This window comes from Cetorhinus maximus, chromosome 2, assembly GCF_964194155.1.
Source record: "Cetorhinus maximus chromosome 2, sCetMax3.hap1.1, whole genome shotgun sequence".
Taxonomy (NCBI): domain Eukaryota; kingdom Metazoa; phylum Chordata; class Chondrichthyes; order Lamniformes; family Cetorhinidae; genus Cetorhinus; species Cetorhinus maximus.
In genome coordinates this window covers 30,261,257-30,322,204 of record NC_135880.1, presented here as the reverse complement: position 1 = coordinate 30,322,204, position 60,948 = coordinate 30,261,257, and the positions used below count along the sequence as shown (strand labels likewise).

Sequence of the window (60,948 nt, the reverse complement as noted above, 5' to 3'; positions counted from 1 at the left end):
TTAAGTTAAAAATAATGTTGGCTTGGCTTTTTACCAAGTGTGAAATAAGGTGTGGCAGGTATTGCCTGACAGTGTAAATTGTTATGTTATAAAACATCTGAAACAGCTAGCTCATTAAAATCAGGTTGCACTCCGGTCAAACTAAAACAACAAAGAGAGGAAAGTTTAATAACTTAAACCAACTATAGTTTTAAAAAAAAAATCACGTTCACTGCAGCTGAGATAACTTCAGCCTCGATATAGACCTTAGACCATAGACCATAAGACATAGGAGCAGAAATTAGGCCATTCAGCCCATCGAGTCTGCTCCGTCATTCAATCATGGCTGATAAGTTTCTCAACCCCATTCTCCCGCCTTCTCCCCGTAACTTTTGATCCCCTTTCCAATATGTATGAAAATATCTAAAGCAGATACAGTCATTGGCAAAAAGAATCTTTAAAACCACTCCATCAATTATTTGCAACTTTATTTGAAAATAAAGTTTCAAAATGGTGGATGGGCTTCCAATTTCCACATTTCTTGCTTCCTGTAATCTTGGAGACTGGCATGATGATGTTGTATTGCCGAACACCACCACCTGGAAGTTCCCCTCCAAGCCACTCACTATCTTGACTTGGAAATATATCGCCGTTCCTTCATTGTCGCTGGGTCAAAATCCTGGAACTCCCTTCCTAACAGCACTGTGGGTGTACCTACACCATATAGACTGCAGCGGTTCAAAAAGGCAGCTCACCACCACCTTCTCAAGGGCAATAAAATGCTGGTCCAGCCAGCGAAGCCCACATTCTGTGAATGAATTAAAAAAAAAATCCAGCTCAGCAATTTTAACATTAACAAAACTGTCATAGAATCATGCATTGCAAAAGGAGGCCATTTGGCCCAATGTGCCTGTACTAGCTCTTTGAAAGCTATAAACAATTCATCTCACTCCCCTGAAATTTCGCCGTAGCCTGACAACTTTCTCTCCTCAAACTTGAGTTGTTTTAAATTGAGTGTATCAGGGTTTGTTTAGTATCACAGGGTGTGAGCTGAACATAATTCAACATTCAGGCGCAATACAGCGTAAGAAATATAATTTCTTTCAGGCAGTAAATGTAGAATAAATTGCTTCTGATTATCATACATTCAATTTTACAGGAAGGAAACAAAAGGGTGAAAAGCCCAGAACTGAGTGAAGCATAACACAACAATGTTGTTAAAACCACACTCCTTAATATAACTAGAGAAAAGCAGTTCAGTCCAGACCATAATATTTTTCTCTGCTTCTGCGTCACCTGTCTTAACTCCTCACTTACTGTCTCACTCTGTTACTATGGTATCCCATTTGTGTTGATATGAAGCAGTTTCAGGTATGCATCAAAACAAGAGAGGCAATCCGAGCCAAGTCCAGAGTTTGCTTCCAGGAGCTTATCTCCTGCTGCCTGGGCTTTACACCATCTACATTATAACTTGAGTCCAGTGCGATGCCATTGTTAAAAATGCTTCACAAACTAGTTCTTATCCTTTACTGCATCTGATTATTTTTTCTGATGTTAAAATTTAACTTGTTGCACCTGTCTGCTTGAAATTCATTGAGTAGAATGCAAGGTGTGACCAACTTGGGTCTCCCAGCTGCACATTGCACCCTACAGTTAACTGACCTGACGCAGGTACCTGCTGTTTAACAATGCCCTTACACTTTCTGTCTCTTTTTCATCTGTCACTTATTTTCTCACCATTTTCCTCTGTTGTTGTATATTTCTACATGTCTCAATATAGAGGGCATCAGAATAAAGTGAAGCATGGAAATATTTACACTGCTTAAAAAGCACAATGGCAGGAGTGGGTTTAAAGACACCAAGGGATTCATATATGGCGAAAAGAGTGCACTGTCAGGAAACATCTGTTCCACTAATACTGAACAGGCTGATGGGTATATGAGAAAAATACTGGGCGGTATCTTCCCGTGCTGTCAGCAGTGGGAAGCTTGGTGGGTGGAGGAAGCTTAATTTGGCGCGAGGCCAAAAATCAGTTTCCCAACTGCAGGATGAGCTTTAGGAATTATGTTCTCAGGGCTTTAAAGGCTGGTCAAAGGCGGGTTGAGTCTCTCGACAACCAATGTCGGAAAGCCCTTTTGCATGCATTAACATGTCATGCACGCTCATTAAAAGGCCATCTTACCAGAATTAAGCTTCCCCTCCCTGCCAGCAAGAAATTAGGATGTTCGCATTCATGGCTGCATATAAGTGGTGCGCAACTGGTGAGGTAGGCTTCTTCCATGATTAACGGTGAGTTGCCACTGCGTTGTCCTCTTTGGCGAGTGTCTGTAAATGCCAGCCTATGCTTGTGACCAGATGATGGCAGCATGAGTTGCACGGAGGATGGCCAAGGAAGGAGGAAGGGTTAGCGGGGAAGGGTGGGGCAGAGGCAGCGCAAAGGCGGAAGGCATGGTGCAGGCTGTCGGGTGCCCTTTAAATATGACGGCCAGATCTTCCGTCCCATGAGGTAACGGTGGGGATGGCGACTTCCTGCCCACCCCACTGCAAGAATCGGTGAGCTCCTCGCAGATGCATATGGAATGAGATGAACAACGCAAGATCGCACATCAGCCCCACAGCGGAAATCACTCTCATTCCACACCCACCACTGAACTTAGACTCCAGAATAGAAGATTCCAGCTACAAACATTGAGCACATGCTCGACCTGCCTGCTTAAGCTCCTCTCTACCACTTGTTGCAGTACACAAACTACCTCAATCGAGAGCCACAACCTGCCATTATTTTCCATTTCTCTTATAACTATTGACAATGATATGTAGTAGGATGCCTGACACTTTAATAAGAATGGTCATTTGAATCCTGGGGTGGAATTGACTGACAAAATATAAAAACAATAGACGATGGCAGTAACTCAGGAAGCTATAATGAACCATCTTCTACGGTAAACCTACTGAGCTCTTGTCTGAAGGCTATAGTTAAGTCTTGTTAGCACCTTAATATTGCAATCATCTGTGCAGCACTTTAATCTTTCTACCTGCTGTACAGCTGTGGCTCAGCGGCTCTGGGTCAGTGAGTTCAAACCCAGTCCAGACTTTAACTGCACAATCGAAGATGAAACCTCAGCGAACACAGCTGTGATCATTAACCGAGCATGAAGTACTGGACCAAAAAAACAAAAAGTTTCACCTCATATGATCTTTTTAATAAGCCAAGCATCTGTGAATTTGGCTTGTGTAATGCTGATGATTTGACTCCATTGGTCTTTTCACACTGTATTACACAATGATAGGAGGCCACTTACAACTTCACATTTTCTAAGGATGACTGAAACTGAATACCTCTATATGCTAATCTGTGCTTTGCACAGTAATGTGCTAAACCATGTGGAATTAATCCCAGCAGATTCAGGTTAATGGTTCATGCAAACATGAATTGCCATGCTTTTATTGGCATGTCTTTGTAAAATAGGAGCTAAGAATTCAATGTATGCAAAGCGCTATTCAGTGACTACACAGCTGCCTTAATGACAGGTCACACAAACAGCTACTTTATTTATTTTGATTATAACTTGTAATTAATCAGTTATATTAATCAATACAGTTACATTTCCTGGTAAAGAAAAGAAAGACTTGCAGTTATATAGGCCAACCCCAGGAGGCGGGTTGAGTGTTGGTGGGGATGGGTGGGGGGGGGAAGTAAAATTGCAGGAATCCATGTCAGGTCAGCACCCCAGCACAGCCCAGTTGTCGGGGGAATTTTGCCAGTGGTGGGACTGGGTATAGGGAACCTGCCCTCTGCAAGGAGGCAGGCAACTGATTAACACAATTAAAGGCAGAATTATGGGGCCATTTTATGGGGCAGTTGACATTTTGGCAAGGGTGGGACAATCTGCTGCTGTATGGGGAGGCTGCCGGCTAAATGGAGACACTTCGCAAGAGGCAGCTCAGAGGCCATTTGAGCCAGAGCCTCGATGACCCAAAGAGGGAGCCACAGGCAGTGAAAGCAGCCTCCATGGCCCCAACAAACTCCCTGGCAGGGAGTTTTTGTTCCCCTTTTTTCAATATTCATTTTTATTTTTTAAATTTTTTTCCCCACTTATTTTTATTGTTTAAAAAAAAATTATTTCCATTTTTATTCATTGCTTTATCCCAGCTTTTAGCCTATTTTCGAATTTTTTTCCCCACCACCGTCCCCTCCCCCACCCCACCCCCACTAGGGCCATCTGTCACTTGCTCATGTTGTTCTTTCTAAAGTGCTTACCCTGGTCCGGCCATTATCACGTTCTGCTTTCTATTCTTAATGTCACCATTAGCACCTCCTTCATCCAGTAACACCACCGTTAACACCCCTTTGACCTTTTCTTTATGACATCTTTTTGCAATTTCTCCTTTGCCTCCACATATCGCTGGCCTTCTATCCCACTTCACCTGTTCCACCACCCCCTCCCTTAAACAGTATACATTTCATCACATTTCTACTTCCCTTTAGCTCTGAAGAAGAGTCATATAGACTCAAAACTTTGACTCTGTCTTTCTCTCCACAGATGCTGTCAGATTTGCTGAGTTTTTCCAGCATTTTTTGTTTTTGTTTCACATGTCCCGCATCTGCGGTATTTTGCCTTAATCTCCCTGGGGGGTTTGCTCCATTTTCTGATTGCGCTCTGCGTCATCGCTAAGGTGTTGGGGCTCAAAGCATGACGCAGTTTGATGGACAATTTGTCACCATTCAGAGTGATTGGTAGCAAGCTCCTCCCAGTCATTAAGGCCAATGTGTGGTGTGCTTCAAGGAGAGCTTCAGAGTACCTTTGAAGTGTTTTCTTTGTCCTGCCCTGGAACATTGGCTAGTGGGATCTTTTACCTGAGAGGGCAGATGGGCCCTCAGTTTAATGTTTCAAACCCAAATCCAAATGATAGTACCAGTGGAACTCAGTCCAGCATCAGACTGTCAGTTTAGATTTTGTTCAACTCTCGGGAGTGCAACTTGAGCCACATCCTTCTGACTCAGAGGTGAGAGCCCTACCAACAGAGCATCGACAAACACCTTTAGAATGTCACATGTTAAACACATGATCAGTTAACATGGCCCCGGACTGCTTGAGTGCTGTGCATGTGTTTAGCACAGAATTCTGACCACATTCTATATCGGGCTAGCTCATTTAAGCAAATTTTTGGCACTTCTGACAACACAGTGTCCTATATGCTGATACCGCCCTGCCACCAAGAGGTGCATTGTCGACAGTTTTTAAAGGGATACTGGTTGCCCTTAAAGCTGTTACATTCATTAACTTTGAAGGAAATTACTGCAGGAAGCACCTATGCAAGCCTTGGTTAACGAGTGCTGCTGGAAGAGGGCTAGCAAAGACAAGTGTTGTTTTTAAGAGTTGTGGGCCATCTCCATATAAGAACAATGTAACCAGGGACAGCATACAACAAATCGTAGGAAGGGAAAGCATCATACTTACAGGTACTAAATCTAAGGACACTTCGCTATTTACTTAATAAATGATTTGGGCACTATATCGATGGAATACTCACCATTCACCTAGGTTGACTGCGTTAACACTACAGAGCTCCACAACTTCCAAATAATCCCCTTGATCAGCGCCCTTTCCACTGGACCCCTCCGCTGTCAGTGCCTTGTGATTGGTGCATAGCACCCAGGTTACTTCAACAGCACCTTGTGTCCATGCAAGCTCTACCGCCAAGGAAAACAGCTAGGAATGGAAATGTGGCTTTGACAGTGTCATCCATATCTGATGAACTTACAAGAAAGTACAAACTCGCAAGTGCTACATCAACATGACAAAGGATTGTTCATTGAGTACCACTCATTCTGGAGATCTTATTGCTTTTGAGATGGTCATGATTGACATTGTACGCTAAGAGACTTCAGAGGCCATGGTGGATGTAAAAAAGGCAGTACATTAATCATGGGTGACTTTAATCTTCATGTAGATTGGGAAAATCAAATTGGCAGAGGTAGCCGCAAGCAAGAATTCACAGAGTGTAATCGGGACAGTTTCGTAGAACAACATGTTGCGGATCCAACCAGGGATCATGCTATTTTGGATCTGGTAATGTTAATGAGGCAGGTTTAATAAATGATCTCAGAGTAAAAGATCCCTTAGGAAATAGTGACTATAACATGGTAGAATTTAGCATTCAGTTTAAGAGTTAGAAACTTGGGTCAGAATCAACTGTGCTAAACTTAAATAAAGGTAATTACAAAGGAATGAGGGCAGAATTGGCTGGAGTAGACTGGGAAAGGAGTGTAGCAGAAAAGATGGTTGATGAACAATGGCAGACGTTTAAGAAAATAGTTCATGACTCACAAAAAAGATATATCCCAGTGAGGAAGAAGGAGTCTAGATAGGAAGAGGATAAACCAACTATGGTTAACCAAGGGTGTTAAAGATAGTATCAAAGTGAAAGAAAAGACATACAATGTGGCAAAGATTAATGGTAAGCCAGGTGATTGGGAAAGTTTTAAAAACCAACAGAAAATGACCAAAAAATAATAAAGAGGGACAAAAAAAACTTTGAGGGTAAACTAGCAAGTAATATAAGAATGGACAGTAAGAGCTTCTTTAAATATATAAAAAGGAAGAGAGAGGCCAAAGTGAACATAGGCCCCTTAGAAAATTAGGCTGGGGAAATAATAATAGGGAACCAGGAAATGGCAGAGGAGTTGAATAAATACTTTCCATCAGTCTTCATGGTAGAAGACACTAATAGCATTCCAAAAATAATAATCAAGGGGCAAAAGGTGGGGTGGGGGAGGAAATAAATAAAATAACTATCACTAGAGAAAAAGTACTCGGGAAACTAATGGGCTAAAGGCCAATAAGTCCCCTGGACCTGATGGGTTGCATCCTAGGATATTAAAGGAAGTAGCTACACAGATAGTGAATGCACTAGAATCCTTAGATTCTGGAAAAGTCCCAGAGGATTGGAAAACTGCCACCCTTATTCAAAAAGGGAGAGAGACAAAAACTATAGGCCAGTTAGCTTAACATCTGTCATTGGGAAAATGTTAGAACCTTTTGTAAAGGATGTAATAGCAGAGCATTGAGAATTACATAATCTAATCAAGTAGAGTCAGTATGGCTTCAAGAAGGAGAAATCGTGCCTGACAAATTTATTAGAATTCCTTGAGGAGGTAACAAGCAGGATAGATAAAGGGGAACCAGCAGATGTAATATATTTGGATTTCCAAAAGGCAATAAGGTACTGTACATAAGGCTACTTAATAAGATAAGAGCCCGTGGTGTTGGGGTAGTATATTAGCATGGATAGAGGATTGGATAACTAATAGAAGACAGAGAGTTGGGATAAGGGGGGCATTTTCAGGATGGCAACCTGTAACTAGTGGAGTGCCACAGGGATCAGTGCTGGGGCCACAACTATTTACAATATATATTAATGACTTGAATGAGGGAAGTGAATGTACTATCACCAAGTTTGCGGATGGCACAAAAATAGGTGGGAAGGCAAGTGGTGAGGATGACACAAAGTCTACAGAGGCATATAGGCATGTTAAGTGAGTGGGCAGAAACCTGGTAGATGGAAAATAATGTGGGAAAATGTGAGGTTATGCACAATGGCAGGAAGAATAGAGGAGTTGCACATTAGTTAAATGGAGAAAGACTGCAGAAAGCTGCAGCACAAAGGGATTTGGGGTCCTCTTGCATGATTCACAAAAAGCTAGCAGGTCATAGGGAGGACAAATGGAATGTTGGCCTTTATTTCAAAGGGAATGGAGTATAAAAATAAGGAAGTCTTGCTATAACTATACAAGGCACTAGTTAGGCCATACTTAGAACACTGTGAACAATTTTGGTGCCCTTATCTAAGGAAAGATATACTGGCATTGGAGGCAGTCCAGAGAAGGTTCACTAGGTTGATCCTGGGTATGGAGGAATTTTCTTATGAGGAGAAGTTGGAAGAATGTACTCATTGGAGTTTAGAAGAATGAGAGACGACCTTACTGGAACATATAAGATTCTTAGAGGGTTTGACAGGGTAGCTGCTGAGAGTTTGTTTCTCATTGTGGGAGAGTCTAGGACCAGAGGGCATAATCTCAGATTAAGGGGTTGCCCATTTGATACAGAGACAAGGAGTAATTTCTTCTCTCAGAGGGTGGTCAATCTGTGGAATTCTTTACCGCAGAGGGCTGTAGAGGCTGGGTCATTAAGTATATTCAAGGCTGAGATGCACAGATTTTTAATCAGTAAGGGAATCGAGGGTTATGGGGAAAAGGCAGGAAAGTGGAGTTGAGGATTATCAGATCAGCCATGATCTCATTGAACGGTGGAGAAGGGGCGAATGGGGCGAATGGCCTACTTCTACTCCTGTGTCTTATGGTCTTATGTGATGTACCAGGTCAAGATTTATACTAATACACTCAGTTCTTGCAAGTTTGGCCAATAAGTAGAACATTAATCAGAATATACTAAAGAACAGCATCACATGGTGCAACATGCCCTGCCCATGCAGTTCCAAGGAGGATTGCTGAACCAACATACCTAAAATGCCACACCATACTATTTTCCCAGAAATAACAGCCTCACCCTCCCAGAAAGCTCCCATATTTTAGGACGCTATATCAATGCCATCTGGAGATGGCATCACCTCAGTGATCCTTACCTTGGAAAGTCTTATTTCAGGGGTAGGAGTGGGGACACAGGGCTTGTACTATTGGCAACCAAATCTCAAACTGTTGCTGGGTGAAAGTGCAGCAACTGTTACTGTACATACTGTGTCACCCCAGGAAACTGACGTCAAACAATCACTGGAATTACAGCAAAGGTGAACCTCTGGGGTTCATTTTAAATTGTTTTCAATGAGGCAGTAATGGTCTCAAATTGTTTCTGAAAACTTACTGCCTGGTTAATGCAATTTTTAAAGGGCGACCAAAGCCATCACCTGTCTTGGGTAGTAAGCCCTTTCATATGTAAATATGAAATCACATGAAGTATGATTGATATTTTGGCACTCATGTTTTATTGGCTGTACAGCCAAATGGAACCAAAATATCGAAGTTTTAAATTATTTTTGAGAGGCAGCTTGACCGCCATTCAGCCTTAGATGAAAATCAATTTCTTCCAGTTAAGTGTTGGTAAGACTGAAGCCATCACCTTTGGCTGTCCACCACAAAAGCCTTGCCATTGATTCCATCCCCCTCCTCAGTAACTGTGAAGCTGATGGTTCACAACTATTTGATGCAGAGTGGAGCTTGTGACTCTATACCCTTTCTGTTGTATGTATAAATTAAGATTACATGTCTACAATTGGGGGGCACTCATTGGATAGTGACTTGTGCACATATAAAGAAACACCTACTCAAAAGAGTATAAAGAGACACTTATCGACACTGGTGCTGGGTTGTAGAGTTAGGGGCTATATATTTGTAATGTCTCACTTTGTGAATAAATCTAAAACTGAGTAAAGATTGACTTCTAGTCTCCTTCTTCACCATCTGGTTATAAGAAGCTTAACACTCTCCATCACAAGGCTTGCCTTGTGTTGCTTTGTCTCCACCTCAGCTTATCCCATTTGCTCCTGAAACCATCATCCATGCTCTTGCCACATCCAGACTCCACAATTCCAATGATCTCCTGGCCGGTCTCTCATCATGTACCATCCATAATCGCTAACTCATTCAGAGACTTGATGATTTACAGTGGCTTGATCCCCGACTCCTCTCATTTAAAATCTTATCCTTATGTTCAAATTCCTTCATGGTCTCACCCCCTACCTATTGCTGTGATGTCCGCTAGCCCCACAACCCTTCAAAACCTCTGCATTCCTCCAAATTTGGCCCCTTGTCCCTTGACCAGTGTCCATGCCTTAAGTTGTCCAAGCCCTGGACTTTCCTCCTTAAACCTCTTTGGCTTTCCACATTGGCTTTCTACATCCCTCTCCTCCTTTAAGACCCTCTTTCATAGGTTCACTCTCCTAGTACCTCTTTCTTTGACTCAGTGTCAATTTTTACCTGATTATATCTCTGTGAAGTGACATTTTCTAATTTTGTTCAAATCCAATACAGTATCAGATTTATATTTAATATGACTGATAATGTGGTTAAATTATTGTTGCGTATTGTCCAGACTCCCTTCTGCTGGACACTGTTTACAGACTTTGGCTTGAGTTTTACATGGTGCACAGCAAAAAATAACATCGGAGCAACAAATAAAGTCCCATCTTCACACTGAAGACACTGTCCATTGTGTTACGTCGCATTACTGCTGTACTAAATTGTTAGATTCAGGACTCCTCATTGGCAGGATTTTCAAGTTGGCGCATGGGCACGATTGGTGGGCCCGGGAGTGGCCAGGGAATGGACCGCCGCCCTCGATTGGCCCCCGGCCGCGATTTCACGCTGGCTCACTGGCTGGGAGGAGGGCGAGCGCTGAAGTCAGCGCAGGTGTGGGAAAGTGCTGAATGAAAGCCCCCTGAAGGCAGAGAGCTGCCTTAGGCAGCTGAAGACTTTGAAACCAATAAATAAAGCGTTTAAAAACCAGGAAAAAATGTCCATGCATCACAATTATTCACTTGAACATATACATGATGAAAATTCTGTACATATATTTTTATTTTTTTTAAATTTAATAACAGAAACCTCATCCTGCCCTTGGATGAGGTTTCATCAAAAATGCAAAGTCTGCCTGGCAGATTCGCCTGTCTGCCAACTGTAAGGTTGGAATGACCATGAAAAATCAGGGACAATTGGAACTTTAACAACTTTAATTGTCGTACAATACGAGGTCTGAAGTCGGGATGCTCGCCTGATTGGGAGCAGCAAATGCAGTAGACCAAATTAAGAGAAGTGCAAGTGAAGCACTGCTTCATTTGAAAGGAGTGTTTGGGCCCTTGGACGGTGAGGAGGGGGGGAAGTAAATTGGCAGGTGTTGCACCTTCTGCGATTGCATGGGAAGGTGTTGTGGGAGGGGGTTGAGGTGTAGAGGGTGATGGAGGAGCGGACCAGGGTGTCCCGGAGGGAACGGTCCCTATGGAATGCCAACGTGGTGGGTGGGGGGGGGAGGTGGGGGTTGAAGGGAAGATGTGTTTGGTGGTGGCATCATGTTGGAGTTGGTGGACAGGGTGGAAGATGATCTTTGAATGCGGAGGCTGTTGGGGTGATAAGTGAGGACAAGGGGCCCCTATCATGGTTCTGGGAGGGAGAGGAAGGTGTGAGGGCGGAGGCATGGGAGATGGGTCAGACATGGTTGAGGGCCCTGTCAACCACCGTGGGTGGGAAACTTCGGTTGAGGGAGAAGGAGGACATGTCAGAAACACTGTTTTGGAAAGAGACATCATCGGAACAGATGTGACGTGGGCGAAGGAACTGAAAGAATGGGATGGAGTCCTTACAGGAAGCGGGGTGTGAGGAGCTGTAGTCGAGGTAGATGTGGGAGTTGGTGGACTTGTAATGAATATTGGTGGACAGTCTATCATCAGAAATTGAAACAGAGAGGTCAAAGAAGGGAAGGGACGTGTCAGAGACGGACCAGGTGAAAATGATGGAGGGGTGGAAACTGGAAGCAAAATTAATAAATTTTTCCAGATCCAGATGAGAGCATGAAGCGGCACTGAAACAGTCATTGATGTATCGGAGAAAGATTTGTGGGGAGGGAGCCTGAGTAGAACTGGAACAAGGAATGTTCCAAATACCCCATAAAGAGACAGGCATAACTGGGGCCCATCTGGGTAGCCATAGCCACACCTTTTATTTGGAGGAAGTGAGATAAGTCTAAGGAGAAATTACTCAGTGAGGGAACAATTTCAGCCAGACGGAGGAGAGTGGTGGTGGATGGGGATTGTTCAGGCCTCTGTTTAAGGAAGAAGCGGAGAGCCCTCAGACCATCCCAGTGGGGGATGGAGGTATAGAGGGATTGAACATCCATGGTGAAGAGGAGGCGATTGGGGCCTGGGAACTGAAAATTGTTGATATGATGTAGTGCATCATGGGAATCGCAGATGTAGGTGGGAAGAGACTGGACGAGGGGAGAGAGAACAGAGTCAAGATAGGAAGGAATGAGTTCTGTGGGGCTGGAACAGGCTAACATGATCAATCTACCAGGACAGTCCTGTTTGTGGATTTTGGGGAGGAGGTAGAAGCAGGCTGTCTGAGGTTGGGAGGCTATAAGGTTGGAAGCTGTGGAAGGAAGATCTCCAGAGGAGATGAGGTCAATGACAGTCCTGGAAACAATGGCTTGATGTTCAGTGGTGGGGTCATGGTTCAGGGAGAGGTAGGAGGAAGTGTCTGCGAGTTGGCTCTCAGCCTCTGCGAGGTAGAGGTCAGTGCGCCAGACAACAACAGCACCACCCTTGTCTGCGGGTTTGATAACAAAGTCAGGGCTGGACCTGAGAGAACAGAATGCGGCAAGATCAGAAGGAGACAGGTTAGAGTGGGTGAGAGGAGCAGAGAAATTGAGAGGGCCAATGTCACGTCGACAGTTCTCAATGAAAAGATCAAGAGCAGATAAGAGGCCAGAAGGAGGGGTCCAGGTGGAAGGGGAATACTGGAGGCGGGTGAAAGGATCTGTTGAGCGGGGGGATCAGTCTACCATTTTCCCTGGAACAGAGGAGATTGAGGGGGGGCATGACTGAGGTGTATAAAATAATGAGGGGCATAGAAAGGGTAGATAAGAAGGAACTTTTCCTCTTGGTGGAGGGATCAATAACCAGGGGGCATAGATTTAAGGTAAGGGGCAGGAGGTTTAGAGGGGATGTGAGGAAGAATTTTTTCACCCAGAGAGTGGTGGGAATCTGGAACTCACTGCCTGAAAGGGTGTTAGAGGCAGAAACCCTCATAACATTTAAGAAGTATTTGGATGTGCACTTGCAATGCCATGGCTTACAAGCATATGGGCCTAGTGCTGGAAAATGGGATTAGAATAGTTAGGTACTTGTTTGACTGGCGCAGACTTGATGGGCTGAAGGGCCTTTTTCTGTGCTGTAGACCTCTATGACTCCTGCCCAAAGAAGTGAGCACAGACATGAAGGCGGCGGAAGAAGAGTTCAGCATCGTGCCGAGCCTGGAATTCATTGAGGTGAGGGCGTAAGGGTATGAAACTGAGCCCTTTCCTGAGCCCTGAACATTCAGCATCAGAGAGAGGAAGATCAGGGGGTATGGTGAATACATACATACATATGGTGAATGGGGCTGGGATTAGAAGACAGGATGGGGTCAGAGGGACGGGAAGGGGCGGAGGGTCCTGGATGGGCGTTGGTATCAATGCGTTGTTGGGGCTTGCGTTCCTTAGCAAAGTTTCTTGTTAAGGTGTCAGATGAGACGAAGATTAAAATGAAACTGGGGGCAAGGACAGCTTTGAGATAGGGTGAGTCGGTGCTGCTGGAGGGAGAGGTTGAGTGTGCTCATATGGCGGTGCATGGGTGTGGATCTCAGGATGCAGCGAGAACAGCAGCCCGAGGAGCGTTGTATGTCCTGGAGATACCTATAATCCTGGGAGGGATGGAACGTCAGTTGGAATGCATGTAATTCGGAGACGGAGACAGTCACTGAGGAAGGAAATGTGGCTGTGAAAGCGAGTTCAGAGAGGAATGGGACTATTTGGATAACACTTTCAAAGGACCAGCATAGGCACAATGGCCCGAATGGCCTCCTTTAGTGCTGTAAGATTCTATGATTCATACCATGGCAATGTGCTCTGAAGCATTATCCTGTTTTAACCTGACTTACCTGTTCATTTTACATGCCTGCTTCTCTTATCTGATCAATTTGCTATTAACAGTTCACTTACAGCCAGCAGGTTGGACTAGTTTTTCATACCCCTCTATATTACACAGACAACAGTTTGTAATTTGAGTGCTCTGCTCAAATTTCAGTTGAACAGTTTCTGCATGCAGCATGAACGACATTAGGCCAACATGATTGGTTTTTATTGCTCCTAAAGCTATTGTAGTACCAGGTCGGAGGAGCAATGTTGTAATTGTGTGTAAATTATTTAACAGTTTGTGCAGTAAGTCATTTTCCTGCAATAGTGATATCAGGAGTCAGTTTTAATCCTCCTGCTTGCCGGAGACCGCAGGTAGACAGCTAAAAGCCCCTGGCTGCCCAAACCTCCCCTTCTGTCCATCAACTAGCTGTCACTTTCTGGCTGTTTGAAGCTGACCTGCAGCACGTGGTTGAGATCTGGGAATTAAAATACACCAGGCCTCAAATGTAGGCCAGTGAGAATTTTGTACATTCACCCCCGCAACTACCCGCCTGAAATCTTCTCAGGCTTAAAGTGGACTGCAGTGTTCTGTTCTTCTGCAGTGAGCTTTAGATAGAATTATTCATTACATCCTAAAGAGTGACGAATCCCCAGGACCAGATCATCTCCATCCCAGGGTTTTAAAGGATGTAGATAAGAACATGCAGCTGTCATGTTCCCTAATTATAATCTTCCAAAATTGTCCTGATTTGGGAATGGAAAATTGCTCGTGTCAGTCTGCTGTGAAGGAAAGGTGAGAGACCGAAGCAAGGATATCATAGAGCAGTTAACCTAGCATCTGTTGTTGGGAAATCACTACAGTCTAAATTTAAAAATGGTGAGTAAAGACCTTGAACACTTCCAGCTGATCAGAGACAGCCAGCATGAATTTGTATAGTGTAGGTCATGATGAGTTAATTGGATTAATTAATTGAATTAACTGGGCTGATTTTGTGGGGGTGGTGGTTAATAGTGAGCGACCGGCATTCACTATCATTACCCATAAGACCATAAGACCATAAGACATAGGAGCAGAAATTAGGCCAATTGGCCCATCGAGTCTGCTCCGCCATTCAATCATGGCTGATAAGTATCTCAACCCCATTCTCCCGCCTTCTCCCTGTAACCTTTGATCCCCTTACCAATCAAGAACCTATCTATCTCGGTTTTAAATACACTCAATGACCTGGCCTTCACAGCCTTCTATGGCAATGAATTCCATAGATTCACCACTCTCTGGCTAAAGAAGTTGCTCCTCATCTCTGTTCTAAAAGGTCTTCCCTTTACTCTGAGGCTGTGCCCTCGGGTCCTAGTCTCTCCTACTAATGGAAACATCTTCCCCACGTCCACTCTATCCAGGCCTTTCAGTATTCTGTAAGTTTCAATCAGATCCCCCCTCATCCTCCTAAACTCCATCGAGTATAGACCCAGGGTCCTCAAACGTTCCTCATATGTTAAGCCTTTCATTCCTGGGATTGTTCTTGTGAACCTCCTCTGGACCCTCTCCAGGGCCAGAACGTCCTTCCTGAGATACGGGGCCCAAAATTGCTCACAATATTCTAAATGTGGTCTGACCAGAGCCTTATAAAGCCTCAGCTGCACATCCCTGCTTTTATATTCTAGTCCTCTCGAAATAAATACCAACATTGCATTTGCCTTCCTAACTACTGACTCAACCTGCAAGTTAACCTTAAGAGAATCCTGGACTAGGACTCCCAAGTCCCTTTGCACTTCAGATTTCTGAATTCTCTCCCCATTTAGAAAATAGTCTATGCCTCTATTCTTCCTACCAAAGTGCATGACCTCACACTTCCCCACATTGTATTCCATCTGCCACTTCTTTGCCCATTCTCCTAACCTGTCCAAATCCTTCTGCAGCCTCCCCACCTCCTCAATACTACCTGTCCCTCCACCTATCTTTGTATCATCTGCAAACTTAGCCAGAATGCCCTCAGTTCCTTCATCTAGATCATTAATGTATAAAGTGAAAAGTTGTGGTCCCAACACCGACCCCTGTGGAACTCCACTAGTCACCGGCCGCCATCCTGAGAAGGACCCCCTTATCCCCACTCTCTGCCTCCTGCCAGACAGCCAATCTTCTATCCATGCTAGTACCTTGCCTCTAACACCATGGGATCTTATCTTACTGAGCAGCCTTCTGTGCGGCACCTTGTCAAAGGCCTTCTGGAAGTCCAAGTAGATAACATCCATTGGCTCTCCTTTGTCTAACCTACTCATTACCTCCTCAAAGAATTCTAACAGATTTGTCAGGCATGACCTCCTCTTGATGAAACCACGCTGACTTTGCCCTATTTTACAATGCACTTCCAAGAATTCTGAAATCTCATCCTTAATAATGAACTCTAAAATCTTACCAACGACCGAGGTCAGGCTAATCGGCCTGTAATTCCCTGTCTTTTGCCTCACTCCCTTCTTAAACAGGGGGGTTACATTAGCGATTTTCCAGTCCTTTGGGACCCTCCTTGACTCAAGAGATTCCTGAAAGATCACCACTAACGCCTCCACTATCTCTTCAGCTATCTCCTTCAGAACTCTGGGGTGTAATCCATCAGGTCCAGGTGATTTATCCACCTTCAGACTTTTCAGTTTTCCTAGCACCTTCTCCTTGGTAATGGCCACCATACTCAACTCTGCCCCCCGACTCTCTTGAACTTTGGGGATGTCACTCGTGTCTTCCACTGTGAAGACTGACGCAAAGTACCTATTCAGTTCCTCCGCCATTTCTTTGTTCCCCAATACTACTTCTCCAGCGTCATTTTCCAGCGGCCCAATGTCCACTTTTGCCTTTCCCTTATCCTTTATATATCTAAAAAACTTTTGCAATCTTCTTTTATATTACTGGCTAGTTTACCCTCATATTTAATCTTCTCCCTCCTTATTTCTTTTTTAGTTGTCCTCTGTTGGTCTTTGTAGGCTTCCCAATCCCCTGGTTCCCCACTGATCTTCGCCGCATTGTATGCTTTCTCTTTAGCTTTTATGCTGTCCCTGACTCCCCTTGTCAGCTATTGTTGTCTCGTCCTCCCTTTAGTATGCTTCTTCTTCCTAGGGATGAACTCCCCTCTGAAACTGACCACAACTTCAGAATCTAGCCATCTCCATTTGAAAATCAGCAGCATTAATATTGCTGAATCCCCACCGCCAACACCCTGGGCCTGAAACCAGCCATATAAATACTGTGGATACAACTCAGAGACTGGGAGTTCTGTGGTGAGTGACTCATCTGCTGACACCCCACGCGTTGTTTTTCTCTCCCTCTCTTTTCAGATACTAAGCTTTAAGAGGATATTGGTAACCATGGTCTTCCATCTGCTTCTCTATGGTTATGCTTGGCAAGGTACTGCAGTGGTTTGCCATAGCTGCCTGCTGGTTTTGGCTGATGAGGAGACTCTCCCACTCTTATGCTATGTATGCTATAGACCTATTGGAAGGATTTTCAGGTTGATCCTCAACCTGTTTGGCCACATTATGAATGCACCTTCGATGTCCATCAAGTCCTGGAGTCGACTTGAACCTGGAGCATCTGGACCAGAGACAGGGACACTACGCCCTGCACCACAAGAACTCCTTCTGAGAAAATTTAAGAGGCACTTCCTACGACCTTGATCCCCTCCTGATCTAACTCCTTATTTGATATCTAACTTTCCTTGGCCCGCTGCTCACTGACTTCACCCATGGTCCTTTTTTTCATTCAGGCTCCCTCCTTTCATGCAGCAACCCTTCAAGTTTGCTGTCATCTCCTGTACCAGGTGGCCATCCCAGCTATGTGAAAAATGGCTCGACCCATTATTAAGTCAGATATCATTCGGGTATCTTAAAATGTAGGAAGTTGGTAGCCAAAATTGACCACTCCCCATCCCCTCCACTCCTTTTACCCCAATGTGGTGTTATGAAGGGTTTGATGTGGTTGTGGTTTCCATTAAATACTAGGATTTCACTAAAGATTTACCTGAACACAGGAGCCAAATGAATTAGCAACAATGGAAAGGTCTCCAGTATCAGTGGAAGTGGCAGCCATCAATTGCAATGATGAACTATAATTGGATCTAAGCAGCTCCCAGCTTTAAAGGTCAAAATAAGCTGCTCATCTATTTTGAAATCAACCACATTTTAGCTTCAAACATAAGATGCATTCACCAATTTTATACTCAAATGGGGAACTGTGCTCAAAGGGGGTATGGGTCAAAGAAAAAGTCATAGTACTGTGCATTTACCCTGTGTTATTTTCCCATGAGTGGTGTAATATTTAACTGTACCCAGTTTTGGACGCCTCAAGAGAGATCGATTGGCCTTGAAGGAGGTATAGTGCAGCTTCACCAAATGATACCAGGGCTCTGAGGGTTCAATTATAAGGATAGAATGCTTAAACTTAGCTTGTGTTCCCTTGAGTATAGAAAAGCAAGGTGCTTAAAATGTTAAAAGCAGCCAATTGGGTAAACACAGAGAAATGATTTCTTCTAATGGGGGAATCATGAACCAGGGGAAATAATCTAGGTCATTCAGGATCAAAATCAGGAATCTCTTGTTCACATACAGAATAGCAGAAATCTAGAATCTCTCCTCCAAAGGGAATGTTCATTGACAAGCTGAAAACCAGCTGAATTATGTAAACCCATACTCAGAGTTTCTTGAAAGCAGTTCAAGATTATAAGCTAGGCTTGATCTCATGGAAAATTGCATTTTTCAAAACTTAAAATATAATTTATTTTATTATCATTAGTATTTTATCCAAACATTGTCAGAGTTCTGAAAGTAAATCCATGCACTAATTCACATGCAGCATCATCCCTTTTGTAAGCTTTCTTGTAGTCCACCCTATCACAGACCTTTGCTTTGGTTCTTTCCCTCCTCTCCCACTTACATGCCTCTGGGCTTGCCAAAAACCTGTAAAATCTTTTTAACTTTCTACAGCTCTGAAGGAAGTTCATGACCTGAAACCCAGGTAAAGTGAACAGTTTTGGGAGTGGGTGGTTGGTGCCAATGTGTTCACCTCCTGCCTATATTGTGGCGCCCAGAACTATTCACAATACTCCAGCTGAGGTCTAACCAGTGTCTTATATAAGTTCATCATAACCTCCCTGCTCTTGTACTCTATGCCCTTATTAATGAAGCTTAGAATACCATATGCTTTAGAAACAGCTCTCCCTATCTGTCCTGCCACCTTTAGTGACTTATGTACATATACACCCTGCACACCCTTTAGAATAGTACCCTTTATTTTATTCTGTCTCTCCATGTTCTTTGTACCAAAGTGTATCTCCTCACACTTCTCTGCATTGAACTTCATCTGCCACCTATCTGCCCACTCCACCAATGTGCCAATGTCCTTTTGAAGTTCTATACTATCTTCCTCACAGTTTATAATTCTCCCAAGTGTTGTGTCATCTGCAAATTTTGAAATTGCCCCTTGCACATCAAGATCTAGGTTACTTATCTATATCAGAAAAAGCAAGGGTCCCAATACCGACCCCTGGGGAACTCCACTACAAACCTCCTTCGAGCCTGAAAAATACCCACTAACTGTTACTCTCTGTTTCCTATCCCTCAGCCAATTTTGTATCCATGTTGCTAATGTCCCTTTTATTCCATGACCTATGACTTTCCTCACAAGTCCGTTGTGTGGCACTGTATCAAACGCCTTTAGGAAGCCCATATACATCACATCAATGGCTTTGCCCTCATCAGCCTTCTCTGTTACCTCTTCAAAAAAACTCCAGCAAGTTAGTTAGACACGATTTTCCTTTAAAAAATCCATGCTGACTCTTCCGAATCAATCCACATTTTCCCATGTGACTATTAATTCTAACTCAAATAATTGTTTCTAGAGGTTTCCCCACCATTACAAGAATGGTTCCAGGGATGTGACACTTCAGTTATGAGGAAAGATTGGAGAAGCTGGGACTGTTTTCCTTGGAGAGGAGAAGGCTGAGAGGAGACTTGATAGAAGTTTTCAAAATAATGAGGAGTCTGGACAGAGTAGATAGGGAGAAACTGTTCCCGCTCGTAAACAGATCGAGAACCAGAGGGCACAGTTTTAAAGTGTTTTGCAAAAGAAGCAAATGCGAGGAGAGAAAAAAAAATTTCACACAGCGAGTAGTTAGGGTTTGGAATGCACTGCTTGGAATTGCAGTGGAGGCAGGTTCAATTGAGGCATTCAAGAGGGCACTGGATGATTATTTACATAGAAACAATGTGCAGGGTTATGGGGAAAAGGCAGGAGATTGCCACTAAGGTAAAATGCTCAGGGAGCTGGTGCAGATACAATTAGCTGAATGGCCTCCTTCTACACCATAACAATTCTGTGATTCTGTTATGAGGGTTGAAATTGACAGCGCTTCAAGAAGCCAGAAGCAACCCACCAATGTTCACCTTTAACTTTTGGCTGTGTGCTGCAAATTCCCATGGGAGAGGGGGATTGCCAGCTACAAAATGTAAAGTGCTCACAAACAGCTGTTTAACTGTGCATCTGAACTTTAACTGTGTGGACAGATTTCCCAAGCTTAGTGGAACTCACCAGTGAAATTGCAGGAGGAGGATTTGAGGGGGCTGAACAACTGACAGGCAAAATACCCTTTAAGTGCCGAGGTGCCTCACCTGCTTCCTTGCCTCAATGAAAAGTTTTTGCTGACAGGATGTGTTCTGAGAGGGTGCTTTAACTGCTTTGAAGGTGATTTCCAACCATTTTTTCTATTCTTTCATCGACGTGGGCATCACTGACGAGGCCAACATTTGTTGCCCATCCCAATTGCTCTTGAGAAAGTGGTGATGGGCCAGCTTCTTCATCTGCTGCAGTCCATCAGGCAGGTAAACCAAAAGTGCTACTGGAATGGGAGTTCCAGGATTTGATCCAGCGACAGTGAAAGAATGATGATATAGTTCCAATTCAGGATGGTGTGTTTCTTGAAGGGGAACTTGCAGGTGGTGGTGTTCCCATGCATCTGCTGCCCTATTCCTTCTCGGTGGTAGAGGTCATAGGTTTGCAAGATGCTATTGTAGGAGGCTTGGTGAGTTGTTGCAGTGCATCTTGTATATTATGCACACTATGTGTCAATGGTGGAGGGAGTGAGAGTTTAAGTTGGTAGATGGAGTGCCAATCAAGTGGGCTGCTTTGTCCTAGATGGTGTTGAGCTTCTTGAATGTTCTTGGAGCACTCATCCAGGCAAGTGGAGAGGTTTCCATCACACTCCTGACTTGTGACTTGTAGATGGTGGACAGGCTTTGGGGAGTCAGGAGGTGAGTTACTCACCTCAGAATTCCCAGCCTCTGACCTGCTCTTGTAGCCACAGTATTTATATGGCTGGTCCAGTTAAGTTTCTGGTTAATGGTAACCCCAGGATGTTGATAGTGGGGGATTCAGCAATGGTAATGTCATTGAGTGTCAAGTGGAGACTGTTAGATTCTCTATTGTTGGAGATGATTATTGTCTGGCATTTGTTGTGGTGCGAATGTTACTTGCCACTTATCAGCCCAAGCCTGATTGTTGTTCAAGTCTTACTGCATATGACAAAGACTGCTTCAGTATCTGAGGAATTGTGAATGGCACTGTGGAAGCATCAGTGAACATCCCACTTCTGACCTTATGATGGAAGGAAGGTCATTGATGAAGCAGCTGAAGATGGTTGGGCCTAGGACACTACCCTGAGGAACTCCTGCAGTGATGTCCGGGGACTGAGATCATTGACCTTCGACAATTACAATCACCTTCCTTTGTGCTGGATATGACTCCAGCAAATGGAAAGTTTCCCCCTGATTCCCATTGACTCAGTTGTGCTTGGGCTCCTTGATGTCACACTTGGTCAAATGCTGCCTTGATGTCAAGGGCAGTCACTCTCACCTCACCTCTGGAGTTCAGAACTTTTGGCCTTGTTTTCACCAAGGTTGTAATGAGGTCAGGAGCTGAGTGACTTTGACAGAACCCAAACTGAGTATCAGTGAGTGGGTTATTCCTGAGTAAATGCTGCTTAGTAGCACTGTCGATGACACCTTTCATCACTTTGCTGATGGTCAAGAGGAGGCTGATGGGGTGGTATTTGGCTGGATTGGATTTATCCTGCCACTTGTAGACAGGATATATGTGGGAAATTTTCCACATTACCATTGTTGTAGCTGTACTGGAACAGCTTTGCTAGTGCCGCAGCTAGTTCTAGAACTCAAGTCTTCAGTACTATTGCTGGGATGTTGTCAGGGCCCATAGAATTTGCAGTATCCAGTGCCTTCAGCTATTTCTTGATTTCATGTGGAGCAAATTGAATTGGCTGAAGACTGGCACCTGTGATTCTAGGAAGTTCAGGAGGAGGCCAAGATGAATCATCCACTCGGCACTTCTGGCTGAAGATGGTTGCAAATGCTTCCTTCTATCTTAGTAGTAGGTAGATGAATTAACGGCGCAAATAGATGTAAATGTGTATGATATGATTGCAATTACAAAGACATGGGGCAGGATTTTCCCGTCGGTGATTTGGGGGCGGGGCCCGCTCGCCGACAGGAAAATGACACGGGATGACATTGGGAGGAACCCCCGACGTCATCCTTTAAATTTTTAGGAAGGTGGGCGGACAGCGAAATCAGCTGTCCGCCCGCCGACCTGTCAATGGGCAATTAAGGCCATTGACAGGATAATTAAGATAGTTAAAGACCTGCCCGTCCAACCTTAAGGCTGGCGGGCAGGCCAGGAGCCCCAGCGGGCTTCTGATAAAACATGAAACTTCATCCGCTGGCAGGATGAGGTTTCATGTCCATTTTTAAAAAGTTTAATAAAGTTTATGTCATTTTTATTAACATGTCCCATCTCGTGTGACATTGTCACATGAGGGGGACATGTTAATAATATTTTTATTTTTCTATTTTTTCAGCTTTTTACACTGCCACTAATCTCCCTGAGACAGCACTTTGCCTCAGGGAGCAGTGCGCTCTTTGGCGCGCATGCGCGAAAGAGCGCACTTTGACAGCTGCGGAATCCCTCCCCCCCCTGCACAGGAAGTGCATAGCGCTTTCTGTTGGGCAGGCCGCTGGGCGGGCCTTAATTGGCCTGCCCACTCAAAATGGCGGCGGGCCCCATTTCGGTGGCGGGGGTCGGCTGTCCGCCTGCCGCTGAGCCGGTGGGGCCCGCATGCCCACCAAGGGCAAAATTCTGCCCATGGTTGCAGGGTGACCAAGGCTGGGAATGGAATATTCAAGGGTACTCGATATTTAGACGGACAGGTGAAAAAGAAAAGGAGGTGGTGCGGTGTTGCTATTTAAGGATGAAATAATGAGAGAGGATATTGGTTCAGAAAATCTAGATGTAGAATCAGTCTGGGTGGAGGTAAGAAGCAACAAGGGGTGGAAACCAGTAGTGGGAGTTGTCTCTTGGCCTCCAAACAGTAGTGGTAAGGTAGGGGACGGCATTAAACAGGAAATTAGACATCTACATATACACTGGGCAAACCAAATTAGCAATAATACTGTGGTGGATGAATTCATGGAGTGTGTACAAGATGGTTTTTTTAGACCAATACGATGAGGAACCGACTAGGGAACAGGCTATCCTAGATCTGAAACTAGGGTCCTAAATTTTAACAAAGGAAACTATGAAGGTATGAGGCATGAGTTGGCTGAGATAGATTGGGGAACTTCATTAAAAGGCATGACGGTGGTTAGGCAATGGATAATATTTAAGGAACGAATGTATGCAGTGTGACAGCTATACATTCCTTTCTGGTGCAAAAACACAACAGGAAAAGTGGACCATGGCTAACAAAAGAAATTAAGGATAGTATTAGATCCGAAGAGGAATCATATAAAGTTGCTAGAAAAAGGAGCAAGCCTGAGGATTGGGAGCAGTTTAGAATCAATTGAGGGCCAAGAGATTGAGCAATTAAACAATTACTTTAGTTCTGTGTTCACGGAAGAAGACACAAATAACTTTTCAGAAATACTAAGGAACCAACGGTCTAGTGAGAAGGAGGAATTGAAGGAACTTAGTATTACTAAAACAATAGTGCTGCAGAAATTAATGGGACTGAAAGCCAATAAACCCCCAGGGCCCAATAATCTACGTCCCAGAATATTAAAGGAGGTGGCCATGGGAATAATGGATGCATTGTTTGTCATCTTCCAAAATTCTGTAGATTCTGGAACAGTCCCTGCAGATTGGAGGGTGGCAAATGTAACCCCACTATTTAAAAAAGGAGGGAGGAAGAAAACAGCGAATTACAGACCAGTTAGCCTAACATCAGTGGTAGGGAAAACGCTAGAGTCTATTATAAAGGATGTGATAACAGGACACTTAGAAAATATCAATGGGATTTGACAAAGTCAACATGGATTTATGAAAGGGAAATCTACTGGTGTTTTTTGAGGACATTACTAGCAGAATAGATCAGGGAGAACCAGTGGATGTGGTGTATTTGGATTTTCAGAAAACTTTTGATAAAGTCCCACATAAGAGGTTAGTGTGCAAAATTAAAGCACGTGGGGTTGGGGGTAATATGTTGGCGTGGATTGAGAATTGGTTAGCAGAAGGAAACAGAGTGTAATAAACAGGTCCTTTTTGGACTGGCAGGCGGTGACTAGTGGGGTACCGCAGGGATCAGTGCTCGGGCCCCAGCTATTCACAATGTATATCAATGATTTGGATAAGGAAACCAAATGTAATATTTCCAAGTTTGCAGATGACACGAAACTTGTTGGGAATGTGAGTGATGAGGAGGGTGTTAAAAGGCTTCAAGGCAATTTAGACAGGTTGAATGAATGGGCAAGTACCTGGCAAATGCAGTATAACATGGATAGTGTGAAGTTATCCACTTCAGCAGGAAAAACAGAATTAGTTAAATGGTGACAGATTGGGAAATGTTGATGTATAAAGGGACCTGGGCGTCCTTGCACACCAATCACTGAAAGCAAGCATGCAGGTGCAGCAAGCAGTTAAGAAGGCAAATGGTATGTTGGTCTTCTTTGTGAGAGGACTTGAGTACAGGAGCAAGGATGTCTTATTGCAGTTATACAGGGCCTTGGTGAGACCACATCTGGAGTACTGTTTGCAGTTTTGGTCTCCTTACCTAAGAAAGAATATACTTGCTATAGAGGGAGTGCAGTGAAGGTTCACCAGACTGATTCCTGGGATGGCAGGATTGTCGTATGAAGAGAGATTGGGCCAACTAAGCCTGTGTTCACTGGATTTTAGAAGAATAAGAGGGGAACTCATTAATGCATATAAAATTCTGACAGGGATGGACAGACCGGATGCAGCAATGATGTTTCCTCTGGCTAGGGGGTCTAGAACAAGGGGTCACAGTCTCAGGATATGGGGTAGGCCACTTAGGACTGAGATGAGGAGAAACTTCTTCACTCAGAGGATGTGAACCTGTGGAATTCTCTACCACAGAAGGCTGTGGAGGCTGAGTCACTGAATATATTTAAGAAGGAAGTAGATTTCTAGACTCTAAACGCATCAAGGGGTATGGGGAGAGATTGGGAGAATGGCGTCGAGACAGGGGATCAGTCATGGCCATATTGAATGGCAGAGAAGACTCGAAGGGCCGAATGACCTACTCTTGCTTCTATTTTCCATGTTTCTATGCTTCAGCCTTGTCTTATTTTGCACTGATGTGCTGGGCTCCCAATTATTGAGGATAGGGTTATTTGTGGAGCCTCCTCCTCCTGCTTTTTGTTTAATTGTCCACCACAATTTAGCCCTGTGTATTGCATGCTGCTTCCGCTGTTTGGCATCCAAGTAGTCTTGTATTGTAGTTTCACCAGGCAGGCACCTCATTTTTAGGTACCGCTGATGCTGCTCCTGGCATTCCCTCCTGCACTCTTCATTGAACCAGGGTTGATCCCCTGGCTTGGTGATAATGATAGTCTGGGGGATATGCTGGGCCATGAGGTTGAAAACAACTTGGAGGCGATTTCCACTACTTTGGATTTTGGTGCATTTGATCTACACTTCCGAGTTGTCAAAACCTCAGTCCTGATGGACTTCATCCTAAGGTCTTAAAAGAAGTGTGTCGTAAGATAGTTGATGTACTGGTTTTAATTTTCCAAACTCCCTAGATCCGGGGAAGGTCCCATTAGATTGGAAGATTGCAAATGTAACTCCATTATTCAAAAAGGGAGGGAGACAGAAAGCAGGACACTACAGGCCAGTTAGCTTAACATCTGTAGTAGGGAAAATGTTAGAAGCTATTATTAAAGAAGTTATAGCAAGGCACTTGGATAAGCTCAAGGTCATCAGGCAGAGTCAACATGGTTTGGCGAAAGGGAAATTGTGTTTAACCAACTTATTGGAGTTCTTTGAGGAAGTAACATGTGCTGTGCATAAAGGGGAACCGGTGGATGTACTGTACTTAGATTTCCAGAAGGTATTTGATAAGGTGCCACATCAAAGGTTATTGCAGAAAATTAAAATTCATGGTATAGAGGGTAACATATTGGCATGGATAGAAGATTGGCTGGCTAACAGGAAGCAGAGAGCAGCCATAAATAGGTCTTTTTCAGGTTGGCAAGTTGTAATGAGAGGTGTGCCACAGGGATCAGTGCTGGGACCTCAACTGTTTACAACATATATAAATGTCTTGGATGAAGGGATGGATGGGATGGCTGCCAAATTTGCTGATGACAGAAAGATAGGTACGAAAGTAAGTTACGAAGAGGACATAAGGAGGCTACAAAAAGATATAGATAGGTTAAGTGAGTGGGCAAAGATCTGGCAAATGGAGTATAATGTGGGAAAATGGGCTATTGTCCATTTTGGCAGGAAGAATAAAAGAGAAGCATATTAACCAAATGGTGAGAGGTTGCAGAGCTCTGAGATTCAGAGGGATCTAGGTGCCCTAGTGCATGAATCACAAAAGGCTAGTATGCAAGTACAGCAAGTAATTAGGAAAGCTAACAGAATGTTATCATTTATTGTGAGGGGAATTGAACACAAAAGTAGGAAAGTTATGCTTCAGTTGTACAGGGCACTAGTGGGACCACATTTGGAGTACTGTGCACAGTATTGAACAAGGGTCATATGGACTCAAAATGTTAATTCTGTTTCTCTCTCCACAGATGCTGTCAGACCTGCTGAATTTTTCCAGCATTTTCTGTTTTTATTACAGTATTGGTCAACTTATTTAAAGAAGGATGTAAATGCATTGGAAGCAGTTCAGCGAGAGTTGTCTAGACTAATAACTGGAATGGGTGGGTTGTCTTATGAGGAAAGGTTGGACATACTAGGCTTGTATCTGCTGGAGTTTAGAAGAGTAAGAGGCGATTTGATTGAAACATATAAGATCCTGAAGGTCGGGACAGTGGATGTGGAGAGGATGTTTCCTCTTATGGAAAAATCATGAACTAGGGGTCACTGTTTAAAAATATGGGGTCTCCCATTTAAAACTGAGATGAGGTGAATTTTTTCACTGAGGGTCGTGAGTCTTTGGAACTCTCTCCCTGAAAAGGTGTTGGAAGGTCTTTGAATATTTTTAAGGCAGAAGTGGATAGATTCTTGGTAAGCAAGGGGTGATGGGTTATCAGGGGTAGGTGGGATACAGATTTAAGGTTACTATCAGACCAGCTACAATCATATTGAATGATGGAGCAGGCTTGAGGGGCTGAATCGCCTACTCCTGCTCCTTGTTCATATGTTTGCACCTATGTTCAACATGGATGCTGCCTGTGCTGTTTTACTTTGGGCCACAGATGAGGAACTAAATGAGTAGCAGCAGCATTAGCGGAAAGAGCAGCAGCAGCAACAGACTTCTCTTCAATCATCTGCTACTCCACAGGAGCGAGGGGATGAGCACAGAGCTCTGCCTCTCAGAAGGCTGTACACCCAACACTGGGTTTACAGGCAGAGGTTCAGCTTCCTGGGCATGCTCAAGTACCAGTGCCTTGGGAGGCTTGGGTAATTCGTCAGTTGGTCACTGATATTTTCAACTACCTGGATGAAGACCTAGGTGGATATGCATTGCCAGAGGTTTTAGCTTCTTTGCTTCTGTCTCCTTCCAGGATTCAACAGGAGATATTTGCAGAATCAGCTGCCCACAAATGCATTGTGCATGTGATCAATGCCATGTTCGCCAGGGCCAGGACTTAGGCACGCTTAGCAACTCATGAGGTTAGTCAGAACGAGCAGACGCTTTGCTTTTTGGCTCTGGCTGGCTTCCCATTGGTACAGGGAGTGATCAACTGTGCACACATGGCAAATCAAGATGTACGCCCCTATATCACACTGGGATCTTGATCAACAAGGGCTTCCATTCCACCAATGTGCAGCTCGCATATGCAACCACAAAGGGATTATCATGCATGTTTGTGCAAGATTACCAGGGAGCTGTCATCATCCTTTCATACTGCGCCAGTCCAGTCTCCCTGGACTCTTCATATCTTGAAGCAGAGTTAGCCAATGGCTCTTTAGCAAAAAGGCAACTCAGAGACGATGTGGTTGTTGACCCCCATGAGCAACCCAGCCTATGATGCCCTGAAGATTTACAATCAGAGCCACCTGATCACATGAGCTGTCACCCAGCAAGTAAGGCGGATACTGAAGATGTGCTTTAGGTGCCTGGGCAGATCTGGGGACATCCTTTAGCATGCACCAGGCTAGGTATCCAGAATTATAGTGGTGTGCTGCACCTTTCAAAATATAACACAACAGCAAAGACTGGAGCTCAAAGAGGAAGGAGTTATTGAGCACTCTGCCTCCTCCTCAGAGGAGGTGGAGGAGTAACATGAGGAGCAGGAGAATGAAGGATTTGATGTGGTGGGGACACCAGCAGCAGTGCACATGGCAGCCTGGGTTGTTCAAGATGCCCTAATTCTAGCACACTACAGTAAGACTGAAGCACTAAACCCATCTGGCAGCCAAATTCTGAAATGTTTTAACTACCCATTTCCCCCCTGACAGGAAGCAGTCCCACTATCAACAAAGCAGCCCTGTCACAGACACCCATGGCTCTTATTCCTTCACCACTATTCTGAAGGTCACTTGTCAGGCAGCTGGCAAAAATGGGCAATACAGAAAAAAGGAGTAGACAAAACATTTAAATTGTACAGAAAAGTTAAACAGAAACGTAATTATTATTTAAAAAAAAACACTTGTGCAAATATACATCTTTATTCTTCCATTTTCTACTACTCCTACATGGTGCAACCCATCTAGCTTTAGGGGTAGAGGCAGATTACTAATATCCCTTCCCTGAGATGCTCTTGGCCAACATCTTCTGGGCTTTGGAACCCAACAGGCCCGGCCAAAATCTGCCTCCCCCTGCACCTGAGTGGCCATTGGGACACATGGAGGGCTCTGGCTGAGGGACTGGGGGTGATGAGGGGGGTGGAGGGGGTGCGTGGGGGAGAAGCAGGCAGTGGGGGGGAGTGTGGCTGGTGGATAACAGGTGAGAAGTTGGAGTGCTTTCAGCACAGCCCCCACTTCCATGTCCTATTTCTCAATCTTCTCTCTCATGGCCCACCTGCACTTCCCTACTAGCAATGAGCTGGAAAGCGCTTTTCTGCTCATCATTGAATGACCAAGACTAGGTTTTCCTCCATCCTGTTTAAGGTTGCTTTCTGACTGTGGGAGGCGTAGGTGAGGGCCAGCATTCACTCTATTGTTTGATGCACCAGATGCTCCATGCAGGTGGTCACTCTTTACATGGACCTAGATATCGTCCAAAGGCCTTAGACATCATGGCACACATGTTAGAGGCAGAGCTTTGCAATCTTTCTCCAAGCTTGCACGACGCAGCTGGAAAGACTGACAGAAACTCACTCATTTTCTGCTGCTGCTCTTCTTCATCAATGGCCTCCAAGGCTCAAGATCTATGTCCAACTGAACGGAGCTTGGAGTGCCCTGTGCCCTCCGAGGGGGCTTTCCATTGCCCTCCCTGTCTCCACCACCTGTTCCTGCTCATCTGTGATGTGTGAGATACCATGTGAGAACCCAACTACCTATCTTGCTGGTCCCATCGAAGTCTGTGTATCTGAGTTGACATTCTGCTTGAGTTGAGCGAAGTTGTATCTTCAGAATGAGTAATCTCCTCCGAGAGGTCTTCATTTCCCTCCTGCACCAGCTCCTGTGTGCAGCTTGATGAGCCTGTGGGAGATGAAAGACAGGAATTAGAACTGTCAAGGTCAGAAGTTGTTAAGTCTTCAGTGTGCACATGATCATATTTCAATGGCTACGGGCATCATGTTAACATGAATGAGTATTGTATGCCCTGTAGCTGTGTGATGTTTAATCCTGTCACCAGGTAGCTGTGATAACCGCATCTCTCCATCACCAATGGCCAACATGCTGAGTATTTCCACCATTTTCTCTACCCAGTTCAGATTTCTAACAGTAGTAGCATTTTGCTTTTATACAAATTCACAACATTGTTTAAAAAAAAAATCTCCAGACAGCTATTTGTGTATTTGATTTTTGAAACTTAATTTTTTAACAGGTTTTATTTAGATGGTAGGTAGAACAGTTGGATAACAATTTGTGGATCTATTTTCAAATTATTTCGATTTTCAAAAGGCTTTCAATAAAGTCCCACACAGGAGGTTGGTAAATAAAATTAGAGCACATGAGGTTGAGGTAATATAGTGGCATGGATTGAGGATTGGTTAACAGGCAGAAAACAGAGAGAAGGAATAAATGGGTCATTCTCAGATTGGCAGGCTGTGACTAGTGGCATATCGCAAATATTAGTGCTTGGCTCCCAGCAATTCACAATCTAAATCAATGATTTGGATGTGGGATCCAAATGTAATATTTCCAAGCTTGCGGATGATACAAAACTAGGTGGAAATGTGAATTGTGAGGATGATGTAAAGAGGTTTCAAGGGGATTTGGACAGGCTTAATGAGTGGGCAAGAACATGGCAGATAGCAAATATTGTGAATAAGTGTCGGGTTATCCATTTTGATAGGAAGAATGGAGGTGCAGAGCATTTCTTAAATGGTATGAGATTGGGAAGTATTGATGTCCAAAGTGACCTGAGTATCCTTGTTAATGAGTCACTGAAAGCTAGCATGCGGATGCAGCAAACAACTAGGAAGGTAAATGGTATGTTGGCCTTTATCGCAAGAGGATTTAAGTACAGGAGTAAAGGTGTCTTGCTTCAATTGTATAGAACCTTGGTTAGACCATACCTGGAGCATTATGTTCAGTTTTGGTTCCCTTACATACTTAAGGAAGTGCAGCAGAGGTTCACCGGACTTTGGTTAGAGATGAAGGTCACAGCAGAAGAACATCAACTAGGCATCCCTGCAACTTGCAGGTAAAAGTCTCTCTCTCCTCTCTCTCTGGCTGGAGGCAAGTCAGCAAAGCCACAGTCAAAAAGGAAACAGGACAACTCCTTCAGCTAACCTGCAGAATCAGATGTCTCCAAGCCAACTGCTCAACTGCCAAAGGCAGCTCCACCAGAATCACCCGATTAAACGGCTGCAAAGTTTCGCCATCTACTCTTCATGAACATGCCAAAGACTGATTCGTATATCTTTAAAAACTTTTATTATTTGGGCTCAACTTCTCATTTTTCATCTGTGTGTATTTGTGTTGCGTTTTCATTACTTTTTCTTGAGATTCAGTAACTAATAAATTTACTCTTTCTTTGACTCAAAAAGACTGGTTAAATTGGCTCCTTCTAAAACATAAATATATTTGGGCTGGGAAAAGGTATCCACGAGGGAAGGGATCCCTTTTAAATTAAACCTTGTTGCGACTATCTGAGGGGGTTGAATAAATAAGGGGAGCCAGCTCATTCCTCCTCACCCAGGAGCACAACAAAATTGGGGTCCCGTTCAGGAAGTCAACAATTTGGGGTATCTCGTCTAGGATCATAACAAATTGGGGAACCTTGCCCAGGGACCTGTCGTAACATATGTTATTGTTTATTGCGAGGGGAATTGACTACAAGAATAGGGAGGTTATGCTTCAGTTATATAGGACATTGGTGAGACCACATCTGGAGTACTGTGTACAGTATTGGTCTCATTATTTAAGAAAGGATGTAAATGCATTGGAAGCAATTCAGAGAAGGTTTACTAGGCCAATACCAGGAATTGGGAGGCTGTCTTATGAGGAAAGGTTGGACAGGCTAGGCTTGTACCCACTGGAGTTTAGATGAGTAAGAGGTGGTTTGATTGAACCATATAAGATCCTGAGGGGTCTTGACAAGGTGGCTGTGAAGAGGATGTTTGCTCTTGTGGGAGAGTCTTGAACTAGGGGTCACTGTTTAAAAATAAGCATTTGGATGAGGAGAATTTTTTTCGCTGAGAGTTGTAAGCCTTTGGAACTCTCTCCCTCAAAAGGCAGTGGAATCGGAGCCTTTGACTATTTTTAAAGCCTCGGTAGATAGATTCTTGATAAACAAGGGAGTGAAAGGTTATTGGGGGGGGTAGACGGGAGGATACAATCAGATCAGCCTGATCTTGTTGAATGGCGGAGCAGGCTTGAGGGGCCAAGTGACCTACTCCTGCTCCTAATTTGTATGTTCATATGAATAATCCTTGGGATGGCAGGACTGTCCTATGAGGGGAGATTGAAGAGATTGAGCCTGCATTCTGCTGCCACTGTGTATCCGTGATAGAGGGAATGAATGTTGAATCTGGTGGATGGGGTGCCAATCAAGAGGGTTGCTTTGCCCTGGATGGTATCAAGCACCTTGAGTGTTGTTGGAGCTGCACTGATCCAGGCAAATTGCGGGGGGGTGTATTCCATCACACTCCTGATTTGTGCCTTGCAGATGGTGGACAGGCTTTGGGGAATCAGGAGGCGAGTTACTCTCTTCAGAATTCCTGGCCTCTGACCTGCTCGTGTACCACAGTATTTATATGGCTGGTCCAGTTCAGTTTCTGACCAATGGTAACCTGTAGAATGTTGATAGTGGGGGATTCAGTAATGGTAATGCCATTGAATGTCAAGAAGAAGATAGTTAGATTCTCTCTTGTTGGAAATGGTCATTGCCTGGCACTTGTGTGGCGTGAATCTCACTTGTCACTTATCAGTCCAAGTCTGAATGTTGTCCAAGTCTTGCTGCATATGGGCGTGGACTGCTTCAGTAACAGGGTCTCAGTTGAAGGTACATATTTCAGGCCTAAGAAATGTGGCTGATGAGACTTTAGACCGTCTCTAAGTGTGCACATTATATTTGCTGTGTAGTCCCTCAGAGTTGTGGGTTAATATATTTAGAAAACGATTTGCGTGTTTTGGCTGGGTAGTGATATTCCTGCTGTGGATCTGACAGACGCGTTTTTTTTTTCTACATTAGAACATACGAATTAGGAGCAGGAGTAGGCCCGGCCCCTCAAGTCTGCTCCGCTATTCAATAAGATCACGGCTGATCCGACTGTGGCCTGAACTGCACTTTCCTACCTGCCACGCATAACCCTTGACCCAAAAATTTGCCTTGAATGTATTCAATCACTGAGCTCCACTGCTTGCTAGGGAAGAAACACTAGCAGCCCTCTAAAAGAATAAATTTCTCCCCACCTCCGTCTTAAATGGGAGATTTTGAAACTGTGCCCTTGTTCTAGATTCCCCCAGGAGGGGAAACATCCTCTCAGCATCTACCCTGTCAAGGCCCCTCAGAATCTCATATGTTTCAAATAGATCACCTCTCATTCTTCTAAACTCTAACTAATATAGGCCCAATTTGCTGAATCTTTCCTCGTAACACAAACCGCTCATCCCAGAAATCGGCCGAGTGAACCTTTTCTGTCCCACCTCAGTTAAGGTGACCAAAAGTGTACACAGTACTTTAAGTGTGACCTGAGATCATAGTTGAGAATATCAGGTAAAGCTGCATATATCTAGATGTAAGAGGTCAGATTTAGTGATTTCAAATGTGGATTTCACTTGGGATCAGAGGATTGCAAGGCTAATAAACAATGATGCAACCACTTGTGACATTTTAAGCCCCATGATATGCCTTTTCTGAGAATGGGGGCTGGAGATTTGCCATTTTACATTGTGCAAGGATTAAGACCTTCAGAAGCGAGTAATCTTTTCTCTAAAGCTCAATGGAACAGGTGGGCAGTTTCCTGAGAGTGAGTAATAACATGCTAGAGCAGGCTGAACTGAGGAACTGCGAGAACAGGAACTGCACTCACAGAAGCAGAACATGCAGAAAGGCCAGCTCTGGCTTGAAATAAACAGAAGGGCTGGTGGGTATAATTTTAAACTAGCAAACACATTTTACCTTCATCTGGACCATAAGGTAATTCATGTAGAAAGTATGGAGGGTTTGATGACAAAAGTCCCATCGAAGGTAAATGTACGGATCTCCAGCAAACAATTGAAATTGGTAATAAGAACAGAAAATGCTGGAAATATTCAGCAGTTTAGGTAGCACCTGTCGAAAGACAGAAACATAGAAACATGGAAAATAGGAGCAGGAGTAGGTCATTCGGCCCTTCAGCCTGCTCCGCCATTCATTATGATCATGGCTGATCATCCAACTCAATAGCCTGCTCCCACTTTCTCCCCATACCCTATGATCCCTTTCGCCCCAAGACCTATATCTAACTCCTTCTTGAAAGTATACAATGTTTTGGCCTCAACTACTTTCTGTGGTAGCGAATTCCACAGGCTCACCACTCTCTGGGTGAAGAAATTTCTCCTCCCTCAGTCCTAAATGATCTACCCTGTATCCTCAGACTGTGACCCCTGGTTCTGGACTTCCCCATCATTGGGAACATCCTTCCTGCATCTATCCTGTCTAGTCCTGTTAGAATTTTATAAGTTTCTATGAGATCCCCCCTCATTCTTCTGAACTCCAGCAAATATAATCCTAACCGACTCAATCTCTCCTCATATGTCAGTCCCGCTATTCCAGGAATCAGCCTGCTAAACCTTCACTAACACTCCCTCTATAGCAAGAACATCCTTTCTCAGATAAGGAGACCAAAACTGCACACAATATTCCAAGTGTGGTCTCACCAAGGCCCTGTATAATTGCAGCAAGACATCCCTGCTCCTGAACTCGAGTCATCTGGCTAGGAAGGCCAACATACCATTTGCCTTCTTAACCGCCTGCTGCACCTGCATGCTTACCTTCAGCGACTGGTGTACGAGGACACCCAGGTCTCATTACACATTCCCCTCTCTCAATTTATAGCCATTCAGATAATAATCTGCCTTCCTGTTTTTGTTACCAAAGTGGATAACCTCACATTTATCCACATTATACTGCATCTGCCATGCATTTGCCCACTCACTCAGCTTGTCCAAATAGTGTCTCTGCACCCTCCTCACAGCTCACCCTCCCACCCAGCTTTGCGTCATCTGCAAATTTGGAGATATTACATTTAGCTCCTGCATCTAAATCATTAATCTATATTGTGAGTAGCTGGGGTCCCAGCATCAATCCCTGCGGTACCCCACTAGTCACTGCCTGCCATTCGGAAAAAGACCCGTTTATTCCTAATCTTTGTTTCCTGTCTGCCAACCAATTTTCTTTCCATCTCAATACACTACTCCCAATCCCATGTGCTTTAATTTTACATGCTAATCTCTTATGTGGGACTTTGTCGAAAGCCTTCTGAAAGTCCAAATAAACCACATCCACTGGCTCCCGCTCATCAACTCTACTAGTTGCATTCTCAAAAAATTCCAGTAAATTTGTCAAACATGATTTCCCTTTTGTAAATCCATGCCGACTCTGTCTGATTCTGTCACTGTTTTCCAAATGCTCAGCTATTAAATCTTTTATAATGGACTCTAGAATTTTCCCCACTACCGACGTCAGGCTGACTGGTCTATAATTCCCTGCTTTCTCTCTACCTCCCTTTTTAAATAGTGGGTTTACATTAGCTACCCTCCAATCTGTAGGAACTGTTCCAGAGTCTATAGGATCTCGGAAGATGACCACCAATGCATCCACTATTTCTAGGAACATTTCCTTAAGTACTTTGGGATGTGGATTATCAGGCCCTGGGGATTTATCGGCCTTCAATGACGTCAATTTCTCCAGCACCATTTCCCTACTAATACTGATTTCTTTCAGTTCCTCCTTTTCACTAAACCCTGTGTTTCCCAACATTTCTGGTATGTTATTTGCATCCTCCTTTGTGAAGACAGAACCAAAGTATGTATTTAGTTGGTCAGCCATTTCTTTGGTCCTCATTATAATTTCCCCTGTTTCTGACTGTAAGGGACCTACATTTGTCTTCACCAATCTTTTTCTCTTCACATATCTGTAGCAACTTTTACAGTCAGTTTTTATGTTCCCCGCAAGCTTACTCTTGTACTCTATTTTTCCCATCTTAATCAATCCCGTGGTCCTCCTTTGCTGAATTCTAAAGTGCTCACAATCCTCAGGTCTGTTGTTTTTTCTGGCAAATTTGTATGCCTCTTCCTTGGATCTAATACTATCTCTAATTTCCCTAGTAAGCCATGGTTTGGCCACCTTTCCTATTTTACTTTTGCGCCAGACAGGAATAAACAATTGTTGCAGTTCACCCATGCGCTCTTTGAACGTTTGCCATTACCTATCCACCATCATCCCTTTAAGTAACGTTTTCCAATCCATCATAGCCAACTCACGCCTCATACCATCGTAGTTTCCTTTATTAAGATTCAGGACCCTAATCTCAGAGTCAACTACCTCACTCCCCATCATGATGAAGAATTCTATCATATTATGGTTGCTCATTCCTAAGGGGCCTCGCACAACTAGATTGCCAATTATTCCTTTCTTATTACACAATACCCAGTCTAGGATGGCCTGTTCTCTAGTTGGTTCCTTAATGTATTGGTCCAGAAAATCATCCCGTGTACACTCCAGGAATTCCTCCTCTACGGTATTGTTACTAATTTGATTTGCCCAATCTATATGCAGATTAAAGTCACCCACAATTACAGATGCTCCTTTATTGCATGCATTTCTAATTTCCTGTTTAATGCCATTCCCAACATCACTGCTACAGTTTATGTGGCTATATACAACCCCCACTAACGTTTTTTGCCCCTTAGTGTTTCTCAGCTCTACCCATACAGATTCCACATTGTCAGAGCTAATACCTTTCCTCACTATTGCGTTAATTTCATCTTTAACCAGCAATGCAACTCCACCACCTTTTCCTTTTTGCCTGTCCTTCCTAAGTACTGAATACCCCTGGTTGTTCAGTTCCCATCCCTGGTCACCCTGTAGCCATGTCTCCGTAATCCCGACTATATCTTACCTGTTTACATCTATTTACGCGGTTAATTCATCCACTTTATTGCGAATGCTCCTCAGGTTAAGGCACAAAGCCTTAAGGCTTGTCTTTTTAACATTACTTGTCGCATTCCCACTATTTTTCACTGAGGCCCTGTTTGATTCCTGTCCTTGATTTCTCTGCCTATCACTTTTCTTATTCCCTTTTCTGTCTTTTGTTCTTGTCCTTGATTCCCCCTCCTCTGACTCCTTGCACAGGTTCCCATCCCCCTGCTATTTTAGTTTAAACCCTCCCCAACCACTCTAGCAAATATTCCCCCTAGGACATCAGTCCCGGTCCTGCCCAGGTGTAACCCGTCCAGTTTGCACTGGTCCCATCTCCCCCAGAACCAGTCCCAATGTCCCAGGAATCTGAAGCCCTACCCCTCACACCATCTCTTCCGCCACGTATTCATCCGATATATCCTGCTATTTCTACTCTGACTAGCACGTGACACTGGTAGTAATCCTGAGATCACTACCTTTTGAGGTCCTACTTTTCAACTTACTTCCTAACCCCCTATATTCTGCTTTTGGGACCTCATCCCTTTTTTTATCTATGTCGTTTGTACCAATATGTACCACGACCACTGGCTGTTCACCCTCCCCCTTCAGAATGTCCTCTAGCCGCTCTGAGACATCCTCGATCCTAGCACCAGGGAGGCAACATACCATCCTGGAGTCTCATTTGCGGCCACAGAAACGCCTATCTATTCCCCTTACAATTGAATCCCCTATAACTATTGCATTCTCACACTTTTTACTCCTCCCCTATGCAGCAGAGCCAACCATGGTGCAATGAATTTGGCTGTTGCTGCTTTCCCCTGAGAGGCCATTCCCCCCAACAGTATCCAAAGCGGTATATCTATTTTGCAGGGGAATAGCCACAGGAGATTCCTGCACTGCCTGCCTAGTCCTCTTGCTCTGCCTGGTGGTCACCCATTCCCTTCCTGCCTGTGGACTCTTAGCCTGAAGTGTGACCACCTCTCTGTATGTGCTATCCACTATACTCTCCGCCTCATGGATGATCCACAGTGTCCCCAGCCGCCGCTCCAGCTCCGAAACCCGGGCTTCCAGGAGCTGCAGCTGGAGACACTTCCTGCACATATGCTGACCCTTGGCACTGGAAATGTTCCCAGCTTCCACATAGAGCAGGAGGAGCACAACATGGCTTTGAGCTCTCCTGCCATGACTTACCCCTTTAAATTAAATTAAACCCCAGAATAAACAAGCTGAACATTAACTCCTGAAAGCAGGTGGCTTGGGGTCATGTCAGAGGTTAAAATTAAAAAAATCCAAAACAGGGAGACAACCGCTCTCGAACCCGCCCACCTTAACAGGGGCAGGGGGTCAAGGGTGAGATGACCAATCCACTTGCAGAAGGTTGGTTGGTGATTTAAATATCACAATGAGAATGCCTGCCATAATTTTTACAGCCATTCTATTTTAACTCATGTTGCCCAGGTTTCCTAAGCATAAGAAGGGAGGTGAGAATGGCTTAATCCATGAGGTTAGTGTCTTTGCAGCACAGCTTGTGGTCCAGCAGGAGCAGGAATGTTTAATTCAGGCCCAACAAGCTACCCAGCAAACCCCTCACCCTGATCTGTCTGTTCCACTGAGCACCGGCAGACACACTAATGGCCACCATCAGCTTCACCCCCACCATCAGACCCCTCCTGACTACTATCAGGCCTCTGATCACCATCTTTTCCCGCAACCATCACTGGACATCTTCGACCACCATCTGCTCCTCACCCACAACCCCCTCCCACACCCCCATCGTCATCTGGTCCCTTCTACCCATGATCGAGCCACCTGCTTTGTGATTGAGACTCTAGTTCTGTGATCAGGACCACACCCCCAGCAAACGCAGAACCCCAGCACTAATCCTACTTGCTCCCCTTGGCTGCAGGCACGTGGTGCAGGCATTGTTGCCTGACAGGCTGCCAGTTGTCAAGAAACTGACAGAAGTACATTTAAAGGGAAACTTCTTTTTCTGGGTTTTCAACCACTCCCCCCACCTCCCTCCCCCCCACCCACCCTCCTTCCCCACCCCCCACACCTTGCCCCCCTGCATGGGCTGCAGTTCCAGGCTAAAATTCAGGCCTGTATTTTCAGGTCGATGGTCTTTCATTCAACGTTGATGTCACTATTGCCATTAATTTAATTCCAGTAGTATGGACAGATGGACTGTGCTGGTTCTAGAAGGAGACCCGCTACCAGTTTCTCCACCAGGGATGGGCAATGAATGCCAACTTTTCCAGCAATGCCCATGTTCTGACAGTGAAATCTATTAAAGTTTGCTTTATGGCATGTGCAACTCTATTGCTATCCAAATGCTTTTGCATTACTGCTTTGACCTTCCTTATCCCTTTCTATCAAATCTATTAAGTGGAGACGACGGAATTCATTCTTCACGACTTTAAGTTCGATTGGTGTTTAATAATTTGGAGAGGTCCAGCTTTAAGACGTTCCTTGTGTGCAGGCCAGAACATAACTAATCTTTAACATACAAAGGCTGATCTTAAACTTTAGGCAGTAGTAAGAAACATGCAGCAACCTATCTCATTATTCACCCTGCCTGACTTTCACAGTGGGAGTTAATTGGGTGTCAAGCACACCCTGGTGCACATCATAAACACTGGTTTATTTTGCACATTGGCTTTTCGACAGATCTTCAATTGCATAGGTCAGAACTTTTAGCTCGTCAGACAGGCACATGCCCGACCCGACCGAGCGTAAAATGACGCATGATAATGATGTTGGGTGAGCGTCCCAATGTCATTGCACACTCGTGCGATATTTCAGTCTTAAGGCGAAGGCCAACAATTAAAAGGCTTATTAAGGCCATTAAAAAGGTAATTGAAATAAATTTTTCGCAGCCCATCCAACCGTATGGTTGCATTGTTTAGGAAACCTTATATACGGGCAGGATGAGGTTTCCAACGGCTATTAAAAATTAAATAAAAATTAAAACATTTCATTAATAACATGTCCCTGCTCATGTGACAGAGTCAGGGGACATGTTTTATAACATTTTAAAAATCTTTAATTGTAATGTTTTAAATTCTTCATCTCCCTGAGGCAGCTCTGTGCCTCAGGGAACTATTCCAGCATGCACCAGCACCCAATGCATGAACTTGCGCTCTCCCCTCCCTCCTCACCCCCTACACAGGCAGCGCTGAGCACTGCCGCGCGCGACTCATGCTGGACTGGCCTTCATTGGCCCACCAGTGTAAAATCGCGGTCCGGCCCTGATCGTGGGTGGCGGTAGGCTTCCCAACCGCCCCCGCCGAGCCAGCCCAAAGATCCTCCCCATAGTTTTTAGTTTAGTTGTGGGATTTGGGTGCACTCTGAGCAGGAGCAAGGAATGCTGGTGGACAACCAACAATAATGTACATTGATCTGGCATCTTTAAACATAATAAAGCATCCCAAAATTAGGTTCACAATTCCCAGTGATTCATAGTGGAGTGGACACCTGATGGCTTCCCAGATTATGGGCCACAATCACACACGTAGCACGGATGAATCCAATTCCATCACACCTTGCGACATACCACAAAATGTTTCAGGCTGGCAAAAATCATCAGTGAATTTACTCAGGAAACCCCTACTTAGACCCAGGGTCTAATGTACCCCCTACCCAAGCAAGCCCTAGCCCTGTAGCTATTGAAAAGCCACCCACATATGGCTGATCTGGAGCTAGAGACCTACCAATGAGCCCTCCTAAAAGTGATGTGGTGCTGCCTGTGAAGCCTGGCGCTAATGACTGTGAGTGCTGACCGAAGCAAGGTGGGCAAACAAACCTTGAAGTCCCAAGCAAAGTGCAGCCCACCAGGTGCATGTTGCTTATGTGCTGTTGTGAATCACGTTGGCGTGTTTTCCCGCCGACGTGGGCGGACGATCCAACAGTGGGGGATGAGTCCAGTGGGCTGGCCTTAAAATGATATGCTGATGTATTATAATGAGGTTCCCGACACCTGATGGTGGGAGACGCGGCCCGCCATCGGTGGGCTGAGCGGACGATTGCAAACTGGCTTCACAACGCCATGAAATCGATCGCGCCATATTGTCTGCTCATGCCACCGAACATGCCCGACACCGGCGGGCACAGAAAATCCCAGCCTTCAGCTAAAATATGTTTAATGTGCTAAGGAATGAAGGAATTTGCATTTTAATTACCTCCTCTACATACCCTTGCCCTTTGATTGAAATATAAAATAAATGTAAAGGGAAATTATTTCTGGCAACCACTTCACAGCACACAGATTAAGTGCAAAGAGTGAAAATATCCCCATGCTCAGCATTATCTGGCCCAAATCCAACACTAATGCTCCAAGTATCAAAACAACCACTTGTGGCCTCATTGTTCAGGTTAGAAATATGTTCATATTTTAAGGGGGCTGTACCTTCAGGTATCTGTAGGGAATGTATAAAGAGTGAGTATGCTGGAGAAAGATTGAAATCCAATCGTGAAACAATGCTCACAAATAACATCACATTTTAAGTCAAAATGAAATGGGCCACCAAACTTGCCAACCCATTCACAGCCATCAACCTTTCCTCACAAATTGGGTGGCTGCTTCTACAGGAAATTCTGACTTGCATGTTTCTTATGCCAGCAATTTCCTGGGGTGGGGGCAGGGCGGGGGGGGCAGGTTCTCCCACACCACCAGTGTAACTTTTGGTGGTCAACAGGATTTCAGTCAGTCCCCTCTGCTAAGGTGACAATGGCAGAGAAGCCCTGAGGAAATTCGACCCCCATTTGTTTCTAACTCTGGTGGGTTACTGCACAGAATCTTATTTCACAGTTAATAAACCCGAGCTATAAATCATTGCAATGGTTCCGTTTGTTTATACTCAATGTCATTTGATCCAGTCTGGTTTGTAGAAACCTGTCTAATCACACTGCCTTGCATGTTGGCATAATGCTTCTTTGCTGTTTTTTTTGAAGATCCGATGTCTTAAATCATTGGGCAAATTCAATCGCCCGTAAGCACACCTGAATAGCACTGCACATTTGAATGTAAATAAACTTTGTGGTAAAGCTTATAGTGTGGTGAGGTCTGACTCCTACTGGTGCATGTACCTGGGGATAACCTTATGAGCAGGTTTGTTGTTTGCTTTTCTGGTGTTTAATCAGATCTTCCAGCTTTACTGTGCCAATCAAGGGTACAGCACAGCTTGGGTGATGGATACATTCATAGGCTCCATCAATACTTCTCTTCAGCAGCTGATAGAAGACTGGATAGATGACTTTGACAATTTCTCTTCCCCAAGCTTCAGCGCAATAGTTCTCTGAAATACTTGTCTAAAAACCATTGACCCCATATCTGGTCCAAAACGCAATCTATTCAGGCTCAGTGTTTGGGATAGGTGTATCGATTGAGCCATTGTACATAGCCCTGGAACAGATGTGTTTAATAACACACTCATTTTGACTGCTTGGGAACAAGATCCTGCTTCCCTGGTGTTACTTGGATGACTATGTGTCTTCCTTTCCCCTCACCCAACTCCAGCCCTGAAATTCATCCCCCCCCCCTCCCACCACCCCCATCCACCCCGCACCCCTGCCGATGCAGATGCAGAGGCGTTCCAGGATATGGTGTTACAGAAAATGCTGGGGATGCTCAGCAGGTCTGGCAGCATCTGTGGTGTTAGAAACAGAGTTAATGCTTCAAGTCAAAGACCCTTCTTCATTCATGACAGGAACCCCAGTATCAATTACTTTGTATAAAGCTGGCAGTGGGAACAAGGGTGTGATTCCTGTCAGCATTAGGCCTGATGTGGTCGGGTGTTGGGGCACAGGAGATGTGGAAGCTTTGGGAATGGAGTGCATCTTTCTCATTTAGAGGATTGCATAGTGAAGGGAATAGACGGGTTGTAATGAAGGGACTTGCGATGGCAGCTACAGGATGAGGAAAAAAAAGAAAGTGTGATTTTCTTTTCTGAGGCTGATGTTGGAGTCTGCTGTCAGAAAGAACGGAAAGATGGAATGCTGTTGTTGGAATATCTGGGAAGAAACCAAAGTCAGTAACAGACCATATGCGAGAAGGATGCTGTGGGTGGCACCTACATAACTCCAAGGACTCATTTGTGGTGTTGGAAGACTTCATAAGGTCAATAAAGGTAAGTGAGTTTTCTGCTGAATAATAGGGAGGTGAAACACAGGACTGAAATACTGAGAAGCCAATAGGTATTCTCTAATCTAATGTTCAATCTGTGCCATATGGGATGTCTTAGGGCACTTTGCCCCTTTCCACAATTCTCTCCAAACATGCACAATGGTTTGTGGACATTCCAGCCCAACTTGGCTCTGTCTACAAATCAGCTACATCCACAAGGGACCTCAGGCTTGCTCTCTGTTTATGGCCAGGCTGTCCACATCCAAATCTGTACCTTGTCTTTGTAACCAAATGTCCCTTTGTCCATTCGCAGGTGCCTTTTGGCTGTCACTCTTACCCTCAAGTCTGGGTCCATCTCTTGTTTCTTGTTCTCTTGCCCACTCGCAGGTCTTTCTTTCCTATCTCTTCCCTTTCTGTTATCCGGGGATAACATTTTTCTCCTCTTGGATGGTTTGCTTGCCCCAATCCCTACCCCAAAGCATCTGTGCTCATTTATGTTTCTACTTTCCTGTCTCTGTCCAAGGTTTGCATTGGCCTTCAATAAGCCCACAGATAACTTCTGTTCCTCTCTTGATATTCTCTAAAAGGATAATCAAGGCACTCATCATTACCCCCTCATGAGCTGCAGCTCTAACTGCTCCATCCTTCTCACCCAGTGTGCCTGCTAGAATCTGACCTCAATAACCTGCTTTTGGCGTTTCACTGACCCAGCACTGCCCACCCCTTGGACTTTTCCAGAAATTATCGCCACTCTCCATCCTTGGGGATTTCAGTCTCCATCTCAGTTACTGCCATCCTGTGGCGCTTAAACCTATCCCTCCACATAACCTCTCCTACCTTCATTTATGGTCCTGCCTTGATCTTGCCATCCTCTATGGCCTTGCTAATCCATTAGTCTCGATCATAGACAATAGTAACTCCAATTATTTGTTCTGTCCTTAACCACCTACATCCCTTATACCCCTCCCCCCTTCAGATTCCATTTTCTTCTGCATCTGTCCCTGGAAAAACCATTGTTGTTTTTCCTTCCTCACTTTAGAAGCACTGTAACTTACATCATTCATTCCAATTGTCTCACATCATGTAATGCAGTGCATACTAACATGTGGAAGGCTCACATGTCTATATTCCCACATCAACGGTGACATTGTTGATCCCTTGGAATCTTCCGGAATACCTAACATCAGTCCCTTCCTGAATGCAAAGTTATGAATCAGAGCAACTTGAATATACAGCCAATTCAGAACAGATGGCAATCTCTTCAACCTAAGACGGTTGAAATCCTCAACTACGGTATCAGAGATGATGTAATGGGAATTGCTGTTTGCTGATGACTATGCCTCGTGTCACACTGTGAGCGTGGCCTTTAAAGTTTCATGGACTTTGGCACAGCAGCAATCAATGAGTGGCTGTCATCACAAGATTTATCCTTGTCTTTATCAGGATTGGCCATGATAGGGATGTACACACTGATGAGAGTTGCTTGCCTGTTGCTGTGCGGGGGAGTTTAAGTGCTATCAGAGGATCATTAACACCCTTGGGAAGACAAGTCAACTTACTGACAGGATGTTTCATGACAGCGAAGCCTACACCAGCTTCAGGCCGTTCTTCTTTTCCCCAGCCGCCCCAAAAGAATGTGTAACCTGCACCGATTTCCTTGAGTTGATCTTCCTCAAGTAGATGAGTCTCACTGAGGGTGGCGATCTGGACATTGTACCTAGACGATTTCTCAACCGACAAGAGCAGCTTTCTTCTCTCAGGTTTGTCGGCTGTGACATGTGCACCTTTCATGCACCAATGGTGATCGGTGTCAACTTCACCCTCTGTGAGATTGACTTATGATTGGATAGCTGGAATCCCTGCCAGCTGTGGTTTGCTGGCCAGGGAAGCGAAACAGACAATGATTAGGTGGTGGATTTGGTGCCAATCAAGAGGGCTGCTTTCTCCTGGATGGTGTCGAGCTTCTTGAGTGTTGTTGGGGTTACACTCGTCCAGTGAATCCACACCTGCTGCTACATCTCCTCCAATCATCATAGGACTTGTGAAGATAGATAATGGATGACAGATGATAGAAAGATGGTGAACATGACTTGCTCGTGTGGGATGGTTGTGCATTGTCAACCTCGCTCTCTTATCTTGCTCTACCTTGGTCCAGTGGCAAGATAAACCTGAACGGTTGGAGATAGATCAGGATGCAGTGGGTGACCAGGATATCTTCCATTTCTTGTTGAACTCTACATGTTCCATAACACGGTGCTGACCCACCTTAAAGACCGTTGGACTTTAGATTAGTCTTGTCGCCCAGTCTGCTGGAATCAGTCTTCGCAAACCAGAGTAGCCCAATCTCTAAGCCTCTCAGAGTAGGAGACCCAATGGTTCCCGTCACCTGGTTTGGCCCGCCCGTTGAAATGGATTATCAGGTTTAGCCACCGTCACATGCTTTCTGCTACTTGGAGCCACAGGTGAGAGCTGGGTGAAGGTGGGGATCAATACAGGTTGAACCATTCCAAAGAGTGTGGCAAGCCCCCACCTGTGAGAAGTGCTACCCCTGCCTTATATCCCTTTACACATACAGCAAAGGCAAAGGCCATTGGGCCCATCGTGCCTCTATTAGCTCCTTGAAAGGGCTATCCAATTAATTCCACACCTCTGCTCTTGGATAACCCAGCAATTTTTCCCCCCCCATTTAAGTATTTATCCAATTCCATTTTGAAAGTCATAATTGAATCTGCTTCTACCACCATTTCAGGCAGCAAATTCCTTATAATCATAAACTGCTGCATACAATTATTGTCCTCATCCTCGCTTTTGTTTTATTGCCAATTACCTCAATTTGTGTTCTGTGGTTACAAACCCTCCTACCAGTGAAAATAGTTTCTGTCTATTTATTCTATCAAAACCCCATCTAATTTTGTACACCTCTGTTAACTCTCCCCTTTAAAGTCTTTGCTCCAAGGGGAACAATCCCAGTTTCTCTAGTCTATCAACTTAACTGAAGTCCTTCGCCCTGGTACCATTCTGGTAAATCTCGTCTGCACCCCCTCTAAGCCACTGACATATTTTCCTAAAGTGTGGTGCCCACCCAGGATTGGACACAACACTCTGTCTGAGGCTCAACCAGTGATTTATAAAGATTTTGCTATTACTTCTTTGCTTTTATACTCCATATGTCTCAATTTATAAAACCAAAGATTTTGTATGGTTTTAACAGCCTTTACTTCTTGTCCTGTGAACTTTCAAAGGTTTGTATACTTAAACCCCTAGGTGTTCCCATTCCTGCACCTTCTTTAAAATTGTATTTTTTGTATAATGTAGGAATAAAGTTGATTCTAAATTACCCACATTTTGATTGTAAATTTAACTAGATGGGCTGACCTTGCAAAGCAATTGCATATAACTTGTACATAGGAAGCACCTGTAGCCATGAGTATAATCTTACGCTGTTCGATCTGCAGAAAGTTGCACATGGCTCACATTGTGGTTAGTATCTTGGTCTCCAAACCGTCTCTCTGAATGCTGACATTCACATTCTGCCTTCATACAATATGAGCACCATGGATTAAAAACAGAAAATGCTATAAATACTCAGCATTGAAAGGTCACAGACCTGAAATGTTGGGTGGAATCTCGTAGAGGCGTCGGACTCTTGCCTGCCGACTGGAGAGCCGATGAGAAACCCGCGCTGCCTCTTTTCGGGAAGGCCCACCAAGCCACAAGCCGATCAGGCAGTGGTGAGGCCAGCAGGGGTCCTTCCCCTGGAATTGACCCCGAGAGCGGAAGTCTCACCTGCCGAGAGCTGCCAGCCAATCGGAGGCTGGGGAGGCTGTGGCTGCTGCCTGAAGAACAGGCACCAGAGTCCCAGGATTGCGGAGTGACCCAGTCCTCAGGTAAGTAACGGGAGAGGGCGATTTCGCAGCTTGTGGGGGTTGTAGGGAGGGGGAGGGGGCAGCAAGGGCATTGGGGGGGGGAGGTGGCACTCAGCGGGTGTCCTCCTTCCCGATGTTGAATCCCTTAATCAGGCATTGAGTGCCTTTGATCGAGAGAAATCCCCCCCAACCCCCAACGCAGAGGCAACCACCCGGTCCCACAGTTTTAGCTGTCGTGCACGCTGCATGGTGTCAGGCCCACCTGCCACTGAGTAATACCAGTGGAGGCGGAATGAGGCCCTTAAGTGGTTACTAAATGACCATTTCACGGCCTCAATTGGAGGCGGGTCAGGAAAGTCAAACATGCGCCTTCCCGCCTAGAACTTAACACTGGTGGAGGCAGGAAGGCAGCGAGCTTCCTTTCACCATCTTTCCACCTAACTACGTGCCCTTCCTGCCTCCAAGCTCACCATCAACGATAGCACAAGATTCCTAACTCTGTTTCTCTCACCACTGATGCTGCCAGACCTACTGAGTATTTCCAGCATTTTCTGTTTCTGTTTTAGATTTCCAGCATCTGCAGTGTTTTGCTTTTGTGTTGTCACACTGTAGTTTTGATGTCAGCTGTGGCTGAGTTGATAGCAGTCTTGCCTCTGAGCCAAAAGGTTGTGGGTTTAAGCACCACTCCAGAAACTTAAGCACGAAACGCAGGTTGACACAGAGCGCTGCACTGTATTTCAGATGAAATGTAAAACTGAGACTCCTTCTCAGGTGGATACAAAAGATCCCATGATATTGTTTTTAAAAAGAAGTGGGTGGCTCTTCTGGCTAATATTCATCCCATAATTTTTCACAAAAACAAATTACCTGGTCATTAAGGCATTATGCTGTTTGTGGGATCTTGCTGTGCAACAATTGGCTGCTATGTTTCCTACATTACAAACAGTGACTGCACTGGAAAAATATTTTTCACTTTGAGATGTTCTGATGTCAGAACAAGTAAATGTAAGTCCTCCTTTAGTTTCTTTGTAGTCACTGTTGTATTGCTGTCGTCTATTTGAGTTGGAGTTTGTCACAGTGTATATGCAACGTCAACCACAATGCCCATTCTACAGATACCTGCAGTAATTGAATGTACAAGGCATAGTTTATTTTTCTCCCTTGTCCTGCTGCTATGGTAACTTCAATGGTATACCAAGGTAAAGGTCATGGTTTACTGGACAGCAGTGATCCATGTGCCACTGCAAGCTTTGGAGACTTTGACAACCTACAGCAGGCACCTCAAAGCTCTGGAGCGGTTACTGCCGGTGGTGCCCCCCGCAAGACTCTCCAAACCCGGTGGTAAGAAAGGCAGTCCAACTGCAAGGTGCTCTCTCAAGCCAACATGCCCAGCATCGAGCGGCTAATTGCTCAAAACCAGCTCCGCTGGGCAGGACATGTCTGTAGAGATGTATAACTAAGCAGCTTCTTTAGTTGAACAGCAAAGTTTATTTACAGAGCTGCTGGATTAGCAGCAGGCCTCCAGCAAGGCCACAATACACTCTCTAGACTAGGAAAACTCCACACCTTATAAGCTTCCCCATGCTTGGTGTTGATTGGCTGTTCTGACCACGTGACCCTTACTCAGTAAGGCTGGCCTTAAAGTAACAATTGCCACATCCCTCCCCCTTTAATTCCTTTTTTTACATTCCTTATTTACACAAATTACTTCAAACAGGTGAATCAAAAATAATATCAAAAATCTAAGAAATAATCACACTGGCGCTCTGTCATGAATTCATATTATAGGCCTATATACATAGGTCCAGTAATTACAAATCAAGTCGTTGAGGTGAGGGGGTTTTCTGATCTGGGTAGAGTGAGGTAAATCTATAGCCTGAGACTGTCCTACACGATTGACACTAACAGGAACTGGAATAACACAGGCAGTTCATCACTATTTGACTCAATGGAGGCATCAGTTATGTCTTTAGCAGGTCGATCAGGTACTTCGGTGCTTACGGATTCGATAACATTCCTTGGTGGCAACACTGACTGTGGAAGCATCTCCCTGCTCCTCAGGTGATCCACGTGTTTACAAACAATCCTGCCTTCCATGTCTACTTGGTATGAAAGGGATCCGGTCTAACAGATAATAATCCCTAGGATCCAACGTGGACCGCTACTGAAGTTTCTTACATATACGGCTTCATCTACTATAAATTTCTGGGCTCTACAATGCAAACCGTGGCTTGTTTTCTGATTAGCTTGGATCTTCTCTACCCTCCCTGGCAAATTTGGAAACATGAGGCTCAGTCTTGTTCTGAGACAATGCTTCATAAACAGTTCTGCTGGTGGAACTCCTGTTGTTGAATGTGGAGTCGTGCGGTAGCTAAGAAGGAAGTGTGAGATTCTGGTTTCCAAGGTTCCTCCCGACCATTTTTTTAGTCCTGACTTGAAAGTCAGGATGAGTCTCTCAGCTAGTCTGTTTGATGCTGGGTGGTCAGGCGCAGTTCAGATGTGTTTAATACCATTTAGATTGGTGAAGCCGTGAAATTCAGCACTTGTAAATATGGCTCCATTATCTGATACAATGACTTTGGACAAACCGTGAAGCATTGGCGTAACCTTTCGATGGCAGCATGTGACGTAGGTGGTTTCACCTCAAAATCTCCCTTCATTTTGAGTGTGCGATGATTATAAGCAAAAACATTGTGCCCAGGAATGGACCCACGTAGTCCATATGAATCCACACCCATGGTCGGCCGGGCCATTCCCAAGGGTGTAGTGGGGCTGCGACTGGCAACTTTTGCTGCAGTTGGCACTGTTGACAGTGCTTGACTAACTTCTGGATATCTGCATCTATACCAGGCCACCACACGTAACTCCTGGCAAACATTTTCACTTTAGAAATGCCAGGATGATTGCTGTGTAATTCGGTTAGGAGCAGTTCCCTGCCGGGTACAGGAATGATTACTCTTGCTCCCCAGAGGATGATGCCATCCTGACAACTCAATTTGTATTTGCAGGTAAAAAATGGTTTCATTTTCTCAGACACTGGCTCATTTAACCATCCTGTAAGTAGCTGGTCCCTCACTTTGGACAGACGTGGATCTCGGTTGGTCCAGTTCCTGATCTGCTTCACGCAGACGGGTGATGTGTCTAAGAAATTCAATGCAAGGATGGTTTCTTGGGCTACAGGAGTACACAAGATGCTTTCTTGCAAGGGTAGGTGACTAAGGGCCTCCGTGTTCGCTATGTGTATCCCAGGTCGGTGCTTGAAAGCGTATTCGTAGGCAGACAGGATTAATGCCCATTGCTGAATTCCTGCCGAGGCTATCGGCACGACAGGTTTGTCTTCTTTGAAAAGGCCCAAAAGCAGTTTATGATCAGAGACGATAGTTAAGTGCCTGCAATGAAAGTGCTGGTGGAATTTTTTAACTCCGAGGACTATTGACAGTCCTTCGTTCTCGATCTGTGAGTAACCTTTTCCGGCCACCGAGAGGGTTCTTGATATGTAACCTATTGGCCTCTCAGAGACATCAACCATTTCATGGGACAAAACTGCACCAATGCCATATGGAGAGGGGTTGCAGGTCAATATCAATTTTTCAGAAGGGTTGAAGTGCACTAACAAGGTTGAGGAATGCAGCAGTTGTTTTACTCTGTTGAAGGCTGCCTCCTGTGGAGTATTCCAGGACCAATGATGGTGTTTCTTCAGCAGTATGTGCAAGGGGGCCATTACAGTCGATAAGTTGGGTAAAAATCGCCGGTCGTAGTTTACCATCCATAAAAATGATGTGAGTTCGGTGATATTTATGGGGAAAGGCGCCTCCTTTGTCACCTTAACCTTTTCTTCCACAGGGTGTAATCCTTGTGCGTCGACACAGTGCCCCAAATAGGTAACCTCGGTGGCTTGGAAAATGCATTTCTTTTTTAAGCGGGCTCCAGAAATCTTTTTAATATCTCCTCTAAATTTGCTAAACGCTCGGCCTCTGTCGATTCAGCTATGAGGATATCATCAAGGTATACTACAACCCATGGTAATCACTGTAGCAAACTCTCCATCGTTCTTTGAAATATTGAACATGCCAATGACACACCAAAAGGTAAGTGCGTATACTGGAATAAGCCTTTATGTGTGTTTATTGTGACATACCCATGGGATGTGTTACCTAACTCGAGTTGCTGGTACGTGTGGCTCAAATCCAACTTAATGTAGGATTGACCTCCTGCCAGCTTTGTGTACAAGTCTTCAATTCTTGGAATTGGATATTAATCCAACTTGGCGGTCTGATTAATTGTTAGCTTATGATCAGCACAAATGCGGACAGTCTTATCTGATTGATAGGTGCTGCCCATTCTGAAAATTCAACCAGCTGTGTGATGCCTAGTTCCTCCAACCTTTTTAATTTAAAAAAGCATCCACTTTTTCTTTTAAGGCATATAGTACCAGTCTTGCCTTAAAAAAATTGGGGAGTTGCCTCTGGATCAAATAAATCTTGGCTTTCAAGCCTTTTATTTTCCCTAATTCATTGCGAAAGATGCTGTTGTTTGTCTTTAACAATTCTAGCTGTCCTCCTGCTCACACTTGAAAAATCTCAGACCAATTTACCTTGATTCCTTTTAGCCACTCACTGCCCAGAAGGCTGGGTCCTTCCCCAGTGACTATTATTACTGGGAGCTGGGCTGACTGCTGCCCATAGCTCACAGGTACCATGGCGATGCCTTTTAGTTTTATGACTTCTCCCATGTAAGTCTTCAACTGGGCAGAAGTTCTCTCCAGGCTTAAGGGTTGGGTACCTTCTCTGAAGTGTGTGCCCACCCATCACTGTGGCTGATGCCCCTGTATCCACCTCCATAACTAGAGGCTTCCCCGTTTACGTGGAGTGTGACAGTAATAGGGTTTGCTTTGACTGCTTTAAGATTAAAAAGAGAGTGAATGTCAGAATCAGTTATTTCAGGCTCTTTCACATCATGTACTTCTAACACCTTTGCTGGCTGGTTACTTGGCATTCTGGACTTAGCTCTGCCTTGCGTTATCAAATGTCCTCTTTTGTGACAGTAATAGCACTTGGCCTCCTTAAATATACACATTTCAGGAGTGTGGTTACCCCCACATCAGGAACATTTCAACTTCAGGATCATTGGTTTCCGGATGATTGGGAATGATTCCCACTTCGCGGCTGCTTCTGCAGTTTTGGTGCCATGCCTGGCTGCAGGTTCCCGCCCTAAATGGTAAACGGTGCTATTTTGCAAGCTCTGTAGCTCCTGCAAATCTTTTTCAGCACTTTCCATGGCCAACGCTATCTCCATTGGTCGTTTCAAATTATATTGACTTCTGCCAGCAATCGATGCTGAATGGCGTTGTTGCACATGCCAAAAACTAACCAATGTTGTAACATGTCGTTCAAGGTCACTCCAAAATTACAATGCTCTGGCAATTGCTTCAACTTAGCAATATAAGTCGCAATCGATTCGCCCGGGTCCCTCACCCTCGTATTAAATTTGAATCTTTGCATAATGACTGATGGTTTGGGCTGAAAATGGCCCTTCACTAAATCCACAAACTTACTGAACGATTTGGCACTTGGGGCTGTGAGACTGTGAATAAGGTTGTAGGTTTGACTCCCAAAGACGCTCAAGAGAATTGCTTTGCGCTTTGCCTCCTCCCATATTTTGTTGGCCTGGAAATAAAACCTGAGGCGTGCACTTTGGTAGGAAGAATCAAAAGGCAGACTTTTATTTAAATGGAGAGAGACTTCAAAAAAGTGCAGCACAGAGGGATCTGGGTGTTCTTGTGCATGAAACACAAAAGGTTAGGATGCAGGTGCAGCTAGTAATTAAGAAGACAAATGGAATTTTGGCCTGTATTGCTAGGGGGTCGGAGTTTAAAAATAGGGAAGTCTTACAACTGTACAGATTGTTGGTGAGGCTGCTCCTGGAGTACTGTCTACAGTTTTAGTCCCCGTAATTAAGAAAAGATATACTGGCATTGGAGGCAGTTCAAAAGAGATTCATTAGGCTGATTCCTGGAATGAAGGGGTTGACTTATTAAGAATGGCTGAACAGGTTAGGCCTTTATTCATTAGAGTTTAGAAGAATGAGGGGTGATCTTATTGTAACGTACAAGACTCTGAGGGAGCTTGACAGGGTAGATGTTGAGATGTTTCCACTAGTGGGGGAATCTCAAACTAGGGGGCATAGTTACAGAATAAGGGGGACACTCATTTAAAACTGAGATGCGAAGGAATTTCTTCTCTCAGAGGGTAGTGAATGCCTGGAATTCTCTACCCTCGAGAGTTGTGGAAGCTAGATCACTGAGAGTTTTTAAAGAGGAAGATAGATTTTTGAAATGTCAGGGAGTTTGCCTCTAGCAAAGCTACAATCTACACTCTAGACTAGGAAAACTGTTCCCCTTATAATCTTCACTGTGGTCGGTATTGATTGGTTCTTCTGACTACGTGACCCTTTTTCAGTAAGGCTGGCCTTAAAGCAACAATCACCACAATGTCGTTTGTATGCCTGACACTAGACTTCTAAAGCATCTACTCTACTCAGAACATAGTTGCAGCAGGAGACTTCCAGGACAATATGAACTCTTTAGGGGTATCCTCAAAGCATGCCTGAAGTGGTCAAACATCCCCACCGTCTCATGGAGTCTCTAACTTGTGACAACCAAAATGGGGAAGGTTTATTTGGGAAAGCACCAAACACATCAAGAGACTCTGTTGGGGACACGCTGAGGTTAAGTTGAGGCTTCAGAGAGAACGGACAAACCTTCCAAAAACACATCTACCCAACCCTCCAAACACCACCCGATTAGGCTTCTCAGCCATCTCAGACCCCATCAAACCAGAGTTGAAGGAAATCACCCTTGATCTTGAGGGACTACCTGAGAAGAAGATGTCAACTGAATGTCATTGTTACGCTATCAGTTGTTCTCTCTTACATGGGATGAGTCAGCTGCTACACATGGGCAGCTCTGGCAGCACCTGTGGAGAAAGAAACAGAGCTAACGTTTCAGGTCAATGATCGTTCATCAGGTTGTCTGTTTGTTTTATCCGTCCATGGCAAACTGAGGAACCTTGGAAACTAAAGTGAAGGTTCTGATGAAAAGCCATCGACCTAAAATGTTAATTGTTCCTCCACAGATGCTGCAGGAACTGGTGAGTGTTTCCAGCATATCTTGCTTTTAAATTCAGATTTCCAGCATCTGCAGTATTTACTTTTGTAACTATTCAACAGGTTATTAGAAATAGTGCAGGTATGTAAAGCCATAAGTCATGCATTCGACCTAGTGTAAGCCAAGGAATGGAAGATCCATGACAATGAAGTTTGATTTTGAAGAATTAAAAGTGAATTCCCTAGAGGGTATCATACAACTGTGCGGTAAAACCCAAAGTCACAGGAATCTGCAACTAATAAATTACTAAATAATTCATTATATTTCATAATTTTGTGATTTTTCATGAAGACTTTCATGATGATAGAAATTCTGGTAGAAATCAACATTGTAAGGATAATCGATGTCTCAATTTCTTTTCCGCACCATTTGAAGACTAAACAGTATTTCTGAGCTGAAACTTAAAGAGGCAAAACACAAGTTTACAGCGAATTCAATTAACGCTGTAAATTAATGAATGAATCACTCTGTAGATTGTTACAACTTACAAAATTCTAATTCATCAAAACCACAGCTGAAGGTTTATATTCATCTGTTTTGCTGGGAAAGTGGGGATGTTCTTGACTCTGTGAGGTAGTTTGAAGAAGGCGATAGCCAATTGGCAGCTTTAATTCCATCTCTTACGATATTTATTTCCCTTCGAGTCAATGGGAGAACTGTAAAAGAAGCAGCTGACTTGTCATCACCCTGGTTACACTTGCGCAGGAGGTCGAGGTCTACCCTGGCATTATTTAGATGTCTGAATTTTCGAAATGAATGAATCAACTACAAGAGAAAGAGATTCCCAAGGGCCACAGCTTATTTTCTCAAAGTGCACTCAATATCTTTCCCACCGGGCAAGCAAATTTCACAAAGCTTCATCTGCAGAAGGGAAAATTCCTACTTACTTCTGTTTGTTTTTTCCCTCCACAGTAAACTGAGGAATCTTGAAAACTAAAGTGAAACCGCAAGGAAAATTAGGCGTGGGAACTTCCTTAACTGGAGAGAAAAGGGAAATTATTTGATCTGTCCCCCTGCCAAAACAGCTCTGGTTTGTAATTCTGGGATCCTTGCCCAGTTAGAACCAGTAAACACTGCTATTTTTACGGCCTGTCCTTCCCTGCTTTTCTTTTATGCATCCTGACGCAGTGGCCAAATTTTGATTTCTGTATTCAATACATACCACATTGGAGTATCACGGAATGTGAAATTCAATTGCTAGTTACATAAGTTCAAAACCCCTAAAAAGCTTTTGATCACCGTTATGGTAAATGAAAATTATATTCTACTGTTTGTTTTTACCCAGATCGTATCTTTTGCCAATTTAAAGCTATAAAAATGCAATTTTGTTTTAAAATCATGTTGTGTGTGTGTCTTGACAGTAGTTTGTTAGGTTGTTGATCTGTACCGCACATCTCCTAATCCTGGATTGTTTTCCTATATGTTAAACTGCTATAATTTATGCTTTCTGACTCGTCAATCTCCTGCCATCTCTATCTGTCTTGAATAAAGTATCCAAAAGGTCTGATTGTAAAGCTTCCTTCATTTTAAAACCTCAAATTAGTCTCCTTGAAGACTGCATTTCTTTAAAGTAAACAGCCCTAACTCTTGGAGCTGATCCTTGTAACTAGCATTGGTCTGGCCATCCTCATCTCCAGCCTTCTTCAAATCGTCAATATCCTTTGCCATATGCAGATTTTAAACCTGGACAAAATACTCCATGTATGCGTGTGTCAACTGTAGCTCAGTGGTAACACTCTTTGCCTTTGCATCAGAAGGTTATGGGCACAAGTTCCATTCCAGAGGCTTGAACACAAAATCTAGACTGGCACCACTGTTGGAGGTGCCATTTTTCAGTTGAGATGTTAAACTAGAGGGACTGTCCATCCATTCAGATGGATGTAAAAGATTCCACAGCACTATTTTGAAGAAAAGCTGTGGAGTTCTCTCTGGCATCCTGGCCTGTAGGTATAAAATTCTTTGCTCAATGGTCCCTCTAATACACCCTAAAGCCTTGCTTGCCTTCCTTATTTCCACCCTACAATTCTTGTGCATTTTTAATAAGTTGTCTGGATCTCTTCCTTGATGTGAAACAAATAGAGGGTACAAATATGTCGGATTTCCCCCATTCCAAATGCATAACACTGCACATAAGCTAACTCCCCCATCTTATCTTAGTCAGTCTGCAATCTATGCATTTGGTCTAAATTATTGAAGCCTGTGTGCATTTTCGTGCCATCTACAAATTTACAAATGGTTGCATCAAAAACTTCACCCAAATCCTTGACAAAAATGTGTACAATAATGGTTGCAACACAGAACCTTGTGGAAGTTCATTTGTGACAAGGCTACATTCAGATCCATGTTCATTAATGATAACCCCCTAGCTATGAGACTTTAACTAACTGTCACCCTGTAATCCCTGTAGTATTTTATAGGTTATGATAAAAGGGAACTTTATTGGGCACCTATTTTATGGGCATAAAACAAATGCAACGAGGTCCAATTTCAGGGACCAATATCCTGTTGCCGAAGGATGTCTGTAAAACATCCAACCTGGAATTGGGTTGAGGCCTTTTTCCAGTGTCGCTAATGGACACGAGACTCTAAATACATGCAATTGAGGAATCTAGCCTGTTTTCAGCCCCCTGGCAGAAACTGCACTGGAATGAGCAGAAAGGGAACTGGACCTATTTTGCTTCTTCAATAATTGCTGGTAACTCCTTCACAAAAAAAAAATAATAAGTGGACAGTTTTGGGACTGAGAAACATGATTAAATGAGGACTGAGATGAATGTGGATTGAATATTTCATAATTATTTTTCGCCCTGTTAGCTCATTTCATCTGCATAAATCAGCTGAATGTGTAGGTCATTGGGCCCTGTAAGATTTCCATCATGCATGGATAGAAAATCCAATGGGGTTTGCTGAGCTTGGGATCTAGATTTCCAACATGTCCCTGAGCAGGAGAAGTCTACACCAAAAGCAAAAATTCCTAACACTTCAATATGTGGAATTCACAGAATTCCTCATGTCCAAAACCTCATCCACACAAAGACCTCTGCCTCCTCAGACTTTCTTAGTTTCCTTATTTCATAATCCTCTACTCTGCCTCTTACTACTTTTTGTGCTACCACCTTCCAAACTCTGCAATTTTCCCCCCATTTCTCCTCACCAAACTCATACTGTCTATTAAGTCTCGAATATTTCTTCACAGTCTGTCTGGATGACACTAATTTCTTATGATTCCACTTACATTTGTCATATGTGACATCTTTCTCAGTTGTTTTACCATCCACCCACCCTCTGAGCCTACATGGTCACTTCTGCTGTATTCCAGGGCTCTATTCTTGGTCTGCTCTACTTCATCATTTATATGCTACTCCTCAGCATGTCTTCAGTGAGCATGGGGCAGCATCATCCACATGTACTCTGAAACAACCAGGTTTACCTCTTTACCTCTTAAGGACATATGAGTTAGGAGCAGGAGTAGGCCACTCGGCCCCTCGAGCTTGCTCTGCCATTCAATAAGAACATGGCTAATCTGATTGTAACCTCCTGCCTACCCCCGATAACTTTTCACCCACTTGCTTATCAAGAGTCTATCTAGCTCTGCCTTAAGAATATTGAAAGACTCTGCTTCCACCACCTTTCGAGGAAGAGAGTTTCACAGACCCACGATCCTCTGAGAGAAAAAAATTCACCTAATCTCTGTTGTAAATGGACGACCCCTTACTTTTAAACAGTGACCTCTAGTTCTAGATTCTCCCACAAGAGGAAACATCCTTTCCACATCCACTCTGTCAAGACCCTTTAGGATTTGGTATGTTTCAATCAAGTCACCTTTTACTCTTCTAAACTCCAGTGAAACAAGCCTAGCCTGTCCAACCTGAGACCCACGGCAACCCACCCATTCCAGGCATTAGTCTAGTAAACATAGTCTCTGAATTGCTTTCAATGCATTTATATCCTTCCTTAAATAAGGAGACAGATACTATACACAGTACTCCAGTTGTGGTCCCACCAATGCTCTGTTTAACTGAAGCATAGCTTTCCTACTTTTGTATTTAATTTCCCTTGCAAGAAACCATAAAATTCTATAAGCTTCCCTAATTACTTGCTGTACCTGCATACTAACCTTTTGTGATTCATGCACTAGGACACCCAGATCCCTCTGAATCTCAGAGCTCTGCAATCTCTCACCTTTTAGTTAATATGCTTCTCTTTTATTCTTCCTGCCAAAATAGACAATAGAACATTTTCCCACATTATAGTCCATTTGCCAGATCTTTGCCCACTCACTTAACCTATCTATATCATTTTGTAGCCTCCTTATGTCCTCTTCACAACTTACTTTGTTACTATCTATGTGTTGTTAGCATATTTAACAACCATACCTTCGGTCCCTTCATCCAAGTCATTTATCTAAATTGCAAAAAGTTGAGGTCCCAGCACTGATCCCTGCAGCGCATCATTACTACATCACACCAACCAGAATACCTCTTCCATTTCTCCCAAGACTGTGTTACAACCTCGAACTGTTTGCTCAACATTCCGACTTCAAGGAGGCAAAAATCCTCCAGCTTAATGTTGATAAGCCAGGCCATCTTCTTGGGCTCCCATCAGCATTTACATAACTCTGGTCAGATTTCCATCAGCCCCTGGTGCTGTTACTATAGTCAAAGTCCAAATGTGTGTAACCTTGATGAACTATACAATATAGAGCAGTTTCACTCTCCCCAGCTGATCTGCTAAGATCGTCTCTTTCCACCTTTGAAACCTCTCTCCCATTGCTGGTTAAATCCTAATGCATGCCTCCATCATCCCAAGGTAACGTGGCACCTGCACAAAGTTCCTCGTTTCCTCATTCCTGATTAAGCTTGATGGACCCTCCATCCTCCATCACATTGACTTGAAGATTGCCTTCCTGGCTTTGCTCACACTGTATCAGCAATCTTCTCCAGCTCAAAACTCTGCTCCATCATTACTACCCACTCTTTCAATCACCATCTTCCTCCCACTGGGACACCTTCCCTAAATCCCTCCATTCTACCATCATCTTTCCTGATTTTCAAAAGCCTGCCCAAACTAAGGGGAGATGGTGGTTTGGTGGCAATGTCACTGGGCTAGTAATATAGCAACCCAGGCTAATGCACCAGGGGCTTGTGTTCAAATCCCACCACAGCATCTAGTGGAATGAGAATTCAGCTAATAAACCTAGAATTGAAAACTAGTCTCAATAATGGTGACCATGAAACAATCATCAATTGTTGTTAAAAACCCACCACTAATATCCTTTAGGGAAGGAAATCTTCCATCCTTAATATGAATTAATATAAAATAAAAGCAATCTGAAACTAAACCAGAAAATGCTGGAAAAACTCAGCAGGTTAAACAGCATCTGTGGAGAAAAAAAAGAGTTAATGTTTTGAGTCCGTATGACTCTCTTTCACAGCTAAAGAGAAGTATAAGTGCGATGAAATTTAAACAAAAATACCTGGAAAAACTCAGCAGGTCTGACAGCATCTGTGGAGAGGAATACAGTTGACGTTTCGAGTCCATATGACTCTTCATCAGAACTAAGGAAATAGAAAAATGAGGTGAAATATAAGCTGGTAGAGGGGGGTGGGACAGGTAGAGCTGGATAGGGGGCCAGTGATAGGTAGAGGCAAAGAAGAGATTGCCAAAGATGTCATAGACAAAAGGACAAAGGGGTGTTGACGGTGGTGATATTATCTAAGGAATGTGCTAATAGGGACATTAAGGGTAACAAGCAGGACAAGCTAGTGGCAGATGGCCCTAGTGGGGGTGGGGTGGGTTGGGGGGAAGGGATCGAAATGGGCTAAAAGGCAGAGATAAAACAATAGATCGAAATAAATTTAAAAATAGGGGGGGGGAAAGAAAAATATATTTTTTAAAAAATGATAAATTATTGGAAAAGGGGGGATCAGAAAGGGGGTGGGGATGGAGGAGAGAGTTCATGATCTGAAATTGTTGAACTCAATATTAAGTTCGGAAGGCTGGAAAGTGCCTAGTCGGAAGAGGAGGTGCTGTTCCTCCCGTTTGCGTTGAGCTTCACTGGAACAATGCAGCAGGCCAAGGATGGACATGTGGGCATGAGAGCAGGGTGGTGTCTTTAAATGGCAAGCGACTATGAGGTCTGAGTCATGCTTGCAGACAGACCGAAGGTGTTCTGCAAAGCGGTCACCCAGTCTGCGTTTGGTCTCTCCAATGTAGAGGAGACTGCATTGGGAGCAGTGAATGCAGTAGGCTAAATTGAGGGAAGTGCAAGTGAAATGCTGCTTCACTTGAAAGGCGTGTTTGGGCCCTTGGACGGTGAGGAGATGGGAAGTAAAGGGGCAGGTGTTGCACCTTCTGCTGAGTTTTTCCAGGTATTTTTGCTTTTGTTTCAGACTTCTAGCATCCGCAGTATTTTGCTTTTATCTGCGATGAAATTTATATTGTTTAAAGGGGGTGAAGTTGGATAGAAGGCCAGTGATAGGTGGGGACAAAGGAGAGATTGCCAAAGATGTCATGAACAAAAGGACAAAGGGGTGCTAATGCTAGTGGTACTGGCTAAAGGAAGTGCTGATGGTGGCATTAAGGTCAGAGAGCAGAATGAGATAGTAGTAGGACAAGGGTAATCAGTGTGGAAAGAACAACATGAACAAGTGACAGATGACTCTTGTGGGGGCAGGGTGGGGTGAGGGGACGTTGGTGGGAAAAAGATTGAAAATAGAATAAAAAGTGGGGATAAAACAATGAATGAAAATAAATAAAAATAAGTGGATGGAAAAATAAAAAATGAAAATGAATATTGAAAAAGGGGGATACAAAGGGGTGAGGATGGAAGAGAGAGTTCCTGGTCTGAAGTTATTGAACTCAATGTTAAGTCCGGAAGGCTGTAAAGTGCCTAATCGGAAGATGAGGTGCTGTTCCTCCAGTTTGC

General features: G+C 44.2%; 1 long non-coding RNA gene across 1 annotated transcript; it reads right to left on the bottom strand.

Moving 5' to 3' along the window:
• Positions 1–510: 510 nt before the first annotated feature.
• Positions 511–46,731, bottom strand: LOC144690204 (uncharacterized). The gene is made up of 3 exons (XR_013578810.1): positions 46,597–46,731; positions 29,628–29,772; positions 511–787 (listed from the first exon to the last, which is right to left on the bottom strand). It is a non-coding gene; the product is annotated as an uncharacterized LOC144690204 (long non-coding RNA).
• Positions 46,732–60,948: the final 14,217 nt, after the last annotated feature.